Genomic DNA, 64,319 nt, shown 5'->3' with positions numbered 1-64,319 from the left:
TAAGAAAAACTTGTTTCCCAATCCACTATAAATGAATATGTTTGCCTTTACATTGGAATTGGTAAGTATACGTAGATATTGCATGTAATGAATTAATTCATGATATATCTCCTTTTAAATAAACATTCCGATTGAAGAGGAAACATTTCTTTCCAACAAATTTCAAAAATTGTTTAAGTAATTGATATGGTGCTGCCAAAAGCACTAAAATGGTCCTGTTTTTCAGGATCCGAAACGTCATTTAGGCTTCATGTGAAAAATATATAAAAAAAAAAGTCTATAAACACCATCAAAAGATTAAAAATAAACCAGGCATATGCACATTAAAAGAATAGAATGAAATTCAAAACAGTGTGGCTGTGGCCATTGATTGACACATTAAATTCATCCATTGACTGGGACAATTTAGGTGAACGTTTGTATGTAACGACCACTGCTCACTATGTACTTTTTAAAGACACTTAAACTATGGGGTCACCAAAGGTTCTCAACACCTCAATAAAGTAATTCGAAAAATTAATCAGAAATAACACGATGTTTTGATTTATATCAATTATATAAATCAAAACATAAAGGTTATTCCTGATTAATTTTTCGAATTATTTTATAATTAAAGGCGTTAAGAAACCTTTGGTGACCCCACAGTGTCTATCGTAGGTACGTCGTGAACAGTGGTCGTTACAGACAAACGTTTACGTAAATTGTCCCAGTCAATGGACGAATTTAATGTGTCAATCAATGGCCACAGCCACACTGTTTTGAATTTCATTCTATTATGAGACTGATGTGACATAAATATGTTAAAAGTTTTTAAATGCATTTTTTCCTAATAACTAAAACAAGATGTCAAGCATTATTAATCTATAATTCAACTAACTATTGTACTTTAATATTGTTGACATTTAAAAATGGGTTAATACATGTATATTCAATGAGACCATAAATTGCATGGAATTATTAAATATTAACAACACTGCAGTGAAAAGGAGTAATATTTCATGAAATTGGATATTCTTTGCCATTTAAAAAAATATAAATTACCAAACGTGTAAGTTTATTACCAGGAACCACCTCAATTTGTAAAATTATTAAATTAATATAATTCAATGCTATATACAACATATAATTGTCGGAGAAAAGTTTTAACTCGTAAAGTTTCTAAGCAACGTAGTTAGTTGTAATTGTGTATTGGACACAAAACTATAAAGTATATAACTGAAAAATCAATGGAGAATTTCTGGATATAGCAATATTACCCCCAAAAAATAAAAATAAAAAATCAAGACTTTTAGTAGAATATAGTTATCCTGTTCATAAAAGGGATTGAATTTGATAAAAGCGGGACATTTTTCATAAGTAGATTTATTAAGCGCCAAGTCTGAAGTGTCCTTATATTTCTTATCACATTAAAAGTGGCTATTGAGATGCTTTTAGTAGTCTTTTGCAATGTGGGAGTCTTATTTATAAAAAAAATCATCAGTCATTGTAAATGCATAGGTGTTCCAATGGCACCACAGAGACCAAAAAGACGCTATGTTTTGTCTTTAAGTATAGGCCCAATTAAATGATTGATAGATTACTGGTTGCTTAACGTCCAGTGGTAAATATTTAACGCGTGTTCAGGACGATCCAATTGAATGAGTGTACTAGAAACATTTTATAAACTTGTTAAACTTTCCACAATGAAAGATATAGCACAAAAAAACCAATGTGATCTTAACACGCTAAACGATCTGTGTGATATCTGCATGCTGACAATACTCGTTATAAAACGAACATGTGTCTTAGACGAACAAGTAATGCGTTAAAAGTATAAGTTCACACTTCATTCCAATAATTACATTTAGATTTATGTTTCATTATAATACGTTATTCTGATTGGCTAACTAGCAATCTCGTGATATTCCTTAATCAATTGCATTACACAATGGAACTTTTCATTCATGATGACACGAGGTCCCACAATAAATTGCACAGGTAAATGAAATAAAAACTTGATAAAAGGCGTGTTTTCATGATCCTATAGGCTTATTTTCGATTTGATGGGTAAAAATAACAAAAAACCAAAGAGCTGTGATAAGGTTGCAAATTTGACAACTAGCCACCGGAGACCGAATGACGAAGATGTTAGCAACTATAAGGTAGCTCACGGCCTTCAACAATGAGCAAATCCTATACCGTACAGCTAGCTATAAAAGGCCTATACATGACAAAACGTACATTGAAATAATTAAACCTATGGTCAGATAAATGAGAAAAAAAAATATGAAAAAACGAAAAAACAATTATGATCTTTACATCTAACAGGCTCTAAATACGGACTCTAGAAACAACATCACCGTAAAACTAATGATGTGATACCCTGTTAGCGCTAAGTTTTCTACTACTAACCAATTTCTTAACCGAATCTCTGTATCTTATAAAGAATTTAGTAAATGTTTATATTATTTGTTGTAAGTTTTAAATTAAGTATAGAGGTAAAATTGGCTATAAAGAATTAGTCTTGAGATTCAAAGATACCCTCAGGTGTAGCGTTATCGATTTTTTAGAAAAATTCATGTCTAATAATAACAGTTTCTTCAAACCACATTTCTTAATATGCAGTTCAAATGATAAAGCTTACATCATCTGATTAAAAAAATGTTTTACAATTTATCAATATATGAAAGAAAACTACACACGTTTTCACACCAAACTAGAAATTTTCATCAATAATATATGAAATAGCGAAACTACAATGCGTTAAAACTACATATTTGATAAGAATCAACTGATTAAAAAGATAATGTTACTGTTATACTCAAACAAAACCATCTTTAATTATCTTTGTTGGCAATTTTTATTTGATATTCGATTTCTTGCGTCAATTTATGTTACACGAATATCAGGAACATATTAAAGTAAGAAAAACATTTTCTGTGAAGCCTTAATTCATTAGGCTGTTTGCAAATTCTTAGATGGTTACAAATCAACAAAATGAACATCCATTTTACGATAACGATTTGAAATTTTAAAGTCTTCTATATATAAAAAATAATAACTCCTGTGGTAGCTCTAGAGCATACAAGCTATAAGTAGCTCCAGTGCGTACTCGACACAAGATGCTTTAGAGCGTACGTCACGCTTGTATCTCTATTGCGTACAAGACACTAGTAGCTCTAGATCGTACACCACGCTAGTATCTCTGCTGCGTACATAACGCTAGTAGCTCTAGAGCATACACTACGCTTGTATCTCTACTGCGTACAAGACACTAGTAGCTCTAGAGCGCACACTACGCTTGTATCTCTACTGCGTACAAGACACTAGAAGCTCTAGAGCGTACACTACGCTTGTATCTCTACTGCGTACAAGACACTAGTAGCTCTAGATCGTACACCACGCTAGTATCTCTACTGCGTACATGACGCTAGTAGCTCCAGAGCGTACACTACGCTTGTAATTATATAAACAGCAAACGATTAGTACTAAATAAGCAACACGAAGGATTTATCATATCTAGCAGGATCTGCTTTCCCTTCCGAAGCACCTATAATCATCCCAAGTTTTTGTGGGATTCGTGTTGCTCAGTCTTTAGTTTTCTGTGTTGTGCTTTGTTTACTTTTGTTTGTTTGTTTGTTTGTTTGTTTGTCTGTTTGTTTTTCTTTTATTTAGCCATGACTTTATCAGTGTATTTTCAACTTATGAGTTTATATGTCCCTTTGATATATTTGTCCTCTCTTTTAGAAGCTATAGAGTGTACACGACTCTAGAAGCTCTAGAGCGTAAACAATACTAGTAGTTCTAAAGCAGACAAGACACTACTAGTAGTTTTAACACGTACATAAAAATATGTTAAAGTATCATATTATACAATTTATAATGTTTTGGTCTTAAACGGCACGAGAAAATATTATAAAATACTCAATCAATATATGACGATGTCATTTAAAGAATTTCAGAGCTGTACTCACTGGAGTTTATACCTCTTGCACGTTAACGACACCCTTGTAGATTTCGAAAAAGAGCAGGCAATTGCCGCTACAAGGCAGCACTCGCACCCGCAAAGTGGAAAAGGATTAATTTAAGTTACAAAACTTGTTTCCAAATCCACTATAAATAAATATGTTTAAACTAAACTGGATGAGCATACATGCAAAATTGTGTACATAGTCTATATATTGTCCAAAAGTTTTGACGGTTGCTATTTGTACATATGTAATGTGTTTTAATACATAAGCCATCTTGATGTGTTTTAAATTTGTCTTTTCTTCTTCTATCTTTTATTATTTATAAAATAGAGAACGGAAATGTGGAATTTGTCAAAAAGACAACAACCCAACCAATGATCAGAAAACAGCACAAGTCCACTAATGGGTCTTCAATAAGCGAGAGAACCGCATCCGGGGGCGGTCTTCAGGGGGCCCCTACACAAAGATGTTTACTAGTTCAGAGAAAATGGACGTCATACTAAACCCCGACACATAGAAATGAAGTATAATTTAACAAAAAACACAAACTTACACGACTAACAAAGGCATGAGAATTTGGATATGCGCATAGTTTGCATACTATGTTAGTAGTGACGGAATATGAATACACATTGTCTATCAAAATTCAGAATTTTCGTCCTTTGACTGTGCTTTGTGTGTGTTTGTAAATTGTTTGTTTTTTTTTTTGGGGGGGGGGGGGTGTAATCCGACTGTGCGTTGGAATGGTTGGGTTTGGATGGTGTAAATGCTGTATGTGTATATCACTAATAAATTAGATGCAAAGAAAACTTCATGAAAACAAAATAAACTTTATTAGTATTCGAACAAAAGATACAGAGTTATCTAGCAAACAGCAAGTACAAGCTTCATGTCTTATTTTATCCAATATTGGTAAATAATAATTTTCATATAACAGTCACTTTGTCACTTATATAAATAATATAACCAGCAACTAAGACATTGTATTTCAGTAACATTTAATTGCTAATGCATGATGTGGATGATCAACAGAAGCGGAATAGTTCATATTACCTTTTGAGTGTATATAATTTTCCTTCCGAAATTGATAAAAAAATCTTTTCAGTTATATATTGAGTCACAGAGATAGAATTTCAATTAAGGTAACACAAGTCAATTCCATATGAAGAATGTGTTTTATGTCATAATTTTCTGCAAATTATTTTAATCAATTAACGTTACATAACTGTTTTTTACAATTATTGTTCTGATGCCAAACTGGTTCTATAAAGGAGATGGGGAAAAAAAAAGAAAGACAAAGATCGCTTTATGATATATTGAAAATATAGTAAAACTGTAGTCATGGTTATGAAAGAGAAGAACTGATATTGATAGCGATTACACATCCATTTTTACTATTAACCTTCGTCACTGCTCTTGATTTTAACAGCATATGCATATAGTCTTTGAAATTCGTTCGAACGCATCTAGTAATTAAATTGTATTGGTGATTATAACTCTGACCTCAATATTTCGTTCAGCTATCAGTATTCGATTTGAAGTATCTTAAAATGACATCCTTGATCAATTTCCAAATTGACATCAAAAATTAAAATAGTACATATATTGTAAGCAGAAAAGTATTCACTCGGTGTTGTAAGTAGTCACATGTTTATTTTAGTTTTAATGAAAATGACATCTATCTGCTGGAGTTGTTCTAATGATGTTGATTTTATACGAATGAGCAAGTACTATTTTACGATAAACTAACATGTGATCGTGAACAAAACTAAAACAATAAGGGCGAAAAATCCGCAAAACTTCTAAAATATTAGATAAATCCTCATTAAAATCGAGAAGAAAACTTTTTGAAATATTTCTCTTAACATTTATGTATAATAGCAAATTTTATTGGTTGGCAAACGTAACATTTTCGTTGCCATAAATTAATTACGAACCTACGCGTTTAAATAATAATCTTGATTTGCATTCTTAACAGCTTAGAATTATGTCCCCCTGGAATATTTCAACTGGAATTCGATACACTTATTCAATTCCATTTCTTGTTGAAAACTCTAGAGGATGTCCAAATTGATATTTGACGGCAATCTGTCCATAGCACTCGTGTAAACGTCACCAATAATAAAAGTTATCTCTGTAAACAGCACAAACAAATTGTGGAAGAAAACGACAGTTTACGTAATGAATTACGAACTTCATTAATCATCTACTCTGTTTTCCTACTACTTAGATACTTATTTTCTTATATACCTATGTATGTCCTTATCCAGTTCACTTCAAAGGCAGTTACTCTTGAGAATATATAAAACCGAAAAAATGACCACATCTACAAATGGTTTAAAATTTTATTACTTATCCTATTTGAGATTGTCAAAGCATATGTCAGAATGTTTTAACAATGGTGTGCCAAATATTAGCCTGTCAAAGCAAGACTGGTTATTGCTTACAATGTAAAAGTTAACACTATCAATTTTATGGTCTGCTCTTGAATTGAAAAAAAGCATAACAATTTCAATATCTTGATTTGTTTTAAAATTACTAACAAAATCAGTTCATTTTAGTAAAGTTTATAAACAAAAGGAACTTCAACAGAATAAGTCTTAAAACAACTTTTTAGAAAAAAATACATACTTGAGTGAATTCGATCTTTTGGTTTAGATCCTTTAATACTTTTACATTTCAACAAATTCAGTTTATACTAACTCCTTAAATTAACTTGGAATGCGGCGATTATTCCCTTAACCATTTATCCTTTTTTTCTAATCCTATATCACACTATTTTGTTTTTAACAAAATAAATATATTTTAGATGCATTTTAAACTTTATTGTTACAAAATATGTTTTTCTGAAGATCATTTTTGAATAATATATGGCATTTATTGTGACGTCATCATTACGTCACACCTGAAGACCACCTTCAATCAGCCTATTCAACATGAATTGTACATCGAACCACTCTTCCTGAGGCATTCCCATTTTCAACAATGGTCTCTCATCGCCAGTCAGTACTGCCATAAAAGCTTCATGAAGATTTTCTTCTGATTGTGGGTCCATTCCAACCATAAGTTTCACCTCTTCCAAATCCGACGACACTATGGAGAAAAAAAATGTTTAAAAAGTGAAACCATATACATGCTTTTTTTCTATAATTAACATATTAAAATAATGTCATTTATTACAAAAATGTAATAAAATGTTTTTTTTCTCTGATATTCAGCCTTATCAATCTGATTTTTTTTTATCTAATTAACTATGTATTAATTTGGCAAATTGTTCTCTTATACGTCACGTACTAAGTCAACAATTGCTATAATATAGAAAGCACAATTTTGAGATTATATTTATTTTGTCTAGCTAATTCAAATCTATCTGACTGTGTAAATAAAAGGAATATGAAACGAAAACACAACTTATGAGATTAGTTATATTCTGGTCATGTATCCGTCAGATAAATAACTATTTTATGAAAACTTAGGCAAAATACGGAAAGAAATCTATAACTCGTTTCAATTTCCATTTTTATTAATATCACATTTCTGATAATAAACAATTCTGATTGAATTATTTAAGATAAAAAATAGTTTGTCGTAGACTTAACATAAAAACACATGGTTTATACTTCATTATAATAGCAAATTAAAAAAATATATGGCGAATACGATATGACATTGTTTTGCTGTTCTGAATTAGCGATCACCAAATTGAATACTGGATGATATGAAATTAAAAAATTGTCATGCAAAATAGTCTTTTGAAAAATACCCATCTCTAAGATTTGTTAATTAAGAAAAATCCTTATATTTGAGTTTTAATATGTATTATTATCCTAATCCTACTGCGAAATGTCCCATTAATCGCTAAGCGAATATAAGTTATATGCCTGTGTTGCGGTAAGTAAACTGTAGACAAATTTCCATGCTCTGCTTAGGGATTTTAAGTTTCCTCGTTCCAAGAAGTCTTCACAACTGGTTGGCCATGTGTGTACTTGGTGAATTTTATGTACAAACCATCATCACAGGGTCATCCTAAGTTATATGGGCTAATGCAATATTTCACATAAAAAGAAGACAGATTTTTAAGAATTTCTTCCACAATACTTACCAACCAGACTATGAGCTACTAACTCTGGTGATGCGCCATTAAATAATGCGGGGATTATCCAATGTTCATTTTTGATTAGAAAATCCTCCAGATCTCCTATTGAAGGTCTTTTTTCTATAATTCAAATAATAAATTATTGCGATATTATCCGAATAGACCGAATAGAGCAATTTGCTAAAAACATCTTGCTTTAAACATAATACTTTCTTGTCTTAGGTTAGTTATAAACTGATTTGTTGAATTGTTAATCATAATTTTTGTATTTTTAAGGTTATGGTTCTGTCACAAACCGGTCTTTTCATCACGCATCCTTTCCATAGCGAAAACACGGCATTTTTTTAGACTCAAGTTTCGAGAGGTCTAAGTAACGAATCGACAATAATAAATTCGTCTATCAAGTTTCATGACTTTACTTAGTCAGGCTTTCTGAACCATGTGTCGTTTGTGTTTGTTTGTATGTCTGTGTTTGTTATCTTTTTAGGTATTAGTACATAATATTAGTCATCACCATCATGTTAAGATAAATAAATTTGTTAACTATAGCAGGTACCGTAAACTTGCCACTATAATCAGAACTGGTAACTTTTTTTGGTTTATGTACTCTGCTTGGAGAAACATCACAACTGCTTAGCATCCAAAAGCATCTTAATTTACCCTAGTTTACGGCTCGTATCATTTTTATTGATATCTACTTTTAAGTGTAATGTTTTCGGCACAATTTGTGTGTGTTTTGACCCCATGCAGTAATTGTGTTTCATTTCCTCTTCGGCTTATGATGTTTGCTTTTATTGGCTCTTAGTATAGTTTTTGGCTTGATTGGCCCTTAGTATAATAACAAGGATACATTTCGCAAGAAGACATTTTATCCTTCCGAAATAATTATTTTGGCTCCGAGTCGGCAAGATTTGGCATACAACTATTCGCAGCGTAACGTATTTGCTCTAAACTGCTTTAGCATCGTATGACGGCATTTGTTTAATAGTTGGAGATCCTTTCCCTGTCGACACATTTTCGATAACTCCCTGTATAAGAACCACAAATCTAAATTGTTTTTTACTCACACGGAAGAATGCGAAAACTGGTTACTATGCCATCATTATAAAGTCATACTATAGCTAAAGCCAATTATCAAACCAAAGACCTTCAACACTCAAAATGAGAATTTTTCGATGATAGTTGGAATAGCGCCCTGGTGAAAAAAGAAGTGAGAACAGGTTGTAATAGTTTTATAAACTTACTAGCATTACATAAAGCTGGACTTTCATCGAACCCATCAGGACATTGCGGAATAGAATCACACACTTGTTCTAAAGCTATACATGTTGGTGACGATCGACAAAGAAATGGTTTATCTTCTTCGCAAGGGTTACCTGAAAAGTCAAAATATTGGTAAAATATGTTGATAAAATAAAAAGAAGAAGACAAGCAGACAGGTAAAACATGGGTTCTCAATGAATAGTGTATCTTCATACGAAAGCTGAATCCGAGTCATCAAATAACATTAGTACATATAAGATAAATGAAACGATACCATGAGGTAAAATGTTGTGTTTTGTTGCAATAAAGACCATAGAAAATGTATCATTTGTAAGATTAAGTGGGCAAAACTTTCTAACTAAATGAACATTAGGTGACAATACTACGCTGCATGTCACAATAACACGCTTTTATATATAGCAGTAATATAATTTTAGTTACATGCAAGTGTATGATCGGCAGCAATAGATTTACTTTCCTTTCCAGAATTATCATCCTTTTTTTAAATCTTTTTCATCTCAGGTGGTTTTAAAAAAAAACCCACAGAATTTCGTGATTAAAAATATATGGCATTTAAATGAAACGCTACATTTGAAAAAAAAATGCACCAAGTTATCCTTTGAATATTGTGGGTGTCATAAGTGGTGACCCTTTTTTGAACTGTGTCCCTTTATCTTAGCATGTTTATTCATTCATAGAAAACATAGCTGATACGTTATAATGCCTGATCTTAATAGTTTCTCTTTTATAAAAGAAACCAATGAAGTTAATTGAAAGATAATTATCAGAATTTTAAATGTTCATCCTACTTTTTAAGACATAAGAATGAATTCGTTTGTTAAAATAAAATGAAAATCTGGCTTCTCTTCAATTCACTAATCTATGTCACAGATTTAAAAGATTTTGTTCCACTGTTATTCCTGATGATGAATGGGGATTAATTTCTGAAATGAAATGGCGGATGGGATTTCATTCTGTCCCTTGTTTGACGGATTAGAAGGTTTTATAAACTAGTCTATTAATTTTCAGAGAAAACCCATCAAGTTTTACAGTTGTTGATGTGTCGTGGAATGTGTCGAGGAAACAATTTGACAAGATTATTAGTTTTACAACATTAAACATTATTACTAAGAGGATAAGAAGAACCAATAATGAAGAAAAACAACAAGCAACTGGAACTCTCTTAATTGTTACTTTGTAATATTGTTGAAGTGATAAAATCGATTTAGCTGTAACGAGTTCTCGTAATTTCCATTGAACAGGGAGTGAGAGAGGGAGAGAGGGAGAGAAAGATCAGTAAGAAAATAAATATCTAAGACATCCTGTTAACAAATCAGGAATTTAGGACCAAGGTAGATAATATCTACCTCTCAATCAAATAAGCATGATTTCCCTTCATATAGAACATATTGGTGTTATGCCATTCATATTTTTATGGCTCAAATGAATAAATATATCAAAATTTATATCAATTTTCTGCCAATATAAATTCAACATTTCAGTGCTATGAATTTTGTTAAGGAACATGTTTTAACAAATTAAGGACCAAACCAACGCAACTGTGTTTTGTATGTTTTATATAAGATACCAAATACAGAACAGGATGATATATACTGGAGATGAAATAAAGCAATGTATCTAACCAATGACATGTTATAATATTGATAAACACGATGTTTCATCTGGGTAAAGAATGATCTTTGCTCCTAATGATGTTTATCATCCACAAAAATCATTAATTGTTGTCAAAGAGCATATCCCTACTTTCGTAGAACATCAGCAATGGGTAAGTTAAACTAATATGGATAATCTTTCATATATTCCCGTCTGTCTTGAGTCATTGTCGATTCATGAGCTGGGAATGTGAAAGATAACAAAAATACTTTTTGGACGAACAACAATTTATCAAGGTTTGTTAAACAATATGATATGATTATTCTGTCAAAAATATAAACCACTGGATAAACCAGAAAAGACAGCAAGAACCGTTTATGACCATTAATCTTAACTAAGGACAGGCAAAACATTCAGAGGTTGGTTAAAACAATATATTTTAAGGCAAAGTTTGATGCTATCGGCAAGAGTTTCATGTTTTAACTGCGGCAAAGTTTGATGTTAACTGCACAAGTGTAATTTCTCAAGACAAAGCTTGTTATAATCCTGTAAGTATAACTATATTCTCTATACTATAACAAGAGATTCGGGAGTTTTTTTTCGACAATAGTTTATTGTGTTCGTTCTGATACTAGTCCATAATTCGTTTACATAAATCCAGTTTGCTTTTCTGTTACCTGCCTCATAGTGAACTGGCAAGTTTAAAAACCGACTCAGCGTGTTGGTCTATCACAAAGCAGAGTTCATATGAATATGCATGTTATAATCGTCACTGGACGTTAAAACCAATGGAACCCTTTTCTTCTTTAAAATCGATATAGATCTTATCCCAAAGTTAAGACACTTGTTTATCATTGGTGATTATATAGTATGAAATTCAAAACAGTGTAGCTGTGGCCATTGATTGACCCATCAAAATCATCCATTGACTGGGACAATTTACGTGAACGTTTGTCTGTAACAACCACTGTTCATGACGTACCTACGATAGACATTTAAACTGTGGGGTAACCAAAGGTTTCTTAACGGCTTTAATTATAAAATAATTCGAAAAAATAATCAGGAATAACCTTTGTGTTTTGATTTATATAATTGATATAAATCAAAATATCGTGTTATTTCTGATTAATTTTTCGAATTACTTTATTTAGGTGTTGAGAACCTTTGGTGACCCCATAGTTTAAGTGTCTTTAAAAAGTACATAGTGAGCATTGGTCGTTACATACAAACGTTCACCTAAATTGTCCCAGTCAATGAATGATTTTAATGTGTCAATCAATGGCCACAGCTACACTGTTTTGAATTTCATACTAGTTTGACTTGTAGGTATATGATGGGTTGTTTTTGTGATGTTTAGTTGCGTTCGGATTTCTTTCTCCTCTGGCTGTTACAAATGTATGTCTTTTCCGCATGAAAAAATACATCGCGTGTCACACTAAACGGGATGTAATATGAATAATTAATACGGAAAACGCAATTATTTGGTTAGCCAATGCAATATATTACGAAATTGCGACATTTCTATTGGCTATTCATGAGACCAATGAACGTATCGAAATTATTCAAGACAAATAAGAGAAATAGATTAAACAACTCGTGAGAATTTGGTATCTCTTGATACCAACTCTTCAGACATCCAGTTCTCACTTGTCACGAATCCTATAATTATGCAAAGTTCTCCTTCATAAATAACTGTTTCCTGTACCTTGCTGTCGAGTTAAGAGAGCGCATGTTGCATAAATATACAATAAAGAACAGTTAAATTGTAAATATTGTCTCATTTCAGACTTGTTATTCATCTGGGACGATATAAATTGTGAAAAAGAGAGAAGAATATTTTTCAAATTTCAAAATGTATGGTTGATCTAAAATAAAACTTTTTTGCAAGCATGACTTATCATCTGGACACCGACATCGTGTCCCGTATTTGTGAGGTCAATTTTGAGGAGTGGTGCTGAAAATAGCAAAGAAAGTAACTACTGATTCATGTGTCAAGTATTATCAAAGGGAATGGTCAGATATAATCCTGTTTAAACTTGTGGTGTGGCTTATAATTCAGGAAATTAAAGTCTACAATTTATCAGAATAATCAATTTTTACAAGACAGTATCTGATAATGAACAAAAGTATGAATTTCCGTTAATGGCGACAGTAGGCTCAAGCTGTATCACACACATTAATGAAACTTTTTGTACTTCAACGTCAACTTTGACCAATTAAATCCATATATTTTGTAAATCTATTAGTACTAAAGTTGCTTGAACTTTGTTTATTCTAAGCCATAATGGTAGATTATTTTATACGGCGAATAATTAAAAATAAACCATCTATTACTTTTAAAAAAGTTTTTATACATAAGAGGTATTAAAATATAGACATATTTCACAAACTGTATGCGAAATTAATATCCAGACAATGCAATAGTGCACACTTTATACCATATTCCCATCAGTGTAACATCTTACGAGAATGAAATTATAGATACGAAATTAATGAGCGAGACAACACGCACCACAGACATAACCCTGGTTTTCTAGACAAGTGTAAGTGACAATTACAAAATTAATAACAATAAATAAACGTTAAGGAAGATCTTCAGACACCATTAATTGTTTGTTTTGATAACAAACATATAATGTGTCAATATAGGAAACAACTAAAAGAGTTTTCAGAGCGAATATTAGCTGTCTGTAACTTATTATAATGCCAAAATTCCCAATACAAAATATAAAACGACGAATTAAGATCAAAATCATAGATTCTAGAACATGATTGTGTATTCTTATGGGTAACTTTTGAATGGCTTTATAGAACAAGCTTTAGCCTTTCAAAAAGGGCTAGTCGACTCTTAGCTGATGAAAATAGAAAGTGCTCTTGCTTTGTAGATTTATTCATTTACTAAAATAGCCACGTGCATCAATCAACAAATTTTACCACACACGTGAGGTCACACGTTATGAAGTAGTATATATCGTTTAACGTTGTTGTTTACGAAACTCCAGAAGATTCGACTATTTATAGATAAAAGTTACCTGTGTACCAATATCATGAATATGCATGATTAATGACCAGGCAAAATCTAATTGCTAAAATAGAGAGGACAAATCCGATACTCTACGGGATTGAAGGACATTTACTAGGTTTGCATTGTCCTAACCAATCAATAAACTTTGATTATTCACGTTTCGTAATATCTTCCAATCAGGTAGCAAGAAAAATTCACGCATTGACTGTCCATCGTTCAATTCTTAATATCGACTCTAGGAGTCGATAACTAGGAGTCGATAATAAAGTCTAGTGAATGTTTTGATGTTTGTTTTCTTTTCATTGTATTTCCAAAAGTATGATATCGACATGATATCGACATAATTAGATCAGGATCAGCCGTCAAATTTATAAATTTAGAATGCCATACTCGACTACTTGACACTTTCAGAGCCAAAACTTTGAAAGTCAAAGTGTATTAAGAAATCGGAAGAAATTATAGAAATTGTTCTTAGTAAAACGACACAAACTGATAATTTTTACTAAGTATGATAAAACAAGTCAGCAATAAATTATCACAAGGCAAAGAGGAAAACACATACAATGTACACTATACCACAATGAAAGACAAAAAGACAAACAATTATAGTTAATAAAGCAGTACACAGAAAAACTAAAGAAACATGAACCCTACTATGAATTCATTTTGATTAGGCAGTTTCTGCTCCACGAGTGACAACGATTGTATGACTCAAGACAAATTCAAATTCAGTGTTAAGTCGAATTCAGTTAAAAGTCTTCAATAACGAAAAAGATATTGGTTGATTCTACGACAAATGGACCTTTTCTAAAACACAAATATTATCTTACGTGACCAGTCCAGACATCAAGGCATTCATAAAACGGTCAAGAAGAAACCACACGTTTGTCAACTCTTGTCATAGAAATTTTTTTCAAATGTACTGCTTACAATTTTTTGTTCTTGATGGACGTGCGTTATGAATGCTTTAAGCAAACACAAGGTCGTGTTCTTCTCTGTTAATGACGTCTTTAGCCTAAATCCATTGGATGTTGGATGTGTACTAATTGATAATTAAGTCTTAGATGCATGATTTTCTTTATTAGTTGTTAGTGGCTTTGAACCGTTAGCTGTCAGAAACTGCGAGTACTCTCAGATCATTACTTTGTGTCTTTTTTTGTTGTTTGGATATACAAGTACCCGGCCACGTTCACTCGTGTTTTTGTTAAAGATTTTTTAATTTGTGTCAATCTGATGAGTTAAGCCTTTTTCAACTGATTTTCATAGTTCATTCTTATGTTGTACTGTTACACCACTGTCCCAGGTTAGGGGAAGGTGGGATCCCACTTACATGTTTAGCCCCGCCACATTCTGTTTTCAAAAAAATATATGTCCCATGCAAAACATGCAATGTAATCACCGAGCAGAAGGCGAGTGAAACACGTGACATGTTATGTGGTTAAAAGCTGTACAAAGAATATTTATTTGACGTCTTTCCGTTTGACAATAACTACTTATCAAAGGTGTTATCTGTTTGTTTCCCGATGTAATACCCTTCTCAGGTTATAGAATTTATTGACTTTCCATCATATTTAGTCAATAAGCACATTTTCTGACAGTTTAATTCCGTGACTACTGATTAATTGCTCTCTTTTTATAACATCTAGATATAGTAAATTACAACAAAGTAACTTAAGTATTCAGTATTCAACGTAGATTTCCCAAAATGACAGTTATGGTAGAAAAATCTACACTTGTATACAGTGTAGCACGAGATTTGAACATATTTTGTCAGTCTGGCCATAAAAGGTAACATTACGTCAGTTATCCAGACAGAATATTAGAAAAACAAAAGCATTATAGCCCTTTATGTATGATAATCTACTATTTATTCATTTGGATATTTGGTAATTACAATTTGATGTCCATTTCTTTCTTTTCCGAGTAATATCAACTCAGCTTCATCAATGTGGTTGTGACTGAAAGCAATAAGTTTTGCTTTCTGCATAAATTCACAAGAATTCATTAATTCCACCAAGCTCTGTTAATTCCCTATAACTTGTCTTGGAAATTGATTAAAGCTAAAGATCGCCTTAAAATGTTCTTTTGATTTGCACAAACATAACATAGCAATTTTTTTTTATAACTCTAATTCACAGCAAAATAAAGGTAAAGAATTTTTTCATAAGGTAAAGTAAGAGACTTTGAAACAACAGATTGTTCGGAACGTTTTAACAGTTGTGCAATTAGAGAAGCCCCATCTTCTGATTATCAAATTCAAAAATCAAAATATATAACAATTCTTTCTAATGTCTTCTTAATAGACGTTAACAAGACAATACTGGGAGGTTGTCACTTTGCAAAGACTTCCGCTTAAACCGGTGTTAGGGTCCGTCTTACACTTGCAGTGCGATGGGAGGTTTATTTGCTCCGCGTTGAAGGACTCACTGTGACTTTTTAAGATGAAGAACAGCAATTAAAAGCGCCGTTCCTTTTTAGCTCACCTGGCCCAAAGGACCAAGTGAGCTTTTCTCATCACCTGTCGTCCGGCGTCCGTCGTCGTTAACTTTTACAAAAATCTTCTCCTCTGAAACGACTGGGCCAAATTTAACTAAACTTGGCCACAATCATCATTAGGGTATCTTGTTTTAAAAATGTGTGCGGTGACCCGGCTAACCAACCAAGATGGCCGCCATGGCTAAAAATAGAACATAGGGGTAAAACGTAGATTATTACTTATAACTCTGACACCTAAGCATTTAGAGCAAATCTAACGGGATTAAATTGTTTAGCAAGTCAAGATCTGTCTGCCTTGGAATTTTCAGATGAGTCGGACAATCGGTTGTTGGGTTGTTGCCCTTCAATTGGTAATTTTTAAAGAAATTTTGCTGTTTTTGGTTATTATCTTGAATATTATTATAGATACAGATAAACTGTAAACAGCAATAATGTTCAGCAAAGTAAGATCTACAAGTAAGTCAAACATGACCAAAATGGTCAGTTGAGCCCTTAAGGAGTTATTGCCCTTTATAGTCAATCTTTAACATTTTTCATAAATTTTGTAAATTTTTGTAAATTTTTACAAAATATTTTCATCTGTATCTAATGGGCCAAGTTCATTATAGATAGAGATAATTGTAAGTAGCAAGAATGTTCAGTAAAGAAAGATCTACAAACACATCACCATCACCAAAACAAAATTTTGTCATAAATCCATCTGTGTCTTATGTTTGATATGCACATAAACCAAGGTGAGCGACACAGGCTCTTAAGAGCCTCTAGTTTTATGTTCATCCACTGATTTGTTTTGTCATGAAAGGATATCCCATATCATTTTTTTTTTGGATGTATTGGTAAAATGTCCTTTTGTGTAATGTTGTAACCCATACAATGTACAGTATCATATTTCCCCCAACTATGCCTGAAATCGTCATTTTATGTCAAATCTTTGACCTACAGAAGTTTACCGATGTTTAAATTACGAAAATCGTTTAAGAAACACAAATCAACGTTACAAACAAAAACCGAGGGATTTGCATAATCTAAAAAAACAGTATTATCATGCAAGTAATAGCATAGTGACATTATAATTGAAAGTTTTGAAGAATTATCTATTTTTTTCCATTACCAGGATCTAATAATGCTTCTAATTTACCCCTTCGTAATATCTTTTTTTGTAATATATCACTGAAATATAATACAATTCGTGATCTTTTTTTCATAGTGTTAAAATATAGCTGTACATTTCCATGGTTTCGGAGGTCTACGGAGGCCTACATGACTTTCTTTTTTCTGTTACAGAATATCTCTTTCACAGATAACTATAAATATGTTCCCTTTGTCGGTACAACACAATCAGTTGACAGTTTATTGAATTGTTATATTTACAACAAATGGAAGTTTTTAACGACCTTGACTGGCTATACAGTTATATTTACGAAAAGACCAACATTTTTATATTGAATGTTCATGTGACAAGAGCAAACAGGTGTACTCGAAAACTGCGATATGAAAAATAAGTATCTTTTGGGAATGCTAAGGATTTTGTGGAATACTCCGACTTTTGTAACACTTCATTTAAAAACAAACATATCCGTTAAATTGAATTATATACCAAGGCATGCAAGGAGGTTGTATAACCGCGCCGATATTACCAGTAAAGTTTCTGATTTCCGGTATCTGAATAAGATAATGTTAAACAAACCACTGAAGTAGGAAAACAATATTTTGGTTATAAAGATTTTAAAATACTCTATTATTGAAATAATGAAATTTAATGAGAAGAATGGATTCACAAGTGATTGAAATAAAACCTTGAAAAGCAAGTTAAGTAAAAATAAAATTTATTAGACTCACCTGAACATTGATTATTTCGCTTTTCTATGTATGGACGTCGAATTTGTCTTAATCTGGAAAAGTCTATTTTCATTCCATATACGCATGCACACAAAAGTCCCAATAAATACACTATTATTTCCTGCCGCCCTAACAATCGCATCTGAAAAAGAAAATTAAACAATTGATTGAATAATACAAATACAAATGGAAAAAAAACATAATTCAGTCAGATATATAAAAATAATAGATACTGAAACAACAACTACAACAAAAGCTAAACTACAACAAACATAAGATAATTTCGATGGCACCATGATAAAGTAGATACACAAATATGCATTATACGTTTACCATTATCTGTTTAAGCAGATGCAAATCTTTACACTTTCGATACACAGAGCATTAATAACTTTTTGGAGACTACAGAATAAATTTCCCCGAAACTTATTAGACACATGCAAAGAGCAGAAAAACAACTGCGCATTCTAATTAACTTACGACCAGTGATATCGTAATTGCAGTGGTTGGCTTATAAATTATTAAAACATTTAATAAACGTATTTCAGTATTGTTAAACGACATTAAAAAATATGAAATTGTATAGTTTGAATCATAGTTCTCATGAACTAACAAATTGTATGCATAGATATTTAAAAATGCTTGTGAGATCTAAAAATATTGTTTTAAACATGCGCAACATACACAATATATGCATTGCTGGTCCATTTTTGGAACCTCGTCAATAGTTGCCGCATGTGATGTCTTAGTCTTTGTGGTGGTTTGGAGAAATGTGTGTTGTTGGCAGACTTTATAAAAAAGAAGATGTTGTATAATTGCCAATGAGACAACTCTCTACAAGATACCAAATGACATAGAAATTAACAACCATAGGTTACCGTACGGCCTTCAACAATGAGCAATGTAACTTTCAAATTTATTGACAATTTTAATCGACTGTATATGATTTTGACCTTAAACACCGTCTAGACACATGTCTAATTCAAAATATTGTATTTCGTGGTTAATATTGTCATAAGATTGCTGTATCATAGAGGTAAACCCACATCATTGTCATCATATATGATTCCCCTTTTAGGAATGTGTTGTAATTGGAAAATACTACGACAGAAAGGAATGTGCAAAATTGACATGGACACATCTAAATTCTTATACTTTTAGGTCACGTTACCACATAGCCTAACAACCCAAAAGCGGTGTGTTTCTTTCACCGAATTTCAATACAAATAATTTGTATATAGTTAAAACAAATTGCTTCCTTTGTTTTGAATTTTAGAAGATATTTTTTGCAAAAGCATGGCTAAGGCTTACTTAATATCATTTCCAAGAATATTGTTTATGATTTGCCAAATTATTCTTTCCTCGACCCTCGAATTAAATGCTGTTCAAGCGCTTCTGGTGAAACTTCAGACAGGGAAGTCAGCTTTAAAACGCGCTTTTCCTAACATTGGCAATTTATACTCTTTTGGTAATTCTTTAAAGATAGCGTTAAAGTTTGGGAATTAGAATGAAATTCAAAACAGTGTGGCTGTGGCCATTGATTGACACATTAAATTCATCCATTGACTGGGACAATTTAGGTGAACGTTTGTATGTAACGACCACTGCTCACTATGTACTTTTTAAAGACACTTAAACTATGGGGTCACCAAAGGTTCTCAACACCTTAATAAAGTAATTCGAAAAATTAATCAGAAATAACACGATGTTTTGATTTATATCAATTATATAAATCAAAACATAAAGGTTATTCCTGATTAACTTTTCGAATTATTTTATAATTAAAGGCGTTAAGAAACCTTTGGTGACCCCACAGTTTAAATGTCTATCGTAGGTACGTCGTGAACAGTGGTCGTTACAGACAAACGTTCACGTAAATTGTCCCAGTCAATGGATGAATTTAATGTATCAATCAATGGCCACAGCCACACTGTTTTGAATTTCATTCTATCTATTTTATTTTATGTATGCACAAATGATGAATATTATAAACTTATGGGGAATGGATTCAATACAAGGGAAGGGGTTTAATTGCTGACAAGACAGAATTACAAACCCCTAAGCAAAAAATACGGGAAGATGCCATGTTTGATAGTTTAAATGTTTTAAACTAATTAAATAGTGAAATTACATTTAGTGTTTTTCATTGTTGTTTATCAACTTTTAGCACTTGAAAATTCTAATTTATATGTTTGCTTATGATGCTGAGAAACCTGATGACATTTTAATACCTTTGTTGATGATTGTAACAAACTTGATTAGATACCTGACAGACTATTACGAAGTGTTTCTAAAAATATTTAAAAAATATCAACTGACTAGAAAGTGGAAATACCAACGACAATTATATTATAGTGAATCGACAAACTAAAGCCAGGAGACAGCGATGGTCATTTAATTGTATCATAAGTATCAATCCCATCTTAATATGGTCAGTATCTGACCATTATGTTGATAATGTCATTGAAACATTAATTACAAAAAGGCCTGTGAAAAACTGCATTAAACTATTGATGGATATCAGATACTGTATTAAAGGTCTGATATGTTTATCAAGCTATTTGTGGTTTTCACCAACCAGTAATAATAACATCAACAATTCTCGATCTTTCATTCATGTAGAGAAAAGAAATGAGATGAAAGTTTATTTACAGCCTCAATAACGAAATAACTAGACAAGGTTATTTACATCGTCAGGTGGACACATTTTGTCATTGCAATCAACCCGTATATATTTGTTTAAATGACAATTTCTGCTAAAATGCACAATCAAGAAAACTTAAAATATGATTAAGATAAGTCCTTTGTATTTTCTACATAAGAACATGTCTGTACCAAGTTAGGAATATGACAGTTGTGTTTCATTTGTTTGGTGTGTTTTGGCTTTTGATTTTGCATTTGTTCAGGGACTTTCCGTTCTGATTTTTCAATGAAGTTCGGTATCTTGTTATTTCACCTTTTGTATCATCAGAAAATAATTAAAATGGCAGCTGTTTTTGTTGTTTACATTACCAATCCAATTGGTTCAATTGAGCTTGAGTAATTTGATCTGTATTTTAACCAAATAGAAAATAATAAAATGTTTTTCTTTTTCTTTTCTTTGTTGGTCGAACGTGTCATGGCCTTGTAGTCCATTATCTTATTCTTAGACAACTCTTGAGTTGGTTTATCAAATTTGCTCAGAAATACAACAGGGGATATTAAACTGCAGACAAAATGATTAAATGAGCATTTGTATTATTTACAAACAATAACTTTATTACCATTTGACATTAGGAAATTGATACTGATGAACATGTCAAAAACACATCATCAAAAATATGTTTTTGCAAAATAGTGAATGAATTCGAGGCAATCAGAATAAAGGGCTCTCCATGTAGATGTTTTAATAATTTCGTCATCGGAATATTCTAATTCAATCTGTTGAGATATCAACGGTAACCCTACCGCCTGCACTATATATCCCATTCCGTTGATAACTCGATCAACTTTAAAATATGGATGTTGTTTTCAGGTGATGTGTTACTCCGTCGACTTAATTTGGGATTGTAATACGGTACAAGAAGTACAGAAGTTAAGATTGGTATACTTGTGCGTAGACTTGCTACATGTCCCTTCCTAATTATGTTTTTTTCTTTTTTTTTCTTTCAATTTTGCCCCTTTAATAATTTTACTGCTATAACTAGGAGATTACAATTATAGTGACATCTCCAAGGTCAATCAGTAGACTGGCACTTATCAGTAAACATATAAATTAGTAAGAGAGAAATTATAGAATTGTAGCAAGTCTAACTTGTGCGCTCATCATTTTTACAACATTTCTAAAAGCTGGCGATGTTACTTCAGTTGTTCTGATTTGCAAAATATCTTTAGGATGGTAACATCATTGCCACAACGAGCAAATTATTTTTTAAATATAATACCCTATAAAAGTAATTGTTTGTTTTAAGTTTCACCACACGAAAGCAACATCGAATTATTTAATTTGAATTATACTCAGCATCAACCCATGTGTATGTTGATTCAAAAAGGGAGTAGATTACAAGGAAGTGAAAATGTCATTTACTGAAGAAAAAAAACTTTTACAAAAAATAATCTTGAATTACATATTTTTAAGTATAGAATAATACATTTTATAGGTGGCAATTGATATTGTTTCTATTAATTTTTCATCAGTAACCTTTAATTATGCAACACATTTTGAGGATGTATGTCTCATTACAATATCAATTTTCATATAAATCTTGTCTCGTGTTCTCTAGAGTATTTGGTCAGAACATAGATGGTATTACATCTATGGTCAGAACAACTGCTGCCGAATGGAAGTTCGCCAATGAATAGGATAACATTGAACAATTAGATGAAATTTGATAGAGTTGTGTTATATTTAAAGAAGCCTACTTCAAATGCATTTTACCGCTATCAATAAACAACTTGATACAATCCTTTGACGTTTGTGAATTATTTATCAAGGTTTTTAAAAAAAATGTTTTTGCATCATTTTTGAAAATTAAATTGAGTGTTAAATGTTTCTGTTGCATCCCTAGATTTGAAAATCCAATATTATTCCAAAATTGAAATTTAAAATCAAAATTAAATGTTACCAAAAACTGAATTTACGGAGCATTCTCTGGAGTTTGGACAAACTTTTCTGGAAGGTGCCGATACCCAACTACTTTTGACATACAGCTTGTAACTTTCAAGCAAGGAGCACTTTAATATGCATAACATTGCTTCGTATGTGATCTTTTTTTTGACATAAATAATGAAAAATATCAAACATGTTTGCAGGTTATATAAATCATAAAATATTAATGATTTGTGGGTGGTATTGGAAGAACAATAATAAAATCAACACCAAAATTTTAATCTTTATAAAACAATAAAAGATGCAAATAAATCTAATCGTTGTAATCAAATTCCAAAGTTACGATGGATTCTCTGATATTAGTCAACTACTTTCTGGCCTTCCATGATAATTTAGATTTAAACAGTCAACAATTAATAGAAAAGGTTCAATTTAATTACTGAAGACTTGTTAAAGTTAATTAGATTGTTTTAGAGTGACGAGGTTTATTTCAATAAGCTTGGATAAACATGACTTTTCCAATAACTGTATGAGAATTTTTCTTGGTTTCATTTAAAGTTAAAAGGAAGAAATTTTACCATTACCTCACCGTCATTGTAAGAAATTAAATGGAAATGAAAAAAATCGTTAATCATGTCAAACTGGATATCATCACATGCACTTACGAAAAAGAGCTTAGAAATCTGAAATAGCCATACTATTTTTCATTCAAATTGAAAAAATGCACAATATCAATTATATATCTATTTGAACATTTCGCCTTAGAGTTAAGATTAAGAAGAGATCCGGATATACGTTAATGTGATTGAAACGACATAAAAGAATAATCAAAAGACATATAGAGGTCAACCATACAGTCCTCAACTGTCAATACTACATGTTAAAACATTGGGAGTACATCTAACAGAGATTTCAAATGATCGCTCTACTTTCAATACCAAATACTTCAAAATAACAAAACACATACTAGTATTGCATAATAGAAATCGACAAAGACTACGTTGAAGCAACAATATACTGCATAAGAATTGCATTTGTATTCCTTATCTTAAGTTTAGTGATCTTTATATTTGCTTACCTCCCTTATATTTCGGCTAACTTATCTCCAAGACATATATACAACCACTATAACACACTGGTTCAAGAAACTTCATATTTAACAGAATTTTTCTAAAATTTAATTATAATCTTGAAATGAAAATTAGTTGAATAAGAATAGTTCCAATTGTCGATTCTATTAAACAATTAGCTTTATTGAGGGTGGGCTGAACAAAATTTTCCGTAAAATTACTTTATTTGAAAATTAAGCGGGATTTAAAGCCAATTGTATGGTTGATGACGACATACAGATACTCTATCTGTACTTGTTTGATATTCAGCAATTACTGGTAGGTATTTCGGTATTTTTCTATTGATCACAGCAACAGTGTGTAGAAATTTCATAAATCTAAAGACTGAAGCACACAAAATTCAGCATTAACATCGAATCTAGCGTGTCATTTGGTGCAAAACTTAATTTACTTGTAAAGTACTGATATCTGTATTGCATTTGCTGTTATAATCTGAAACTTTATATAGACAGTGTTTCATTCAGTCTTGAGAGCAGTTATAACGTTTAAGTTTTCATTCAGTTATAGTTCGAGTACCTATCTTACTGGTTTTAAAATGTTCTGTTAGGAATAAATGTCGAAATTATCAAAATTAATGAGAAGGCATGCTGTGGAATAGAAGAGTCCGGATGGAAATGACGACAACATTTTTCGTTTTCTACTTTAATCGTTTGTAAAAGTCCATAAGTGACTTCTAACAGAATTTACTTTACTGTTTATAAAACGGACAAATACTAAAGCTAATACTATTATACGCTCAATTATTAAACAAAAGATTTATAGTTTAACAAAACACATGCGAGTTAACCAAGTCTCACAACACTATTAAGTGATTCACAGAAAGGCAGAACACGTCTATGGTATTCAGGTATTATATAATATTCAAATTAAATAAATAATTCACAAAATTTCCATGAAAATCAATAACCCAAATCGCAATCTTGATAACAAGTAAAGAATATACAGACAAGAGAACATTGTCAAATGAAAAATCGCATAATAAAGAATGTGCATACCGGAAAGCACTCAAATACTTTCATAAAATGTTCGTACCTGAATTATCCCTCCCTGCGAAAAAAAATGAATGCTCTTACTTTATATGTCGCACAGAATTAAGTTTTCCAGATAAAAAATATGAGAATATGAAGATGTGGTAATATATTGCCAATGTGACAGCTACGTCAGGGTACGTCCTTCATCAATGAGTAAAACTTATTACGAATAGTCTGCAATTTTAAAAGCAAAATGTGAAACGTTTCAAAAGAGAATGAAGGCAAAGCAATAAACAAAAAAAAAAGACAGATATTAAAATTGAAATTTTGCCGCCCTGTACGACTATTGTAGGAAATCAAATATATTTGGATTTCTATAAGCTTTAGAAGACACAAACACCTTGCTAGCTTTGTGTGAAAAGAAAACATTGAAAGAAACATGCATAGTTTAGATTCACATGAATTAAATTCTCATAAATCTATGTTTCACGACTTTTTAACAAATGTAACATACTGCATATTTCTCAATACAACGATCAGTGGAAATTAAAAACGTACGGACACACAAGGATTATTTCTGGAATGAGTAGTAAAATTTAACTGTTTTAATTGTTTACAGTATATCAATCATTAACATTTATTCTATCTGTATTGTATTAAGAAACACACATCTGATCACATCTGAGATACAGCACAATGGAAAATATACCAAGAATGATAATATAACGTCTGCAAATCACCGTCAGACTTAAAATCTAAATAATGGACTTATAAACGCTTTTTCATAAGTTGTCAACAACATCATCCTCATAAGTTCAGCAATACTATTTGCTACATTGTATAAAAATATCCTATATCCATACATTAAAAAATCTATTAATGATATAAATATAAAATCAAAGTACTTTGCAAGTCAATGACCTAGCAGCGGAAATATTACTAATTCAATCAGTCTTGTCTGAAACTCACAGTGACTATAGCGTCTACTTACATTTTACAACAATGTAATACAAATTGCCATGTCTTCAAAAAAGGAATTTATAACGAGCTTCTAAAAAAAGCTAACGTTGATTTCTTATAATAACATTAACGGTACCAATTTTTCTGCACCAGATGCGCAGAATGAATATAAATGACAAAACACAAATACGTGGCCAACCCCAGACGGGATTCTTTACGTACGTTATGTAGGTACATTTTGTATCTTTCAATATATGTTTGGGGTAAAATTTAGTTTTACAAAATTTCAATCCGCCAAGTTTTATCTCGTTCAGCAATGATTGGTCACCAAAGAAAATTTTATGACTACGTTATCTGAATAAGGCGTCTATTCCAGTTGTTTAATTGTTTAATATGAAAATAAGGAGATTTGGTAATAGTTCACCATAATCTGATATCTTACTTAATTGAAAATATCTTTTTACTGAAAAAAATCAAAGTAATGTAACGACATGCTTGCATGGGGTCCCTACTTAAATTGTTTGACATACTACATTTGATTATGATATCAAGGGTAGTTGATGAGCAACAATCTTTAATCATTGTTATCTAAAACAGCAATTTTCTAACTGCAAAATCGATTGAAGTGTATTTACATTTTATCTATTTAATATTAATCAAGCATTCGTCATGAATTGCACCCTCGTTTCTGTTATTGAGTGCAAAATGCAACGTTATTAATAAGGATAATAGAAGCTTTAATTGTGTTAATCTGACATATTGGTCCGTGTCTCTCGGGGGTTGTCGTTTTTTCTATCAGAGGAGAGAACTAATGGTTTTCTGCTTTTCATCTTTTTTCATATGTCACGCTGAACATTGATTTCGATCGTTTGTACAGTGTCATGTCAGTATGTAGGTATATGCTGAACTCATATTTTTCTTTTATTTACCATGCAGAATTAACATGAAAAAAGGATAAGTATTACATTGATTGGTTGATTGTTGGTTGCTTGACTTCCAGTGGCAAATATGTTATGCATTTTAAGGACAAGTGTATCAAATTGATACAGGGTTCCAGTACAATAGGAGAAAATGCAATATTTGAGAACACTCGAACTTGGCAAAAACTATAAGGAATATGTATTACACAGTTACTATATCTATCTTTAATTGATTTAGATATACATGTTTTTCATGTTCATATCTAAATGCACATGACAATTATCAGATATTGCAGATGGCTTTAAAGGGAAAAGTTTTTCAACAACAAGTGCTATATATTTTCAGTTCAGTTGAAACAGATTCTTCACCTGGTCTGCTATTAATCTTTTATTGATACTTGAAATTCGATTTGACAATAAAAATATTAGTTAAAATGCACAAAAAAGTAATAAACAATTCCCAGATGACTGGCGACCTTGTCATTTCTTTTTAGGTTACTGCATGCTATGTTCTTCGTTGTTTCGAATTTTGAATTGATTGGTTCGAGTGCCAGTCATCAGAAACCAGGGATTAAAAGCGAATACGATTCTTCAATTTTTATTCTTATAATATAATTTAAAGTTTTTCCTTCAAGAAGACGATAATCTCTATTGTATTCAAGCGTAAAAAAAACCCAAATATCTTAATTTGAAAAAAAATATAATAATGACACTAGTTGTAGAAGAGTTCGATGGCAAACTAAACCTACAATTTAAATACTAGTAGATTGCTTCTATTCCAATTTGCTTTAACATTTTTCGTGTTAGAATATAAGAATACTCGTGCTAATTTACTACTGAAGTAATGTTAAGTAAGGTCAGTTGTAACGCATACAACATTACTAATATAAGACATTATTGACTTTCATTTCTCCAATCTCATTAGACTGGACATCTAGTGTGTTGACATCGACAGCTTGTCCTGTCTACCGATTATCAATATTCTTTTAAGCCTTAAGAACCCCAGACGTTTGACTTTGTACTAATCGAAATCATATGGTAATTACTTTATTGTCCTTTTGGTTTGTGACGGTCTTTAACTAGGAAGGAAAACGTCCTTTATGTATCAAATGGAAAGCAAAGAATGCAGATCTTTAAGGCATCAGTGGGAATGTCTATCAATGATCAAAAGGCTAGTTAGATCGTCAGAGTGATTGGGGTTACTGTTAAAATCAGACTTTCTTTGTCACATATTATATAGTTAGCGTTATATTTAACAACTATTATACTCTTAAAAGGGCATGCTTTTCTATGTGATTTTTTCTTTTATTTAAGATATTGTTCTTATGCAAATTTTCTTATTTCCTTTGGATTTTTCTTATTATGATATACATCATACAATTATTGCCAAGAGGTGAATAGAATATGGCATTTTCACATTCTAGATGGGCAATATTTTGTGTTGTTCTTAGCCACAATAAAAATACGCATGACAAGGATTAGAAAAACTTCAGCGTTATTTTTGTTAAAAGATATCTTTAATAACAAAACAAAAAAAAAAAAAAAACACCGATTGTATTTTACTCAGAAATTAGTCTTAAAACAAATTATAGTTTACTTTATAATTTTTGACATTACTAATTAAAAAAAAAACCTGACAGACCCTAAGCGATATCCTTACGCTCTGTCATAGTATCATTTTAAATGTTGTATTTACCATTCATTTCTAATCACAACCAGTCCTTTACTAAAAAAAAAAAAAGGACTGAAAAAAATAACATTTTGACTTATCTTATATAGCAATTGCTTTGAAATAAATTTTCATAAAAAAAAAACAAAACATTCTTCGTAATCTTCCAATTAAGGTGCAGGAAAAAGGAGGCTATATCATTTCATAATTTCATAATGAAAAGTACGTGCACGTTGTGTCAAGTTATTACTGGCTTGCTTATTAAACTCAACACTAAATATGAATAATATAATCGTTTTCCGCAAACAAGCTTCGTGAACTTGCGTCCCTGTTTGATCTCATATTAAAAGTTCTGATTGGCTGAAATTCACACCGTCTACTTATCTCCTGGGTTATGTGTTGTGTAGGCAGCACACCATTTGCAAAATTTTTGTTTCTATACCGCTATTCTTGTTTTGTTTCTTAACAAGTGTTAAGATTATAGTGAATTAATAATTAAAGGATAACTTAAATTGTAGGTGGATTACTCTTCCGTAATGTCATCTCCTATCCGTCATTTATCTGTAATCAATAGTCGTTCACCCCATCCCTGTTACAACATTGACCTACAAGTGACCAGTGACATATCCATTTATATCTAGGAAAGTTAATATTTGTTGTATTATTCTTCCGGAGTACACAGAAATTGGACTGATCGACTAATCTCTAGTTTAACCAATAAAGTCTGTTGTTTTTACGATTGATTAATTTTGCTGTTATTATGACGGTCCCTAGCGGATTTCCTAGCTCAGCTAATTCTATTAACTCTTCCAACATCTGAAGTGATTATCACTATTAGCTAGCTCAACTCGAGTCAACGTTACTACTGGTGTCATATAAATCAGCCTTTTCCACGACTACTTCTATAACTATTTAGAATAGTTAGAACATTAATATAGGCTTAAGAAAATATATTCTATTTGACGCTAGTTATTCGGTTAATAAATAATGTATAAACTTGTATTATAAACAACTACTAATATTCAGAATCGACAAGATAACGGAACTTCCGTTAAATAATGACACCGATATATTTCATTTTGTATTTGTTACAAAAGAAAGGACAATTCTTTGTATTGTGGAAACGTTTCCGTTTAATGACTTATGATCAGTCAATTAACAACCAAGTAATAGTTATATCAAAACAATAAAAAATTAATTATAAGTTTGTATCTTTCAGTGCATTAATAATATTTCATCTTTGTGACGTCCAACTAATTACAACATGCAGTTATTTGTATTTCAATAGTTTCAAATAAATTGGTTTATTTCTATTTTCTGTAAAAGGAAAGCTGTAATTGAAAGGTTTTAAACTCATTGTTTTCTATTGATAATGATTTTGATGCCAGATTCTCGACGAGAAAGAGAGCACCAATTGACAGTGCTGTTTTGAAGTTTTCAACTGACTTGACGCACAATGAATTTTCGAGTTTTTTACGCGAGTTGTTTACTATATCAATATTTTGAAAGCGGAGCTTTTGACTTTGCTTTTTACCAAACATTCATCGTGTTTGATAGCTGGCACCGAACCCCTAACCACTTATTACACAAAATCAGTCTTTGGCTGATTATTGGTTGATGTTGTATGTGGTAATTCAAATTTTAGATAAGTTATGTCGGATAGATACATCGTGTACTGGCAGACATAGGTTGATAGACACATTTCTTTAAAAAAAAGGTTTATTAGAGATACATGTATCTCTTTGAAAATCAATTTACTTTCACCCTTTTCATAAATATACTCTACAGCATAACCTTGAATCTAGCCGATTCTGATTTATATGAATGCTTTTAAAAAGCCATGACGAAGCTGACTATTACAAATGCATTAATGATTTAAGGAGTTATCGTAACCCAGGTCTACCCTTTCTATATAAATGTCCAAGGGAAATGTACGAATGAAAAATTGATTTCCGTTGGTCAAATCCCGGAAAAGTATAACGACATGATAATGAAGCAAAACTAATGTTAGCGTGAGGAAAGGATGTTATAACTAGCCATCAAGCCGTTTGAGAAGTCAAAATCATGTCAAAGTAAGAACACCAAGAAGGGTTTAATACAGAATTTATAAGTTCAATTAAGTCATATCAAATTGATGCGATGTGTAGACAACATAAGATGTTTTAGTACTAAGTATCGTAGTATAAATTGTCTAATATCTAGAACGCTTCATTTGGTTTTGTGATGGTTGACGGCTAAATTCCTTTCAGAAAATGTTAAGTTGCCTTTAGAGGAAATGTCCTATGATACTTCGAAAGAGCTGACTCGGTGACATTACTATGATTGCAGTTCAGAAATTAAGTACCAAAATCTCTTTTTATATAGAGCTAGATATCAATAAAAATATCATTTATTAATCCATTATTTAAGGTTAAGTCCGTGTTCATATGATACATACACATTCTCTTCAAAGTTTATAGCACGATTGTTTTGCAATGTCTTTTACACTTTATATATGTCAAACAATTCTAGAACTCGTTAAGGGTCAATGATATTGTATTATGAAAGTACAACTCATAACTTTTTTAAATCACTTTTATTTTTTAAATCTGACATCATCCAAATTGTTGTTTTTGTTTTATTGACATCATATTTATTGTGTTTTTTGTTGTTTTGTTGTTGTTGTTGTTGTTTTTTGTTTGTTTTATTTTACAGACAAGCAACATTCCAATGGGAACCAACTTTGCTCCTCTTCTCATCGACTTGTTTCCTTTCCGTTTACTTCATTTTATTTTACAGATAGTCTTTGGTTGTCTTATATTTTTTTTTACAAATATCGTCTTGGCCTAAACATGGACCGCGAAGAGGGCCATGATAAACAGTGACGTAACAGTACTCTTATTCCGTTCGCTCAACACGAAAGCAGGATAAAAGGAGACTTTACTTGTACAACATATATTGTATATACAGAACATCATTAGTTGTGTACCAGTTATTTGTATAACAGATGGCGTAATTCGTTTGAGGAATCTTTTTATAGCCATTTTCTTTTCTTGTAGTGATATTTTATTGTTGAGTCGTGTCATTTTTACTTATAAAGCTTTGTGTATCATCTTTTTCATTACTTTTTCATTTTCATTACTATGTCGCAAAATGAAAATCAAGATGTCAAAACATGATATTCTAACTTGGAAGACATCATGCCCATTCACATTACGACTGTCTGACTTGTAATTAACAAATTCAAATATATCTTTTAAAAGCATAAGTTTTTTTTCTTTTCAAAAGAAAGGGGGAAATCAAATGTCCTGAATTGTTGTCTGAATTTTTGTCTGAGAAGGTCAATAACTATACAATCGTAGGATTTTAAAGCTGAAATGACTATGGAATATATTTCTATAATTATGACAAATGACATTTCTTCCAGAAAATTAATAATCTTTATCACAGCGTGTCAATTACAGGTTATTTTTCATTTTGTTATAAATAGTTCAATTATTGACTTCCGGAAAAGAGCTTCTTCGATAATATATCACATTAACTATATATTGTTTTGTCAGGAATTTGCATTGCAAAAACTTAAGTACAAGGCGTTATTGAAAACAATAAACTTTTCAGACACCGAACCCCATGATCTTTAAATTTCCGGGGTTCAAAATTATATTCTAATAGATGTTTTAAATTGAAGAGGTAATTATCTTTTCGCTGCGAAACATATGCTTTTTCTGTAAGATTTAAAATCTTAAGCAAAACACGTGGCATATCAAAGCAGTCATCGCTTTTACTCTGTAGAAATAGATAACCAAACGAAATGGACCTTCTCATCTTTTTCTTTTATTTAAGAATTGAATGCTTCTTTTTGTAACTTCATTGGGGTGTAAAAGCGTTGACCGAAGTACATTTTGTATGAAGCGCGGAACCGCCTCATACTAAAAATGTGCGCACGGTCAATGAAAACACGAATTTTATTATTGTTTTATTTAATTTACCTGTGCACTTTATTGTGGGACCACGTGTTATCATGAATGAAAAGTTTTATTGAGCAATGCAATTGCTTACTGAATAACACCTGATATGCAGTTAGCCAATCAGAATAAAGTATCATAATGAAACATACATCTAATGTAATTATTCCATATTGTTAACATTCAGTCGATTGTATTTGAGTATTCGTGTTTGTTTCTGGGTCTTTTTGTTTTTTTCCTTTCGTTTGTCAACTTTACTAGACCTGGTGTTATGACAGATATGAAGTTTATTCACGCCAAGCGAGAAAATCGTATATTCATTGTGTAGCTATGTAACATTTTTAATCGATCCTTAACGAAAATAAATGTAAATATTACCTTTTATTTTAAGCCATTCCTTCAATGCTTTCAAAGAATATTGCACGAAGGCGGATATTTGCTCGGAAACCTTTTGTTTGTTGTCTTTTAAGTTTGCGTACGATATTAAATTCCGTATCTGTTTTAAATCCATTTAATCCATGAAATCTATTGTAATAATTTAGTTATCAAACATACCAGTTTATGTTTTTTTTTTAGACTCATTTTGGAGTTTTTATAGAGATGATGTAGTCTGTAAGTGCCATTCCAGTGCAAACATTTCACTTGCAGTCTGAATATGACACCAGACACATTTCAAAATTGACAACTGATTAAGACAAAAATGCATATCCATAGTTTTTGAAAAACATTGGACCCAAATAACAGATCTCCTCTTAAAGATGCCAATCTTTGTTCATGACATTTTGTACCTCAATTGATATAGTCCTTGATCTTGAAAAATTTCAAATGGTTAATTTTTTTTGAAAAAGGATCCGAAATATCGTCCACTTTGAAAAATTACCTTTAGTCATTAGCGACCAACTTTTCTCTTACTGCAAATGTTGGTACTTAAGGATGTATTCCGTCAGACGTTTCAGTCTCATTCTGTCTCATTGAAATCTCGTTCTGTAATTATATCCAAAACATGGGTCACAAATGGAAAATAGCAATGAATTTGATAGAAAGCATAATCAAATTTAACTCTGTGAAAAAATTTGGGTATTTCCAATGGTTATTTTTTGAGTAATTAAATTTTTAAATATTATAACCAATCAAGTAAGTTCTTTTTAGCCAAAATCTTGAGAAAATGGGTGAGGGATACATGTATATCCCACATCCCTTTTTTCTTTTCAATTTTTTTAGATATGTATTTTTCAATAATTTAGTTGAAAAAATATGCAATTTGTAATTAAAATTGAGAAAAATCACAAATTTTCAAAATTGACAACATGGTAAATTTGACCCAAAAAGCATCAAAATATGATAAAACTTTCTTATTTTAACACCTAACTATAGTTTTTTTTTATTTAAAAATTATTCAGATTGGTCCCCTTTATCTTTATTGAAAGTATGACAAAAAGTTTAATTGTGGAATTGTGATTGTTTTCATGATAATAGCCCAAAATTAGGTTAAAATTGAAGAAAAATAGGAAAATCATCAAAATTGGGTACTTTCAAAGGGTCGTAGCAAAAAAAAGAAGTGCACCACCATATGATTTTTTCTTCACCAATTATTTTTTTTACAGTCATATAAACCCAAAAAATCAGGTTAAGAAAAAAAGTTTAATTCTAGAAAATTCAGAGGTGTACATTCTTAAAAGGAAAAGCTGATAAAAATTATTTTGAATCTTTATAACTTTTTAGGTATTGACATTTAAAAAATAAATATATACGACACCTTTCTACATGTACTTAAACGATGTGTAAACCTAAACAATTATAAAAGCAAATAAAAGTATGAAAGAATTGGATTGCATTTCGATTGAGTGCAGTCCCAACAATTTCCTTTTCGGTAAAAAAAAAACAAATACACTAGTTGGAATAGTAAAAACAAAAAAAATAAAACTAACTATTTGCGCATGGTAACAAGCTATATTTGATTAACAATTTATTGCATAAAAATGATAAAAACGCACCTACATGTATGTAACGTACTTAGTACAAAGTGCACAACAGTAAAACGACTGCCCAGACAAAACGATTACTTACATCGAAAAATATTAGATATAACGACGTACGTCCCAATGAGATTTGAGCTGGTACTATTATAATGATTATTTATTTCTGTTTCTGACAAAAATAACGACAAATTTTGTAATATGAAGAGGTATATATAGATGTGTATTAATAATTCAATAAAATTTGAGGCGAAATGTATAAAGTAATTATTCAGTTTTTCATAAAATTACGTATGGATTTCTAAAAATGGCACGGTATTCCTACATGTAAGACCATTTCTGTTTTTATGATAAAAAAAATCACAAGGGCCCCAACACCGGTACCCCTCCCCACTCAACCCAGTGCAAACGACAAAATAAGCATAGCATTGTGTTGGCGTATCACTGCCGAATCGTCGTTCTATAGATATAAGTGCGATATCAGATTCTTGCTTTATATTCTGAACTTGCAGATGCACAACCAAGCAGCGATAGAACAACTGGTTGATTAATATAATGGATTGAAACATTATTTTATGACGAGTAAGGTAATGTTTGTCCTACAAAATTGACATTACTTGTCAATACTCCGAATTAGTTAGTAATTTTATTCATGTTTATTTCTTTATTGGCGGCAAAAAGGCTCTATGGTTATGAAATTCTATATGACAAAAACTTGATTGATTGATTGATTCATTGATTGATTGATTGATTGATTTATTGACAAGGCGTAACTCGTTTGCCAAAAAAATATGCTTTTAAGGAATAAGGTAGAGAAAAAAATAACCGATTTAGCATGAAGAGTTCTACAAAATGGTGTAGATCGAGATAAAGAGAGGCTCTGGAATGTCATTGACAAGGGTACCGAAAGGGAAAGTATGTATTCTTAGGGGCTATGCACCAAATTTGACTAATACAGATAAATGAAAATGTAATTGATTTTTTTTATAGCATAATATGCCGTTTTTAAATGGAATTGATTACTTTCAGTTACAAGATAACAAGTTTCGGGTATTATTTATGCCATTAAAGAAACACTGCTGCCCAAACCTAGACTGTTAATGGAAATACGGTTGGTTAAATCTTTTTGTAAAAGTTCTTTTTTTGCAGACAGCATGACAAATTCCACAGACAAAAAAATATAAACAAAAATACCGAGTTCCAAGGTAAATTCAAAACGGGAGAAGTCCATTAAATTTTACAAAATCAAACGTTAAGATTTAATAGACAAACTTATTGAGGTGTTATTGCAAACAAAACAACATAGAATATTTTCAAGTAATAACTTAATAACTGTCATTGTTTAGCTAAACAAATGCATTCATCTATTAACAGCAGGTTACATTATTACGCTTTTCGCAGGTTTAGTGTAGGCATACATCAAATTCGATTAAAATAAATTCAATTGTAAAGAAGAGCTGAACAATTTGATTTTAAAACTATCACGACTGTTGCTATTCTACGATTATAATTTAAGATCGTTATACTTTTACGTTAATTAGATTCATCAGTTAGTGCCTTGCATGCGAAATTCCAATTCGCTAAGTTTTGTTTTGCACCTCACACGGTTAGGTTTCAATATTATCAACTCTTCAACTTTTTGCTGCAAGGTTTTCAAATTGGATATTTTCAATTCAATGTCAAAAATCTAATTTCCAGGGGACGTTTTAATGTTGAAGACAACAACTGAAAGCAAATGGAAGGATACAAAAAACACCTCTGTAAACTGAGTCTTTGATAATATGGACTGTCGTAATAATGACAGGTAATATCGGGTTTCAAAACGATTGAATAAATACTGTTCCACATGGTCTTATTCGTTCTTCGGACAAGTACAAGGAAAAGTGAGGTATGAAAAATGAAAATGATTATACAAAAATGAATTTTGTTCAAAACTTTTAACAACATATTTAAAAATATTTTAAAAACATTAAAAAATGAATAGAACGGTACGACCAAAGATCTGTTCTGAATTAACCGTCCTCGGGATAGTTCAAACCCAAAACTTGATAGCAAAGGGTGTATAAATACATCAATACCATTATGATCCAAAGTTACGTAAAGCGAATAACCGACAAAATTTGAGGTCATCTATGCATGCCTGTCGAAGTTTGACCGTTATCTTCTCCATATTTGTTTTACATGTCGGACTATTTCACTTTTCCTTGTATTTTTTGCCCGAAGAATAAGACCATGAAGTTAGTCCTACATTAAAGTAGTACCGTTCATTTATCTACGAAGAATTTTAAATAGGTATGACTTCTGTGATAAAGATACCATTGGTGACTATCAGCCTCTGCTAGTGGTATCGCATTGGTGTTAAAGTGTTGTATAACCTATGGTTAGAATATCAACTTTTCCAGTTTAATTCAAATTCTTCATTTAACATATGATCCAATTATATATAACCCTTCCTTCTCATGTCAACGTAACAAAGGGAAACAATTAAGCAAAAGATCAATATCCTTGTAAACATTTAAATTGAAAATGTAACCGCAAAAATTGATAAACTGGTAAACACCATTGATTAATTTACGTTTTAGGAAGTTTGAAATTACGTCATTAATCAGAGAAATAGCGTTAAATGGCATCTGAGTTTTGTTAAAGCATTGTAAAATTAAGTCTGTAACTGACAGGCACAACAAAACATTTATATATGCTCAATAAACTCTAGATTTTAGCTCTTCTAAGCTTGAAATAGTATTTAAGAAAAATACCTACATCACTTTTTGTCGTAAATTGTTGCATATTATGAGCAATATATGCGTTGCTGAGATAGACGCATTTCAGTGATTAGTTTCTGCAAATGTCTTTTGTAGATGAGTATAATTTTAGCAGCCAATACACAACTAGTATACATACATCAAGCATACGATAGATGCACGTCTATTTTTAAGGGTGATGTAAATATCACTAGAAACAAATTAGAAAATAAAGGTAATGAAATTACGTTCAGTGGCAATAATTTGGTATTTGTTTAGACAGTCACATATTGATTATACGCATCATACAAAGCTCCGACAATGGAAAAAAAAACATCGAGTACAATGTTCAAGAAAGATAACAACTGCAAATAGACAACACGTTTTTAAGGTACGTTCCTTGGATGTTGCAGTTACAAAATCTAACAAATAAAATAATATGTAATTTGTTTAAAGCATTAGACACCTACATGTACTAACCGAACGGTGAATGTGGGACTTGACTAACAAGTAGATCTAAATACATGATACCCGTCCTTTCTAGTTAATACATAAAAATAAGTCACAAGCAATTCATTGTAACAATCATTTTGTTCAACAAACGACCGAAAAAAAAAAACGTATACATATTAAGAATAAAAGGTGTAATATTATATTTCTATTTAATTTCGCTTTTAATTTTTTTACGAAACGTACGTCATCATTTATTTTTTTCAATATTTCGGGACGAGAAAATATACTTTTGTGTTAAAGAACATGAATATAATGTTTCATGACCAACGAAGAACATTATGTAATGTTAAAACCAAACAAAGGATGAAATCTAATTACCTAGTGATAATTATAACTGCAAATGAATGAACAGTCCTATACTTTTCTAACTATTCAAATACCGATTGTAGAGGTTTGCATTGAAACAAATACAAATTTACATATATTATTACTATTATTCTTGTTGAAAATAATGAAAAGACGAACTATTGATTTTCTATCTGTTCTGAATGCCTGAAAAACACACCGCAACAGATCCGTTGACGTCACACAAACGTTGTCCCTTACATAAAATTCAGATTTTAAGCCGCCAATTTTGCCAACTTCAAAAGGATTCTGTTTAATACGGCATTATTTTCTTGTATAACCAAGCATTCGTTCTTCCGTAATTTCCATATTATATACTTCTTTACACCAAATGAACATCCTTTTGGCTTTTATACATACATTATAGTCCTGTATTGTTATGATAATTGTATTATAGACTTATTTATTTAACCATACAAACCTTATTCGTAACCAATACAGAAAACAGATACATTCTAATCTAGTTCTGTATATGCAGGGTTAAATCTGTATAGTGTCAATAAATGAATGTCAAGATAGCAATTAATATTCTTTGGAAAAGAAAAAGAGAGAGACGCATTGTTGGAATTAAGGAGTATGGAAAACTTCTGAGTGTGTGTTAAAGAGGGTGGCAAAAGGTTATTTTCGTGCAACGTGTTTTGCCATTTTAATTTCACGTGCTGTCGTGAAAAAGGTTCGTTAATAACCGTGTTTCGTGAAATCGGTAGAAAGATCAAAGTGCAAGAAATTTTTAATTGTTCGTTCATCGTGAAATGGCATTTTATTTTTTTTGCGTTCTTCCATGCAGATACCCCCCTTTTACGCCCCTCGTTAAACATCATACTGTAACTTAAATCTTACGTTTTTGCTACGCTAACATTTGCATCTAACACTATAGAATTACCACCAATTACAGCATGAATTGAAATTACAATTTACAATATAAATGACCTAAAAAGTGCAGGTTCTTTCTATTTTGATAATATGCATGTTGCGTATTGAAAACACAAACAGTTATGACTTTGTTTAAATTGATTGAAATTATACATAGTGGCAGCATGTCAAATAATCAGTTCATTTGGAAAATTCAGGTAAAATACCAACATACTGCTAATTTTAAACTTCAATTGGTATTTGAATTGCTTATTTGTGAAACACTAATTTCACGATTCTGTCATGCTAATTTCAAATTCTTATTTTAGGGAAATAGATATTATCACAATAATCTTAAGCTGGGAAAGATTATACACAACTGTTATATGTTACAGGTATTTTGTAGTTCTGAAAGTATATAGAACAGAAACAGCTTCTTATTTTGTCAAATATGTTTTCTTTGCAATAAACATCGCACGTTTCATACTGAAGATTATTTCAAATGATAGAGGTCCTGACCTTGCGAGTTTTATGAATAATATACATCGAATATACAAAATAATTGAACAAAATATGCGCAATTTATATGAACAAACGAACTTGCTTTGATACGATGAAAGGTTTGTGTTTGCTTGCTTTCTCGATAATAACTATTTATAAGAGCACTTTGGGAAATTTCGTACGACAAGACTGCAATTTTCATCCCATTAGTACTTATCAGGCAAGGAAGACTTATTGTTGTCACTAATAATTTGAATTTTATCAATAATAACTGCATTTAATAATTCCACGTGACCATCCAATGTTAAATCCCGAGATACTCGTGTAAATGACAATGTGTACGATCAAAAACTGAACTTGCGGTTAAGTATCTTACCATACGAAATATCAAGGTTCTGCTATTGAACATTTTCTCTTGACAATTACAACAGATAAGAAGATCCTGAGTCTTTCGTGAATACTTTTCAAAACTTGTGTCAATCTTTTGTAAATAATCGGATGAATATCCTATACATTTTCACTCAAATCGATTTGTGAATATTAAAAACGCACAAAAAGTCAATATCGTACGCAAGTCTCGGCATAACGAATATTGCAACAAGACACAAACCAAACAACATAAAACCATAAAAACGAATCAAATGATACACAAGTGTGCAACTTTAAAAGTTCTAAACTTCATTTTAGACAAATAATGAAATAATACTAATTCAACAGAATTTTCCAAATATCTGCAATCAAAATCAAATGTTTTTATACAATAGATTACCCAAAATCCCTGCAATATCAGCAATACAAACTTTTCTCTGGTTTCCTGACATTGGACTAGTAAAGCTTTTCAAAGGAGAAGGTAAATAGCTATAGATCTCTGTATTGCCTTTTACAATGAGCAAATCCCATACCATGTAATAATGTATAAGACTCCATCATTACAAAATAAAAAAAAAAAAAAAAAAAAAAAAAAAAACAACACAGCACAGTTCAACAGAGAAAACTAGAACCGATTTAGACAAAACAAACCCAATCACAACCAACGCAAACCACTGAATTACAGGCTTCTGAATTGGGACAAAAACACAGAATGTTGCGGTGTTTAACATGTTGTGAAACTCCAAATCTCTCCTTAATCTAATAGAGTCTTATAATAGCACAACCAAAAGCTAATTGTATTGATCAGTTTAAAATACCTTTATTCATCGACACGTAGTATACAAAAAAAGAAGAACCAAAGAACCGATCCTACAGTACTCTCAGTTATTGAAAACTAGGTCAAAGCCAATCTCATCTACATAAAACATATTTTCCCACACTCCCATATATATCAATCAGTTCACATTTAGCGGATTTAAGGTAGCACTATACAAAGATTTGTTCACTCCCAATCAGACAACTTTAAACTGATTTAATTCATTTCATCATTCTTTATATTTTATAAATGAGGTACCAAAAGAAAAAAAGAAAGATTAACCTTTCAAATTGTGATAATTTCATTATGACATAGTTATTACATAATCAATTGTTATGTAATTAGTTGCTATATTGTGATGTCCACACTTGAATAAATTTAGCTTCTTTGTTCTTAATAGCATCCCAAAATATTTTATAGATTCTTGTACAACACAGCTTGACCTCCAAAATTGTGTCTGAGATTTCCAAAAACATCAATAGAACAAATTTTAGTGATCTCTTATGAATTGATTTGCAAACTTCATTGAAGATTTATGAGAGAATGAAATACAATAGGAAAATTCTGAGACATAGTTTTGGAGGTCAAACTGTGTTGTGCAAGAATCAATAAAATATTTTGGGATGCTATAAATAACAAAGAAGCTAAATTCATTCAAGTATGGACATCACAATATAGCAACTAATTACATAACAATTAATTATGTATTATAATTATGTCATAATGAAATTATCATATTTTGAACGATTAATCATTTTTCTTTCTTTTGGTACCTCATTTATAAAATTTAAAGAAGGATGAGTGGAATTACATCAGTTTAAAGATGTCTGATTGGGGTTGAAAAATCTTCGTATTGTGCTACCTTAATGTAAAGATGACATAAAAGGTGTAAGATAAGCATGGCATTGCGCATTGACATATAAGTATCGATAGTATGTTAGATCATAACTACATTGCAATACGTATTTAGCTATATTTTAATTTATTGAAAACAAAATCAATGTTTGTACCAATAAAAAAAATTCAAAGATCTTACTACAATGTTAAATTGATTTACCTTGAAGAAAAGATTTGTTCAAAAGATAGACAATAGATGTCAAAGGGACATTCATACTCGAAGTCGAAAATAAATTGGCTGAAACAACATGGCTTACAAAAATGGGCAAACAGATTTGTTAAAATGAGTTATAAGTTTACATACACAAATTTACGAGCTCTACTTCGATGCACACCTTTAAACAGTTTTGCTGAGTAAAAAACATTGAAAAAAATAAAAGCATGGAATTTCGTCTCCTTTGTCTTAAATGGAAGTGTCATTTTGAATATATTCCTAATTTAAGGTTATATGACTTGACCATAATTTGTCGTTTACACTAATACATTTTGCCAACCGCTAAATTATATAAATTGTATAAAACATAAGGTTGCAACACCCTTAGTCGAAATTAACCTTTTGGAAATACGCATGAAACACAGAAAATATGTTGCCCTTTTCCTTCAACAGCTTTAAATCAACTTCATGTTATGAACATAAAGATTAAGGCGTCGTCTTCTTTATTCATAGTTCACGTCTCTTTCAAAAACGTGTATACAATAGTATACTAGTACGTAATTTGGTTAAATGTATTCTCACAAGGCAATAAATGGTTAAGTTTTTATGGAAGTGTTTAAATATTTTTCGCTTTTCTGTTCTAAGAGTGATGATAAATAACAAAAAGGTTATATTCTTAAATAGAGAGGCGAAAGAAACAAATGGGATATTTAAACTAATTAGTTGAAAACAAAATGACGTCACAATGTTGTGGCAAAAACGTAAAACGACAAAAAGACAAATAACAGTACACAACACATATTAACATAGACAATTACAAACTGAGCAACACGAACACCATCAAATACCTGGAGTTATCTATTCATGTTCTATTTAGGATTTTATCTCCTTAAATGGATTCCATGTGAAAAATGTTAGTTTTCATGACTTTTTGAAAGAAAAAAAAATGTAATATGAACCCATGTGATTTTTTTCAAAACTGTTGAAAACAAGTCGGTTTTTCGTCTAATTCGATCAGAACTTAACATACCTTGCCACCTTTGTATCTAACACAAATAAAAATCATCCTACGTATATACATACTAAAACTGTAATTTCCGTTTAAATCCTTTCATTTTCATTTTTACCATATTTGTTATAATCACATTGCTGACGAAGTAAAACGTGTACAGTAAAATAGTATAAAGGTTCATCAAATGTTAAACCATACTTGAAAATGAAAATGTATTTGTGATGTATTGTAAAAGACAAATATAAGCCTTGAAATTATAGAGATCAACAAAATGATCAGATGTCTAGATTTTGACTCCATTATCTTGTTTCCATTTATTGTACATCAGAGCAAATATAGAATGGTTAATACCAATATTTGTTTAGACCATTGATCGTCAGTAATGTTGGATTTTTCAGTTTACACTTTTTTAGGAAGAGTTTGCTATTTTTTCCCAGAAAATGCTTCATTTTAGTCAGATGATAAGTAGAAGAAGCGTCTTTCTTTCTTAAAGATCAAAGTCTTTACATGGAAAAACATCAAAATGCGGTATGGGCTTTCCGTATGAAGTCCGTATGCTGACATACAGTTGTTAATTTCTGTGTCATTTGGTCTCTTGTAAAAAAGTTGTCTAATTGGCAATCATACTATATAATCTTTTCATATTCAAAAGTAAAGCTACACCATAAAAATGTTCAAGCAATTTTCAGGATGAGACTGTCCAACAATTAAGAATTACAATCTTGTTTACATTAAATACAGTTCCTGATGATTTAAATAAATGAAGAGCTTTTCTGTATTTTTTTTTAAAAATAATTACAAAATAAAAGCTGTGCTAAAAAACAGAAAGAAAGAACTGATATCTTAAATTAACCAAAAAAAGTTAATGCTGCATATTTTATTCTCTAGTTTTAACGCGTAATACAATATAGTTAGAAGCAGGCAGTTCATAATTTTTAAAATAATTTAGTGCTTTAAAGCAACACATATTATAGTAAAGATAAAACTGTAAAATACGATCAGTGAATCAAGATCATATACAGGAATATTATATTCTGATGTATGAATTTTAACTGCATACATACATCTATTTTGTTTCAGGGCCTCAACGAAAATTAGACTAGGTCTAATTGAGTTGCTCTTTCACTAAATAATTAATTTATTATTATTATAAGCACAACTTGTAAAAGTTATTCCATCACTCAAATGTAAGTACTTTTTTGACACATATTTATCATGTAGTGCATTAACAGATACGAAACAAACTAAATGACTTACTTTCTCAAATAGACGGATTAAATTAAACTAAATAAGACAGACATCAATCAATTTGTAATGACTTTTTCAAAGCTTTTTATACAAAATATCTCCTAAAATACTTTTAAGATTATCGTTTTCTTTCTTGTGTTCAGGAGCAGAGGATAATGTTTAAAAAAAACATTGTTGTCTAAAATTAAAATCTTTTCATTCCGCCTTGGAAACCTGAAGAAATCCATTATAAAGTTGAATGATTCCAACAGATTTATAGGAGATTTGTAAAAGGATTAAAAGATCTATTTCTTTGGGATAGTCAAATTTCACACTTGACATATACATGACAATTTCGCTTTAAAATGAAATCGACATCAGTGAAAATGACAGATGATAGATGTTACAACGATACATTTACAAATTATAAAGGTAATTGTGAAACAATGTTTTCTCAAATACTGTAAATTACTCCATGCTGATTTCCATTTGAAATATTATAGATCTATTTAATGTGGACTTTCGTTCCACTTCACAAATAGAAAAAGAAGCTTTTATTCTAAATCTCCAATGTTCTGCATGAACTGGTACTGCGTATTATGACTGTATTGAAATGGAAGTTACAACTGGGATAGCAATATTCAAGGGTAAACATTTTAATAAAGATATCAAAAAGGTTAATCATAATTATATTTATATCATAACCTGAGCAAAACAAACCGCTCCTATTTCTGTTAGTACCAAAAGAGGTCGAAAGTGTTTGTTGTTTTTAAAGTTACAAAATAATCTTCCATCACTTACGTTTTTACCTAATTATATACATTTTAGATGTATTTGATCAATGCTTCTAGAAAGGCACGGAAATGTAATCTGACATTCTGTTAGTCGAACCTAGAATGGAGAGATAATTAATTTACCAAACCTTTTTAACAAGGTTCAGCACTGCTCACGATAAAATCTGCGTTGTTGGGGAACAAATACCATACTAAAATTTAGAGAGAACAGAGGCGCTACAGAAAGAAAAAATAAGAGGATAATGCATGCTTATGAAGATGGCAATTTGATAAAAAAAAAAAAAAAAAAAAAAAATACGTGAGCGCTTTTGTCGGTTTTTGTTTCGATTCAAATTATGTTGTAGATCGGATACCAATAGAGGATTATCATCAATGAATCAGCAACCAGCTACCCAATGAAAATTTATTTGACATCAAAATGGGAAGATGTCACCTTAAGTTGTATAAGTCCTTTACATATAGGATAGTCTCAAAATCTAGTAGTAAACTACAAGCAGAGGCGATTAAAGATGTTAAATCAACACTGGATTTCTCATTGAACAGAATGTACAGAGACATCTGTGAAGCATTTTGTAGACATTATTTGCCTGTTTGTTGTTTTCCTTTTTGACTATGGTATTGTCTGTTTTATTTTCCTTTTTGACTATGGTTATTGTCTGTTTTTGTTTTCCTTTTTGACTATGGTATTGTCTGGTTTTTTTTCCCTTTTTGACTATGGTTATTGTCTGTTTTTGTTTTCCTTTTTGACTATGGTATTGTCTGGTTTTTTTTCCTTTTTGACTATGGTTATTGTCTGTTTTTATTTTCCTTTTTGACTATGGTATTGTCTGTTTTTGTTTTACTTATTTTTTTATATTATCTCATTTAGCATTTTGATAACCGTCAAGAAACTGAACAGACGAAGAACAATAAGAATAATGTTCTTGAAAAAAGTTGGCATTTCCTAGTATTTCATAGACACCCTCTCACAGTTCATAACTCAACTGTCATATGGCCTCTCAATCTAGCTAATGCTTAAGATAAGTGAGTTTATACTGCATAACTTATCTTCTCCGAGGTAAAAGATTAAACACAGTCAATAAGGAGATGTTAGATAATAACCATTGGTCAAACGAGACAACAATCCATCAAAGACCAAAGGCAATATATATGAAAATCGAAATGTAAAATACCCTTACTGTGTAGTAAGCTATTGAAACCTCCGGGGTGACAAAATGCGACAAAAGGGCTTGATTTTTACACTGAACACAATTAAAGGAAAACAATCGTGGACAACTATAACATACAGCAATCAATTCCAGTATTGGATCTAGGTTTTCCGACTGAAGGTCACTTATGAATGTCATAAATAATTTAAGCAAAAAGTAATGTTTTGGTGTAATTACATATACGGTAAAACTATAAAAATATTTTTTACTTCACTAGATGCGCAATTCGGCATATACGGTTTCTCTTGAGAATTTCGAGTCCAATAAATATAAAAATTAAAAACCTATAACACAAGTCAAAGAGCTGATAAAACCATAATGGACAAAAAAAAGTTTTTTAATCTTAGCTTTTATGAGATACATGTATATAAATGCATGTCATCATACATTACTAGTATGCACTGTGCTACTACAACATTTTTTTTTAAATCTTCAATCTACTATACCCACGCTAGATGTAGTTTTTTGTATCGTTAAGTCCCATTCTTAATGACGTATATATCAATACTCCCTCTATTCATATAAAAATGTTTTAAAAAACTTGAAAACAAATGACTTACACCCACCACTTACATTAAAAAGTTCGTTAATTGCTTAAGTGACGATGCTACGGGAAACTTTGAAAAGAGTAAAAGGGAGAGGGTGAAGTAAAAAGATCATCAAATCGTTCGACCGCTGTTTAATTGATCTTAAAAGGAACAAAGCAATCTTGGAATTCACGCAGAGGAAAGAGATTTTAACACGTAAAAAATTTATCAACATGTTTTTACCTCGTATTAGGTATATAGTTGTTTTGTCATGCAACCTGTTAATTTTCAAACTTATATCCGTCAATACTATATGCCATATCAACACAAAGATAGAATGAAATTCAAAACAGTGTAGCTGTGGCCATTGATTGACACATTAAAATCATCTATTGACTGGGACAATTTAGGTGAACGTTTGTATGTAACGACCAATGCTCACTATGTACTTTTTAAAGACACTTAAACTATGGGGTCACCAAAGGTTCTCAACACCTAAATAAAGTAATTCGAAAAATTAATCAGAAATAACCTTTGTGTTTTGATTTATATCAATTATATAAAGTCAAAACACAAAGGTTATTCCTGATTAATTTTTCGAATTATTTTATACTTAAAGGCGTTAAGAAACCTTTGGTGACCCCACAGTTTAAATGTCTATCGTAGGTACGTCGTGAACAGTGGTCGTTACAGACAAACGTTCACGTAAATTGTCAATGGATGATTTTAATGTGTCAATCAATGGCCACAGCTACACTGTTTTGAATTTCATTTTATATAGACTTTGAGTCCATATCCCATGTAAAACCCGAATTAAGTAAAATTATACTGGAGTACCCTGATTTCATTATTAAACACTCTTCTCAATATTGTTTTGTTCACAGGGAATATTGCGGATATTGGCTGCAATCCCCTGGAAAGTTAGCCAATCAAATTTTAGAATTGGCCGAGAGACTCTTGCTCCAGTCAGTCCATTAGTAGTATTTACTACAACGTTTCATGTAATGACAAGATGTATAAAGGTGGTGAACGTCAATTAGAAAACAATATTGGAACAAAAACCAAAACTTTTTTTTACATAAAAAAAAAATCACATTTATTATTAAATGGATCGTTTTAAGCTGTTTAAATCTGTGTTGCGTTTATTTTCATTCAGTATATACTACAGTTGAAAAACATTCCTGGTTGAACAAGAGATAAAATATTAAAAACAGTTATACACTGAATATTACCCACTATCACAGCACATATCAATCTTGTATAAAATGTATTCCTTTTTACAGTGCATATATTTAAATATGCATTGGAATTGTAAAATAGATATCCCAAACTCATTGGTGTTCAAAATTATTTGCTAGTATTTCATATATCATAACCAAAAAATAAAATAAATCTTAAACTCCTAATCAATAATAAAGTTTATTTTATTCCTAATACTGTTACTTAATAAATCATTACAAAAATGATCATTATATGCACTTTATAACTCTGAGCATATTAAAGAAGAATCTATGGCCAGAGCCAACCAAATGTGTATGTCTTAAAGATTTGATTTTTCTAAAATAAACAATCATTCCATACCACAAGTGTTCAGAGCAGTTTTTTTTTCTTATCTAAAAAAGTAGTACAAATAAAATACATCTAAAACAAAGGTCGAATATATATTCTGAAAAAAATCTGATGTTTTAAAGTAAAGTTTTGTAAAAATAAAATTTTAAACATTAAAAAAGTATATACCCTTAAATTCAGTTTCAAAACATGACCCTAACTATTAGTTCATTTTTGTCTAAAAATTACTTGATGAACTTTCGCTTTCGATATCCATATACATGCACAAAAAATAAACATCTCATCTTCATTTGGAATTAGCTATATATATTACATATATATACATCGGTGTGTGTGATCAGCCAGAAAAGAGGATAATATTATTTCTCATTCAATAATATCCCACTATTATTCTGTTGAGACCAGTACATATTTTCATGGTTATTAAATATTTCATGAGGTAAATTCAAGTTAATAGCCATGTCTTTAACGTAATTAAATATTTAGAAGGAACAACTTTCCGCAAGGCAAATTCACACCAAAGAGCAGATCATGTAGTTGCTGTAGCAAATGGAAGTGAAAACGATCTCTTATATTTCTATTCTTTAGGGTGAACAGTAGAAATGACAATTTATTGAATAATTGGCAGAGATCTGATATTGCTCGAAGAATAGTTTTATCGCCATATGGAGTTACTAATTGTTTTTGAGAATGGTAAGTTAGTAACCGTAAACTAATTCTGATCCTAGCTCTAAAACATTATTTATATCGATCTACTTATAATCTCTTGTCAGCTTTAAATAAAAGCTTTCATACCTCCATAAAATTATGATAAATGTAGAAAAAAATCAGATGAAAACATTACATTAGAACTTCCGGAACATTACTGGAAATACGACGATTTAGATTTTTGTGTTAAAACTTAATTCATCAGAGCTTTTAAATAAAAAAAGGTAAACAATACAAATAGCCAGAAAATCGTTGAATCATTCAAAAATTTCAATTAATATCTGGATTTTCGAGAAAAAAATCTCTCATATAAATTGCTTGTATATTACTTTACCATTTAAATTTAGATATTTTATCATTAACTATATTACTTAAGTATTAAACGGGTGAAAGTTTAGTGATTAAATTTATCTGCAACTTAATTCTGATTTTAAAGGAACATGATACATTATGATATTTGAACTGCCAATGTTACTCTACCTATGGCTTTTAAGTTGCAATTTAAATCTGATTTTACAAGAATTTAAATATTCCAATATTGAATTCCGTAATTTTACTTCACCTATTACGTTGCTGTATGCAAATGAATAAGGTATTCTAAAAACGCTATTTAAGATCATTACTTTTTAAAAATTTAGTTTATGATCCGTGATACTTCTGCACATAACAATTAATTTAAGAACTATGAATTTCTAAGTATCTTCTCGTCTCAAGAGAAATTTGTTGAATCGTTGACAATGAATTCGATACGATTAATTTAAACCAAATGAATCCCTGGTCGACTAAAAAGTGCATTTAATTTCATTGCTTCAAATATTTATGGACAGAATTCCATAAAGTTCTAATTGACAAGAAAAAGACTTTACCATACTACGTTTGTATACGTATCTATCTGAATTGTTGTGTCTAAAAGCTTCATTTAACAATTAATAGTCATCCGAATATGTTTTTAGACCATGTGAACACACTAGTTATTATGAGTATATAACAAATCTACAAAATTTGGTATACAAACATCTTATTGTTCATGCAACCTACCTTTTGATACAAAGTCTGTAAAATGTATAGAAATGTTTATCCTCGGAAACTTAAAAGCTTGTTTTAACAGTGTATCCAAAACAGAAATTTTCTTCTAAATATTTTTTTTTTATCCTTTTTTAGAATTAGTATTATTTTCTCCGGAAAAGAAGAAGTTCTGTATTTTCCCCGTCTTTCTTTTTCTTCGTCGCTTATTTGGTTCTCACAGAGTAATTTATGAAAGACAACTCCATATACGTACAGCAGCAATCGCCTACACTGAGAGATTATGAATTATAAATGTAACCGCCCAGTCAAGCTTGATGGATGTCCACTGAGGAAAGTGTAGTGAAATGCCTACTCGATATTGTAATTGTGTTAATTTATCGTTAAAATTCAATCGCATACAAGATATTGAATATGATAGACAAATCATGCACGTTTACCTTTTATTTACTGATTGAATAGATATTTTATTTATTGGCAATAATTTGATCCTATTGGATAATAAAAAAAGTAAGATTTCTGAGAATAATGAAATGAGATGATCTTACCATTACGGAACAATATTAATAAAAATGGTGACGGAAGCTACTTTATACTTTATCATATGACTGAAAGGCAGAGTTGATAAGTTAATATAACACAGCGAGTGTTCACCTAGGGTTATTTGTTTACTACAAAGACATACTGTATATTACTATAATGCAAAATTGTTAATTATACTTCTATGGTTTATGTAAGAGGAATGCCGCATAATTATACCTTTTCCTGGAAAATAAAATATACGTTTTGTATAAAAGTACAATGCAACAAGATAATTTCTATTGTTATTTGAAAATTACTTAGAAGATTAATAATAAATAATTAAAAGGCCATTCCTTCTGAGGCGCAGTAGTGCATAAGACAATGAAAAAGTGTTATGAGAAGCTTGTAAATTAAAAAAAATCAAGGACTTAAAAAGTGCATTATGTTTAGAAAACGAGAAAATGAATGTTCAGTTTCATTTTTGGCCAACCTAACGGGAACCAGTCCCCATAAAGTAATATTCATATGAGATACGACAATAAATGATAAATTTACACTGTCTAAGAAAATAGTTTTGACAAATTCATGATTTCCAAAATGAGGAAAAAGTTCAGCGGGTGTAACTCGTATTAATTGTATGATTAGCTATCATCCCTCCCAATTTTATTTAACAAAAGTAGATAATAAAATGTTTGGGGAAGAAAACCAACAAATATGACGTATATACAATGTACATAGTATATTTTCCGTTTCCTTGTGTTGAAATGTAATCAGTAGCATTTATCCCATGAGGACGCCGTGCGAGTATATTAATTAAGATCATCCCGATGCCTGTATTTAAAACATGTTTCCTTATGATAATCCTGTAGTAATTTCCTACATACATTTTTTTTCTGCGCTGCAATCATTCAATGTATAATTATGAGTATTTAAACACCAGCAAACGGGAAAATACTATACGTCATATTTATGGTTTTTACCCATTAACCTCATGATGTATTTTCATAAAATAAAATTGGGAGTGACAGGAACTCTCTCTGCACAAAAATTCCATTATATTGATAACAATATGTGAACAGAACAAAAATCTGGAATCAATTGATACCTGATATTTATACGATTATAGTTGAACAACCTCACATACAATGTAGAACTGCTTACACAGTAAATTTGTTTATTTCATTTAACATTATTCTGAATAGTTTCAAAAATTATACATACAAGGATAACTTTTAATAACTTTGTCTCTATCCATAAAATCACACTGCTTTTTTGGGCTTTACATTAAAAGCATTTCATCGCTTTACATTGTAGACGTAGACAATTTTGATTCGATATTGAAAGTTTGCATTTGGGGTATATAGCTCCAAATTGATACGCTATCACAAAGCTTGCATTTCATATCATAATTTCACTGATTGAGGGTTTCATTTAACAAGGAACATATTAAAGCAATATTTCCGAGTGGTGAATTTGAAATTATCATTGCGAAAATTTTAAAGATGTCATCACGAGTTAGATGACCGTTATGAAATATCTTTTTCACAGATGCCGACAGTTATGTATTCCCATTCCCGTCTTCTTATCCCAGGTTTGTACTTGCTTGAGCAACACGACAGGTGCCACATGTAGAGGAGGAACTTCTTTCCCCTACAGTGTAACTGAGATCATTCCAGGTTTTATAGGCGGGTTCGTGTTGTTAAACCTTTAGTTGTCTATGTTGTGTTTTGTAGACAGTCTCTCGATCGTTTTTTTTTTTGCTTTTGCCATGTCATTGTCAGTTTGTGTTTGACTGATGAATTTGAATATCACATTGGTATCTTTCGCCTCTTTTTTTTTTTAAATTGCACCGATGCAAAACCTTAATCAAATCGATAAGTTTTCATCCTCATATAAAAATGCACAGCTTTCATTTTGATAAATTTAGTTTTTTGTTCAATACTTTGCTTCTTACCAATTTTAAAAGAGCGAAAATTTGTCAAAACCTTAAAATTGCAGCTTCAATCATCTTTTGGGTGCATAAGTAACAAGTCAGTGGCACAATTTAAGGTTCATGCAACTGTTTTGAAGCTTCAGAGTCAAGACCTCAGAACGGAATCAAAGACCGCAGTAGTTTCATTTCAGGATCTAGTAAGTATTTTACAACTAAAATTTCAGTGCACTGATTAGTTCCTTATTTATTATCAAGGAAATTGTCGTTTTGCAATAAAGTATACCATACAAAATAAGTAGAATTAACGTTTGTGAAGTGTAAAAAAATGCTTGAATATTTCAAAATTATTACATGGCTTTGGTGGTTCTTTCAATTCGGTTGACTGTTTTTACAATTTACAATCTCATCAAACGAAAGTAAAACAACATGCAGGGAATATGGTCCTACTTCACCCCCCTCGAATGTTACAAAAAGGGCTAAAATATCTCTTGACTCTAAACAAATGTTATTATGGTTTTTGTCAAAATCCATTGAAATATCAACATAATTTTTTGGTAAAATTTCAGGAGAATTGATGATGGTCTCTACTGTATACTACAGAAAAGTTGTACTTTTTAATTGAAATAGCTCATGTTATCAGTAGCATTTATTGCATGAGGACGTCTTGCGAGTATATTAAGATCATCCCGATGCCCGTATTTTAAACATGCTTCCTTATGATAATCCTGTAGTAATTTCCTACATACATTTTTTTCTGCGCTGCAATCATTCAATGTTTAATTATGAGTATTTAAACACCAGCAAACGGGAAAATACTATACGTCATATTTATGGTTTTTACCCATTAACCTCATGATGTATTTTCATAAAATAAAATTGGGAGTGACAAGAACTCCTCATACATTTTTATTGTCAACATTAATATGGCCTCATACATGTATAATTATCATTTTAGTCGATACTTGTTACACCCACATTTCTCATTTTGGAAATTATGAATTCGTAAGGTAAGCTAACACTAATTGGGATTAACTCGCTTTATTTAACATTGTCATAAAAGCGAGAGGTTTGGCATGCCACAAAACCAGGTTCAACCCACCATTTTTTCTTAAAATGTCCTGTACCAAGTCAGGAAAATGGCCATTGTTATATTATAGTTCGTTTCTGTGTGTGTTACATTTTAATGTTGTGTTTCTGTTGTGTCGTTGTTCTCCTCTTTGATGCGTTTCCCTCAGTTTTAGTTTGTAACCCGGATTCGTTTTTTTCTCTATCGATTTATGAGTTTCGAACAGCGGTATACTACTGTTGCCTTAATTATGCAAATTTTGAAAATTACCACTCACGATTTGCTCGTCACAATAACAGCAGGATTAGTTGAAATTTATTTTTAATACATATATGTTATGTATTTAGGGTATTTGGTCAACGGTGTTAATTTGATTTGAACTGGTCCGCGTTTTTTCTATCTTTTCTTGTCGAGTAATAAAATTTGATTAATATCAGAGTACATGTGTTCCGTATTGTTTCTAAACTGGATTAATTATGAAAAAAACAATGAAATGTGACTTCCTTGTTCTAATACGATAAGAAATTCAAGACATGGATAATGCTATCTGATGCGGCTTTAATGCAAGGTGCAAAACATTTAAAAAATAATCATTTATCTAAAAGGATTAACTGTTTTTATATCTAGCCGTTAACATGATTCCATGTGGACAATTCGTGTGTTCAGTTTTTTGCTGGTGTATTTGCAAAATTAAGTTTTTACAACATTTTAATATAAGTTAGGTTGTGTATGATGATTATAGAGTATAGATGTAATACAACCATAATTGTTCAATCCCTTTTAATGCCCTTGCAAAAGTATTAGCATAAGAAAATTACCTACACAATTTGGTTATTTTTGTTCTGTTTGAATTTTGAGTCCACACGTAGTTCAGTCTGGAAATATTATAGTTTACAATAGTTATCAAAGGTACCAGGATTATAATTTAGTACGCCAGACAAAACAAGTTATAAATGGTATTGCTCAATTTTTGCAAGTTTCCTGTGTCTTGAATTACAACGATTATAAGTGCAATGAATTAACATACTTAATAAGGCCTTTTACAACTTTTTTTTTAATTTTCTATCTTGAGCAGCTCTTTTTCAGATACCATAGTCAATATGAAAGGAATGTTTCTTTATAAGTTCTTACCACAATTTCAATTTTCGCTCTGACTCAATTTTCAAAATAATTGCAAAGACATACTTTTTAGAAGACATTTAAAAACATATTCTTGGTAGAAACCAAACAACGTAAGAAGTTTTGCATTGTTCGTATGATCCTACATAGATACTCTATCATACCAATCATTTTAGTGCCTATCCTTAATTCCAGTTGACCATCCCCAGCGAAGGATATAGTACAATTATAAATAAATTAAGCTATCAACCTCAAATTAATAACGATGGCTTAATTAAACATGCCATATTTGGGCTTTAAAGTCCTAACCAACGAAATTTGCATTACATTAATTTTTAAAATTAATAAAATCTAATTCAAAGAAGCTTTATTTTTCGGTGTTTGAATACTATATGAAGGATAGTCTCTAAATATGAAAATTCTATTTAATTAAAATGATAAGGAAGTCTTTTACAATTATTGAACCTTCTACGGGACAAATTTATATTGTATTTCAACAGTAGATATCGCAATTATTCACCGATATACGAGGATACTCAAACGTAGAACAAATAAAAACAAGATACATGTATCCTCGTGTTCTATTATTCTGTTGAAATTGAATTAAATTTTCTTTATACTTTTGCCATGCTTCAACTTTATGAACGGTATTATTTCCTCCATTTAATGCAAACTACTGAAAGTGCCAAAAATAGCACAACTAGGAGATATTGTCAATATTATTTGACTGAGTGCTAGTCTTTTGAAAATGTAAATAGAAATGAAATCGATGCATTTCCTATCATGATTTCCTGATTGAAGGCTATTGCTCATTCAGCCAAGAGTTCCAAGTGGTGAAGTTGAAATCACCCCTTCGAAAATTTTACGAACGCCGGCACAAGCAGGTTACCGTTATGGAATGAATATCTGTTTCACAAATGACGACAGATATGTTCTAGTTGTTGTATATTAAAATCCCGTCCCTTTCTCGAATTTGACCTACTGAATTATACTTTTTACCGGGTTTGTACTTACTTTAGCAACACGACGAATGCCACATATAGAGCATTATATGCTTAGCTCTCAAGAGCCCATGGAATCACCCACGGTGTTTTGGTGTTGTTCTTTTGCTAAGTCTTACGTTGTTTTCTATGTTTTGTAGACTGTAAGTTGTCTTCTAATTCGTTTTTAACTAATGAGCTTGACAAACCTTTTGGTATCGCTCACCTTTCTTCGGTAAACATATTGATTTCAAAATGTTGATACATCTATTTAACATCACAAATAACGTTTGTGTTTCTGATTTTATCATTGATCATTTGTTCTTTTTCCTCTAATTAATTTGAGCTGAAGATTGGTAAAAATTGACTTTTTTTTTCAAGATAATAGCTGTTATCATACCTCTTCCTTTTGAACGAAGAAACCTGAGTTCACACTGTCTTTCCTATATAAGTCTTACTATAATCATAGTAAACTTTATTTTTTCCCATCTCAATACTCTTGCATGACTACTATCTAGTTTTGCGAATTAATTCCGGTAGATTTAATTAGTTGGTGCCGTTTCAAGATGTATTAATTTCAAAGTCGAGGGATCTTCTTTTTATAAAATTCGAAAACTTGAATAAAAATTGTAATTGATAGCGTGACAACGGTAATGAATAAGAAAAATTCTTTTGATGAGAACAATTCTTTTGTTAGAAACAACAACGGTTTTTATATATTATATATAGTATCCGGATTTATTAACCATGAAAAAAGATGCTAAAGCTCAGACAAAAATACAACAGCTCTTTGAACTGTACAGTGGATCCAAAAATAGCCTCATTCGTGATGAAGTCCTTAACAAGGTAAGAGCCCGTTTATACTTTGGACCGAACGTTACCTTTTCGTTCGATAGTCGACAACCGCTGTAGATATTACAACAGATTCCCGTTTATTTTATAATTTCCGACTGACGAAATTTTAGCGTTTCCTTTATTACAGGAAAAGCTTAAGGGTTTATAACACGTTTTTCAATATACTACAACAACGATTAAAAATAATTAACGAAAAAGACATATCTATGTTCTAACACTAAAATAAAATATGCCTGTTATAGCTGAAAAAAATATTGATATCTAGAATTGTCACCTAGTAAAACTATCGACCGAGCTTTTATTATCAAGAATAAAGTAGCCCTTGTTGAGATAACGCGCTGTCATGAGAGCTCCTGAAGATTGTGAATATTATCCAAATTGCTTCACTACGATCACTAACTAATAGTTATATTTTGAAGACAAATGATTTTTCTTTTTTTATTTTATCATTAAAATTCTTGTCATGCTTCCATAATGATTAAAGTCATTGTCTGGTTAGTTGTTAAACGAAGGCGAAAAGTTAAAAATTATTATATGTATTATATAATAAAAATCAAAATACTCATTGTACAATGCAATACAAACAATAGCATTTTGGAGCTTATAATATTTATTTCTTAGGATGTCTCATCCTGAGATCAGTATGTGTTTTGCTTATTGTTGTAGACCCTACGGTGGCTACTGGCTGTTAATTTTTATGTCATTTGGTCGCTTGTGAAAAGTTGTCTTACAGGTAATCATATCGTATCATTTTTTAATTATTATTTTTGTTTTGAAATAAGAAAGATGAACCAATAGACTCGATCCGATTTATTCTTAGCGATTAATTACCTACGTAGCTACGTTTAATTGAAGCACTATCATATCAATGTTTCCATGATTTTTGCGATGGAAGAAAAGGAGCTCATATAACCACATTCCTTTAACCCCTTAATCCTGATGGTTGGTTCGTGTTTCCTTACATCTCCGACTAATCTTATTATCATGATTACTTTATAGATAAAGAAGGTATCACCGTATACGTGATACCCATTCTGCTTAATACTTTTGACTCTGGTTAACACTTTTGGCATCACAAAAGATTTAAAGACACCTGCTTTGTTAGCAACGATATAGGTAGCTATAACCTAATATGAATCTGAGCCGAAATCTTTTATCTTTTGTACACGACAAAAAGTAAAAGTTGGGGATAACAAGGGTTATTATTAACAGTATAAAAATTTACACAAGAATAAACTCTTATTAAACATTTTTTTTTATTATTATTGTCCACTTGAAAATTGTCATACGTGTACAGTACGAGGGCTGATTTACAAAACTTGAATAGAAAAAGGTGGTAAGTTTAGACTGCTACCGGAAAAAAAGGATACTGGCAAAAACAGAAATTGGCATGAAACAGGTCACCGACGAATCCCGCATCCTGAAAGGGTTCCTTTACGAACAAAAAGCATTACATTTTCCCCTTCAACAGGCTTTTGATTTAGCATTCTCAATTCCGACGTCACGTAGTTGCATATTTTCATATTATGCAACTTCAAAGGAACGCACTCTTTGGCATGGGACGACAGAAGTACAGATTACCATAGACTATCTTACTTATTCATTGTCCTGACACGTTCCATGACAAAATCGTCACTGGACGTTAAACAACCCAAAATCAATTGATAAATCTGCTATCTAACTTACTAGTATTAAACGCCTGAAAGTTGGAATATCAGCTCTATTTTCACATATATACAAACGTATAATATATTCGCATCAATTGAATACAACTTTCCTTGATACACCTTTTACTAACAGTTTATTTTGGTAAGAAATCACAGTAGATGTTATAAGATCTATCTATAATGGTTTCAAAAACAACTACTAGACTCAGTTTTAGAATCTTCACGGTCGGAAAGGTTGTCCTGCGAGAGAATGCTCTGTGTTGATACTAATTTTGTGCTGGTAAGATTGAAAACAACAATTGTGTCGGTTACTTTTTCACAACTAACCTATATGTAATTATGATTTAAGTATCTGATGCATACTTTTTTTTTTATTGTTAATTGTTTTTGGCTTTTAAGATGTACCATCTTTGATGAGTATTTGGTACGACGATAGGTTTTCACTTCCGTGAACAACAAATTTGTTGATTTTGTAAAAAAACAAACTTGTTTGCTTCCGTACATCAAAATTATCCTACTTGAGTTTACCTGCACACATAGTTTCATTTGATGCCATTTTGTCCCTTGTTAGAGTTATCGTCTTGTCACTTATCCTATATTTTGTTTTCATTAATACCTGTAACAGCTATGTATGAAGACACATACGTTTTAAAACGTGGAAAGTTGAGTAAAACATCAACAATCAATCTGTCTATATTAAGGAGGTCAATCCAATATTGGAATTGACAAATTGAATAAATCGTATCGCCAGGATAAACATATCCGCGATTTTGGCATTGTATGTTCTAATAGGAACAAAAAGTCTCTGATGAGAAGAGACACAGATCAAAGTAAAAAGGAACAACAGTTTCAATATCGTTTTAAATGTAGATTTTTAAAAAAAATTAGTACTTAACATACTTTCGCAGAACATCCTTACCAACCGTATTTAAAGTGGCGAAAATTAGATGCTAAAGATTTTAATTGCGTACATGTTGGGGCTTCGTAGACAAAGTCACAATCATTCTTATTAATTTCATTTAGTTTGATATTGTTCATAATATCTACCGTAGGGTGAATGATTGCGCCAATTTCTCAAACTCTTTTCAAGATTTGGAATAGCTCACTATCAATGACAAAACAACGACCTGGCTATTTTCAGATAAGATTTTTTTTAAATACACTGACAACTGTAAGATGATAACAACAATTCAGTCAACACACCCTGTTTACCAGTTTACACTAATAATTAAATAGTTAAAACTTAATTATCGGCTTACACAACTATGGAAGGACAGCATGTCAACATGAAGTTTGAACATTAAGCTATTGGAATCTTAATTAACCCAAAAGCATTGAAGACATTTGAATCTTGAGGTGTGCAGTCACAATGTGCACTACGTTAACACTTAGTTAATTATTTTACGCAAAACTTTGAAAGCAATTACATTAGTTTGGTTTAAAATTAATTTCAGAGCATGAGATCTCTGAATAGGTATTATATAAACAAAAAACTTGTCATTAAAATCGTCATTTAAGGGCGATAACACCTTCAGAAGTCACCTAATGATTTCGGTCTTTAAGCTTTTTGTAGATCTTGTATTAGTGACAATTTCTAGCTGTTTATTATAGATACTTATATACAAGTTACTCCATTAAAACACGCACATAGAAAAATATACAACAACCTTCATAAATATGCTTATAATTTGAGTGAACGATTAAATTAGGGCGGCAATAGTTTACCGATGTTTAAATTTCGGAAATCGATTAAAAAGAGACAAACAAAACAAAAACTCTGAAATGTAAAGGCGCGGTACTGGATGTGTCGACTTGGCAAGAGTCTTCTGCTTTGCATGCTTCATCATCCATGCGAATTCACGCTCAGTCAAAATTTTATAATCAGGAAAAGCACACAATCGGGTTGATTACCAATCAGAACACTAAAATTAGACTGCAAAATCGTGTTGCTAGTTAGTGGTAGCACAGACATATCGTATAATTCAGTTTGTTATGGTGACCATAAAACATCTGTAGTTTTCATTTCAGTCGGTCTTCCTCGTAACTCTGTAAGAGCAGTTTTGTGTTAGAAGCACTCTCATATTATTGAAATTGTAATGTGTTGACACAAGAGCGTAATGTATTAACTGATATATGTAAAAGGTTATTCGAAGGAGCAAAGGATATGTTACTTCTGAGAAATTGGAAGTTAACAATTGGAAAATTGAAATCATCACGTTTTTCATTGATTCTAGTCGTCAATCTGTGTCAATTTCGAGGAAATGACTGAGATATGTCGCGAACCTTCTAATTTTGAGAGTATACTTTATTTTAAGGTCACTTCGATGTATTAGATGTAAGCACTCACTAGTGTTGGGTTATTGCATGATGCATTTTTGGTTTGTCTTTGAGAAGGTCATATATGAATTCTGCGTACAACACAGATAGGCTTGTAGGGCTGTACATAACGTTTCCATAATGATTGGAATATGAGATAATAACTAACCAAACTCAACAAATAGGTTGACGATCAAAAGTTTAGGATTTTGATGGTATCATCTGGGGTGTATTTGTTTTGGGAATCAACGTGGTTATTTTTGTCATGTGTTAAGGATTTACGTTAAAATCTTAATTGTTCGTAAAATGAGAGTTAAAATAACTTCACTGAAATACTATTTGCAATAACGAGGAATTTCAGTGAAATATGGCATGAACTAGATGATTTTTTTTTTGCAGGAAGCAAAGGAATGTTTTAGAAAAAAAAAGGAATCCAAAAAGCAATGATGATAAAGATCAAAACGATAAAAAATTGTTAAAAATACCAAATCAACATGTTTACAATTGAATTCATGGGCAAAAGTAGGAGATAATAAAAATTATATCCGATTCCGAAGTGTCACGTACAAAAAGAAGGGTTTATTTTCCATAAGGATAACACAAGTATTTTATAAAATGTCATCAATATGGTAGTGGATCGGGTTTTTTTTTGTACGTTGTTGCATCGCTTATCATTCTAAATTGCAAATGTTAGTTATCCTTATTAAAACTAACATTCTTTATTTCTATTTCATTTCAGTTGTTCATTTTCACACCCTTTGAGAAACAATTCTTCAAAGCAGTAATTGGCTGGCATGTTTTATTATTACATTCACACATGGGTAAATTTCAATTTGGGACATTTTTAGTTCAACTCGCCTACTCGAACGCCAAATCCTGTTTGGTAAATGGATGTGATTGGCCTTGTTATTAGTTTGCAGGATATTTATATATAAGTAAGACAAACGTAAAAATAAAACAAAAAGTTATTTTGATCTTTTCATTGTGAAATGTTGGTCATTATATCAGTTATTATGGTCGACAAGTTGTAGTAAGTTTGCTTTCATATAACATTACTCATTAAGAATGTATTAGCTTATTTATTTTAAGAGACGTAAAGACTTCCTGTATAAAATATCAACATTGATTTTAAAAAAAATCAGATATTTTAATAAAAGAGGGACGAAAGATCCAAGAGGGACAGTCAAACTCATAGATAGAAAATAAACTGACAACTTCATGGCTAAAAATAAAAAGATAAACAGACAAATAATAGCACATACGACACAACATGGAAAACTAAAGACTAAATAAAGGCAACTGTAGTATACCGCTGTTCAAACTCATAAATCCATAGACAAAAAAGCAAAATCGGGGTAACAAACTAAAACTGAGGGAAACGCATTAAATATAAGAGGAGAACAACGACACAACATTACTACTACTAAGCAGTACGAAACCCACCGAAAGCTAGGGTGATCTCAGGTGCTCCGGAAGGATAAGCGGATCCTGCTCCACATGTGGAAATCGTCGTGTTGCTTACGTTATTACAAATCCGGTAAATAGTTTAATTCGGCAAGTCACATTCATGAAAAGGGAAGGGTATTGTAGTTACGACATAATGAACATATCCGATATCATCTGTGAAACGATGATTCCATAACGGTCTACCAACTCGTGATGACGCCCGTAAAATTTACGAAAGGATGATTTCAATTTCACCAGTTGGAATTCTTGGTTAAATAGCTTCCTAGCTAGTGAGTAGAAATCCTCTATCAGGGAAATCATGATAGGAAATACAAGCCCGGCAATATCGTATCAATTGGGATATATATACTCCGTATGCAGTCGCTGCTGGAATGTTGCTACATAGAAATGGAAAGTTTACAATTGGGCAGCTGAAATTATCTCTTTTGTCGTTAAGTTTTGTTTTCAACCGACCCTCATTGTCAATTTCTAGATGTAAGTCAAGATATGAGGCCGAATTAGCTGTGTCTGTTGTATCCTTTATCACTAGTTCGATGGGATAGATTCGTTCAACATAGTCACCAAATTTTGTATTATTTAGTGAGAGAACATCATCTATATAGCGGAACGTAAAGTTAAGGGATATTGCTAACTTCGTATCTTTCTTCCATAGAAGTTCTTGTATGAAGTCAGCCTCATAATAATAAAGAAACAAGTCGTATTAAATTAAAAGCCCGAAATCGAAGGTAAAGTTTTTTTTTTTTAAAGATGCGGGGTAGACGTCAGTAAGACGTCAAGAAACACAGAGACAAAATTACGTTTAGAGGCAAATGTCCAGACTTCAACAAAAGTCATGTGTCTACTATGATATATATAATTTTCTTATAATATAACATATAATTTTTTGTATTACTATTTGTTGAATGATAAAATTTGATATTAACGATACAATTTTTCTGTACCAGATACACATTTCGACAATAAATTTCTCGGTGATGACCAAGGCCAAATCGTATTAAAAAATGAAGTGCTTATAAACTAAAATGGATAATGTTCAGTAGTTGTCGTTGGCTGATGTGGTTCATAGTGTTTCTCGTTTTTTTTATATAGATTAGACCATTGGTTTTCCCGATTGAATGGTTTTACTCTAGTTATTTTTAGGCCCTTTATAGCTTGCTGTGCGGTGTGAGCCAAGACTCTCAGTTGAATACTGTACTTTGACTTATAATGATTAACTTTTATAACTTGTAAATTGGATTGAGAGTTGTCTCATTGGCACTCATACCACAGCTTCCTATATCTAAAAAAAAAATGTATTGAAAAAATCGGACAAGGAATCAGAACTTTGCATGAGGAATATCAAACTTGCACTAGATTTCATTTTTGATATTGTCCAGGTGAAACAACAGAAAAACACACAACAATAGGAAGTAGTAACCTCAAACTTCATTGATGAAATTGCAACCAAATATGATAGAATCAGCAGGAACATATCTTTAAAAATGATTTTTTTTTTCATGACATCTAAAATAAAAATGCAGGGAAGATTGACCTTTGTCATTCAGAATATGAATAAAACCAAAATGTCCAAAGTAAAATACACACATTGCGGGTATTGCATGTAGAGCAGGAAAAAGTAAAATCACAAAATTACTGAACTCCGAGGAAAATTCAAAACGAAAAGTTCCTAATCAAATGGCAAAGTCAAATGATAAAAACACACCAAACAAATGGACATCAACTGTTATATTCCTGACTTGGTACAGGCATTTTCAAATGTAGGAAACACTTTCCAATGATTTGTTTTTTAATCGACAAATGAGATTTGAACATCGGTTCACAACTGTATCCTTAATTTACAACAGAGGTAAAACCGCTATAAAACACAACGACATACAGAAGAAAACAACTGCCCGAGTTCAATACAACAGTTTTACCATGTAGATGAATACAATACGATTAATTAAGTTACATTTGGAAAGTGCCATCGGCCTCTTGTAATTTATTAACGTATTTGTAATTGGTTGTAAAACTTGTCCTTGGATTTGTTCAACTACGTCACATGTTCTCTTTCCATACAGTTACTATAGTGTCTAAATTATAAATGAAAAATAACGCCTTCAGTAAAACCAGATTATTGCACTGATTCCTAAGGGAATTTCTTGTCATACAAATTCATGGTAGATTACATTGAATGGCACATCTGAACACCAAATGTATCACGGAAAATATTTTCGGAAAATATTCTTTGTTTATTTTATTCTGACATAATTTTATATGGCAACATATATTGCATGCCAACGACAAATGATAAGAAACGCAGAACATTTTATGAATGATATGTTGTTATCAGGTCCAATGTCAAAACTTAATTGTTTTCTTTATTTTATATTAATCGTAAATCATAAAACTATTCAAAATGTCATAAGATAGGCAATTGTTACAACAGATATCTTTTCTGCAGATTTGAAGTTCAAAATATTAAATTATCTTCATGGCCATTTCAATATTTACTTCCTTTTCATGCAATGAATGATCTTTACAGAGCATATAAACAAATGTTTACAGAGGTAAATATGACAAAATTCCTTGATCTAAAAAAAATGCTGAAAATCTAACCTATCTAATCAGATAGGTGATTTGATTAATTACGTAATTTTATTAAGGTTCTCGGTGTCAATTCGTTCCGTTGAAACATTTTAGTGTGTTATTTCTAG

The 64,319-nt window shown here is 31.1% G+C and overlaps 1 protein-coding gene across 3 annotated transcripts; it reads right to left on the bottom strand.

The window, feature by feature from the left end:
* Positions 1–4,760: 4,760 nt before the first annotated feature.
* Positions 4,761–50,062, bottom strand: LOC143068315 (neuropeptide prohormone-4-like). Of its 3 annotated transcripts, none has more exons than XM_076242261.1 (5): positions 49,714–50,062; positions 18,284–18,425; positions 9,291–9,422; positions 8,053–8,166; positions 4,761–7,043 (listed from the first exon to the last, which is right to left on the bottom strand). In XM_076242261.1, the coding sequence occupies exons 2-5, from the start codon at positions 18,423–18,425 to the stop codon at positions 6,850–6,852; spliced, it is 582 nt and encodes a 193-aa protein (XP_076098376.1). In that variant the 5' UTR covers positions 49,714–50,062; the 3' UTR covers positions 4,761–6,849. The 3 variants fall into 3 exon arrangements, with proteins under 3 accessions (XP_076098376.1, XP_076098375.1, XP_076098374.1); XM_076242260.1 differs by lacking the exon at positions 49,714–50,062 and adding an exon at positions 33,346–33,416; XM_076242259.1 differs by lacking the exon at positions 49,714–50,062 and adding an exon at positions 18,617–18,739.
* Positions 50,063–64,319: the final 14,257 nt, after the last annotated feature.

The sequence above is a fragment of the Mytilus galloprovincialis genome, chromosome 3, assembly GCF_965363235.1.
Source record: "Mytilus galloprovincialis chromosome 3, xbMytGall1.hap1.1, whole genome shotgun sequence".
Lineage (NCBI taxonomy): Eukaryota > Metazoa > Mollusca > Bivalvia > Mytilida > Mytilidae > Mytilus > Mytilus galloprovincialis.
Note: the sequence above shows the minus strand (reverse complement) of the source record. Positions and strands in the feature narration are given on the sequence as shown.

What these genes read in the sequence shown, in the direction of transcription:
- LOC143068315 (XM_076242259.1), bottom strand. An exon ending in GCGAAATAATCAATGTTCAG is followed by an intron (nt 9,423 to 18,283) that starts GTGAGTCTAATA and finishes TTGACTTTTCAG; the next exon opens with GTAACCCTTGCGAAGAAGAT. An exon ending in AGTAGCTCATAGTCTGGTTG is followed by an intron (nt 7,044 to 8,052) that starts GTAAGTATTGTG and finishes TTTTCTCCATAG; the next exon opens with TGTCGTCGGATTTGGAAGAG.